Genomic DNA, 69,225 nt, shown 5'->3' on the forward strand with positions numbered 1-69,225 from the left:
TTGCAATTACTGTTGTTTTGTAGGAGAGAGAGTAAATGGAATAAAGTGCCATATGTAGATTTGTTCTTTTTAAGTGAACGTATCGGACGGGGACCGGAGGGGAGTCTCCCAGCAGAACCTCTGGTTACAGCTAAACTGGGAGAACAGAAAATTGAATTTGAGTTGACACTAGAGTCACCTTTTCAGTTTTAAATACCTCAGAGGGAGAGTTAAGTTTTGAAGAAATTGGTGGTGTTGGTGCAACAAGCGAACGAGAAACTAGACCCTTCTTTAAATCTTTAACAATGAAATTAGGAAAGCAATGGGTCACTCGGCAGTTTTTGTATGTGCCAAATTCTCCTAAACTCCTGTTAAGGAGAGGTCTATTTGAGAACTTAGAGGCAGAAATTAAATTTAAAAATGGAGAGCTTAAAATTTTAATTCCAGAAACTAAACGTATCGAAGCAGCGGCTTTGTTGTTAACAGGATGTTTACCGAAAGCAGAAGATTATACCGGTCCAAGTGTAATGCTGTCATTCCAGTCGTCTGGACTGGGAAGTTCCCGGTAAATCCAAAAAGCAGAACCTGTGAGAGTTGATTTAAAGCCAGGATCGAATCCGGTAAGAATGAAACAATACCCCCTAAAACCGGAAAGTCGGAAAGAGTTAGTAATGGTAATACAAAAATTTTTAAGATACAAATTGTTAATAGAATGTGAATCCAGATATAACACCCCGATCTTGCCTTTTAAAAGGCTGATGAAAAAGATGATAGATTAGTTCAAGACCTCCTCAGAGCAATAAATCAAATAGTACAAGGTATTCATCCGGTCGTAGCAAATCCTTATACTTTGTTAACAACCCTAACGGAGAAATGAGAATGGTTCACAGTGTTGGACCGAAAAGATGCCTTTTTCTATATTCCCTTGGATCCCAATAGTCAAGAGGTTTTTGCTTTGGAATGGGAAAATCCTGAGACTGGGAGAAAAACACGATATACGTGGACAGTCTTGCCTCAAGGCTTTAAGAATAGTCTTACCATTTTTGGAAATCAATTGGCACGAGAATTAGAGATTTGGAAGAAAGAAAATAATCAAGAAATCTTGCTGAAATATATGGACGATCTGTTAATGGTAGCTGAGACAGAAGAACAATGCACAAAGTTAACTCTTAACTTTTTGAACTTTTTGGGAATCAGTAGATATCGAGTGTCAAAAGAAAAAAACCCAAATAACCCAGAAAGAAGAAACTTAAATTTGAGTTTTAAAATCCTAAAAGGACAGAGACAATTGGGAACTGAGAGAAAAGAGGCAATGTGTCGTCTCCCCGAACCTAAGACTAAAAAAATGAATGACAAGCATTTCCGGGAATGGTCGAGTGGTGTCACCTGTAGATTATAAATTGTGGCTTGCTGGCCTGACCTTTATAGGAGCAGCTCAAAACCTCAAACGACGGATTGGACCGATGCCGAGAAAGCTACCTTCCAAGAATTGAAACAGGCTGTAATAGGGGTGCCAGCCCTAGCGTCTGCCAGATCTCACAAGAGACACTTGAACTTTCTGCTCGTGAAAGAAGAGGTAGAGCTCTGGGTATCCTGGCCCAATATTTAGGGCCAAGTGTGCGAGCTGTGGCCTACTTCTCGAAGCGATTGGATAACGTGAGTCTGGGATGCTCTAGTCGTCCGAGAGCCGTCGCTGCAACTGTGCTACTGATCCAGGAAGCTCGTAAGTTCGCCTGAGGAGAAAGGATTACTGTACGTTTCCCATATGATAACTGTTGTGCTAAAACGGAAAGGGGGGCACTGGTTATCCCCTAGCAGAATGCTGAAATACCAAGTGGTGTTGTTGCTGGAACAAGATGATGTTTACCTAAAAACTACTACCGCCGTTAACCCTGTTGCGTTTTCAACAACTGACCGAGTTAAAGGAGAACTGGAACGTGACTGCTTGCAGGCAATCGAAAGAGTTTACTCCAGCTGACTGGATCTCTGAGATGTGCCACTAGAAGAAACAGATTGGGAACTATATGCCGACGGAAGCGGTTCCATCTGTGAAGGAAAACGTTTTATCGAGATAGACAATAACTACTGAGGAGGTACTTGCGTTGCCAACTTTGCCTTCGATGATCTCTGCCCAAAAGGCTGAATTGATAGCTCTTACTCGAGCTCTGGAACTAAGTCAAGGAAAGCGAGTCAACACTTGGACAGACTCAAAGTATGCTTTTGGAGTGGTACGTGCGCATGGAGCGATACGGGGAGAAAGAGGACTGTTATCTGCACCAGGAACCGCCGTTCAGCACGCAGAACAAATACTGAAATTGTTAGAAAGCATTCAAAAACCAACAGCAGTCACGATGATGCACTGTAAAGCACATCCGTTAGGTAAGACCGGTCCTCCTAACGCAGGTAACCGACTGGCTGATAAAGCTGCTGAAGAGGCTGCAGAAAAAGGCATCCTAGCACTAGTTCCAGAGAAAGGTATAAAATTGCCTAAAGAAACTCCAAATTATAATGATGAAGAATTAATTATTAGATTGCAGGCTAACAAAATGAAACAGGATAGGCTGTAACACCGACAGGTCGAATAATAGTCCCACCCACAATAATAAGAGAAAATGCCCCATTGAACATCACAGAGTATACTGGGAAACAGAAAGCGAAATATGACAAAGATTGTTTAAACAATTATAAGCGGACGTGAAATGTATATGTAAAATTATCCCCGAACCAGTAATAAGATCATCTTTGGGATTATTAAATAAGGAAATTTTTTAGAAGAATATTAGCAAATTGATTTTATAGAATTGCCTTGAAAATAAGGATATGTCCTAGTTTTAGTTGATATCTTTACTGGGTGGCCCAAGGCTTTCCCTTGTCGCACCAACAAAGCAAGGGAAGTAGTCAAAGTCTTGCTCAAAGAGATAATACCAAAATATGGGGTGCCTGTAAGAATGTCATCTGACAATGGCCCTCATTTTATAGCAAAGATTATGAGACAAGTTGAGCCAAGTATTATCTATGGATTGAGACTATCACACCCCACATAGACCACGAGCAAGTGTGTGGGCAGAGAGAGAGAGAGAGAATGAACTATATCCTTAAGCAACAGTCGAGTAAAATTTGTCAGGAAACCTCACTCCTCACATGGGTTAAAGCGTTACCCGTGGCTCTATTAAGAATCGGAGTATAGCCAGAAGAGAAAGAAAAGTCAAGTCTTTAGGAAATGTTGTATGAAAGACCATATCAAGAGTCCTGTGTTCTGAGTATCTTGAGTGCCTTTGGAGATATGTTTTTAAAAGGTGTTATGATTTCTTTAAGCAATTCTTTTCAAGAACTTTGTCAGTATGTCTCCACAGCTGGACCCTTAGAACTGGACGTAGCAGCGCATCCCTTCCGACCAGGAGACTGAATATATATAAAATCACCGAGAAGTGGAAAGGACCGTATCGAGTCATTTTAACAACACTTGTAGCAGTAAAGGTCTGGGAGAAGAACCTTGGCTTCATTATTCGAGAATAAAGAAAGCACCCAACAAGAAACTGGAAGTCTAAAGAAACTGTCCCTTTAAAACGGAAAATCTATAAGTAAGTTTCACGTTATCTATTTGGGAAAACAGTTGTGTAAAGTTTATAATGTTGGGGTTGCTATTAGGAATATTGTCGAGGGCAATAATCTTTTTGTGTGTTCAGAGTGTGTATGTGGGTTTTTTTGAGGGGTTCTAAACATGAGATAAACAAAATGAAACAATTATTGTTTGAGCTATTCATCTTGATATTAACCGGTTTTGTAATTTGAATTAAAAAAAATAATCTAGTTTTGTAACTGATTCAAAGTTTTGTAAAGACACCGAGTTTAACCTCAGTAACAGCCTGCCTTTCCGATTCCAAAGTCAGATGAAAATCTAGTTCCGTGGAGAATACTGACATTGAATTTAACCAAAACTTGAGAAAAGAGGTAGAACAATGAGAATCATTTTAGCAGATTAAATTGGATGGATTTAAAAGGCAATTATTTTTTTTTAAATTTGAAAGAAGGAATTATAGCGTTGTGAATTATAACGTTACCAAACCATCCACCTCACGGACAAAAGAATTAATTTACTCGCCCTTCGGGAGAAACTTGTACAAGCACCCCTCGGGGCTGTCAGCTGCCAAAACCGTAGAGACAAGTGCAAAAAGGAACTTGGGATCATGTTTAAAATATAAAACGATGTTTAGAACTTACTGGAGTTCCAGGATCCTTGTTAGAGCCACCCAGAGTCGGCACCATCTGTGGAAATTTAGACCGGTTTAGACAACCAGAGAAACATCACACATCCTAAACAGAGCTGTATGAAAGTTTGTACTTGCAGCTAGCTCCTCTGACCCCAAACTCCCAAGACCTTCTCTAGTAGCTAAAGCTCTAAGATGGGGGTGTATTTGTAGAAAGGATAATAATACTTCACATGATCTTTGGTCCCCTCTTAATAACGGGAAAAATTTAGCTTGGAGTTGACGGCATTAAAGGACAGGTGAAAAGTTCAGGCTTAACTGCTTGGGTGACTAGTGATGCTATATGATCCACTCACCTCTTCATGAAGGAGAAAAGCAAATCGTGGTCTTGAGACTTAATAACTCTATCCTCTCTCTGGAAGAAATCTCCCTTGTGGCCTCGCTCGCGGGTGGACCTGGGGAAATCGAAAAGATGATACCTGGCAATCGCCAAGTCTTAGAACTAAAATAAGATGGGTATTAAAATCTGTATTTTGACCCCAGTTAACACCTCTTCCACATCAGATGACTCTTGACATCTGTCACTCAGTCAAGGCAGTGCCTGCTGCTTCACTTCACCTTGGTGGTGAGGGGTTTGGTTGCGGGTTTCGGTACCACAGCTGCGGGCCGGGGCTGGAGGAGCCGCAGGTGCGGGCAGTGAGAGGCTGATGGCGACGCCCCCTCCCTGGCAAGGGGGGGGCCGCCGGGGGAGGAGGGGCTGCCGGGGGAGGGGCCGCCGGGAGCCCAGGCAGGAGCGGAGCAGAGCGGAGCTGAGTGGTGACCGGGCTGCGGCTGCCCCGAGGGAGAAGGTGAGCGGGGCCGGGCGCCCCTCGGAGCGCGAACGTCGGAGGCGGGGGTGGCCCGGGGGCGGTGGGGGTGCCCCGGGGGAGGTGGGGGTGCCGAGGCCGAGGGGGAGCCCTGGGGGCTCACAGGGCGGCTGAGAGAACGTGCGCGCGGGGGCGGAGGGGGGGGCGCTGACAGGGCAGCTGAGAGAACGTGCGCGCGGGGGTGGGGCGCTGACAGGGCGGCTGAGAGAACGTGCGCGCGGGGGTGGGGGGTGGGGCGCTGACAGGGCGGCTGAGAGAACGGGCGCGCGGGGGTGGGGGGGCGCTGACAGGGCGGCTGAGAGAACGGGCGCGCGGGGGTGGGGGCTCACCGGGCCCCCTGGCGGGGCTGCGCAGTCGGCCGGCGGGTCCCGGGGAAAGCCCCGAGGAGGACGGCGGGGTCCGTGTTGCACGCACGGAGCGGCAGCGGGGCCGCGCCGTGCCGGAGCTACCCGGAGCGGCGCTGGGGGCTCGGCGGGAACTGCCGCTGCGCCGGCGTGGGGAGGTGGGGGGGAAGGGAAGCGGCGTTCCCTCGGGGCCAGGCAGCAGGGCAGGCTGCCTCCCGGGGCATGCCGGGAGCTGTAGTTTTCGTGGACTCGGCAGCCGGGCAGCAGCGCGGCTCTCGGGCGCGGCGTAGTCCGACCAGGTCAGACTCGGGAGCGTTGCCGGTTTCGCGTGGTTTTCCGCGGGCTTCCCGCTGCGCCCGCTCCCCGACCAGCCGTGTGGACGCGCCTCCCGGGCGCATGCGCCGTGCTTCGCGTTGGGGCAGCCCGGCGTTCGCTCGCCGGCGCAGGCGCCGTCCCCGTCCCCGGAGGTTTGTGATCTTGGGAAGCCCATGTCCTGGATAGCTGGGGTTGTGGCTTGCAAGCCTGTGACTCCCACCAAGTTCCCAACAAATTCAAACGTAGAAATTGTGCATCAGCCCTCCTCGCCCCCTCCGAGCTGGTCTGTTCTCTGTGGTCACCATTAGTAGCCTCGGTTTCCCACCTGTGGTTCTCCACAAACCCAGAGCCTCGCAGCTCCATGCTGAAGGGAGTGGGGAGCTACACACGGAGAAGGCAGAGGCCCGAGTTTGTCTTTTGGGGATGAGAAGTGGCGAGGAACTGCCATAAATGGGACGCATCCCTGCTTGAGGCATGGCTGTTTCAGCTGTGCACATGGAAAATCCTCAGATACGTTGCATCTAGCCCTCCTTTCCATTGACCCCAGGAGAACTGGCCTCCTGTGTCCCCCAAGTTTATTTACTTCATGCTGCAGTGAAGTGGCTATTTTTCTTCTTTTCTCTGAGGATTTTGTGGATCTGGGCGTGGGAAGGACTGCCTTAATGCTGGCTTTCTCAGCCTACTTCTGGGAAGCCAGGCATATCTGCAGATTAGAGCCGGGGGAGTGGCCCAGACGCCTTTTATTCCTCGGAGGGCAGTGGATTTGGGGAGTTAGAGCAAGGCATGCCTGGATGTTGGTCTCCCTGAGGGGGAGGGGGTTTACAGCCAGATGACTGAAAAGCCTCCCCCAGTCACTTCTGGGGAAAGAGTTGGGGGGTGGCTTTTAATGTACCCACGGTATCGATGTGGCAGGTGAGCATACACCCCCCTCTTGGCTGGGGGATCTTATGTGGACGCCTGCTGAGCCAGGGCTGGAAGCCCCTCTGCACACTCTGGAGGAGCTGGGTGCAGACTGGGGACGTGAGGGCAGTCGTGACATGGACACGGAGCGGCAGAGAGTCCTGCTCTTTCAGCAGTTAACGGTGCTACCGCGTGGTCAAAATCTCAAGTGCACCCGTCCAACTGTGCATTCTCTTTCCTGGGGTTTGTTTGTGGGACAAATAAACTGCCCAGCACTAGATGAGAAGGTTGTCTGCACTCCACCTCAAATCAGGTGCGTCACCTCTCCGTCGGGAAAGAAGTATGGGGCTGGGCATAAAAGGAACAGTAACTCCAACGTCGGGATTCTTTTTGGCTCTGGGCACAGAGCAGGTAACCACAGCGATACAGAGAGGGAAGGAGGTGCTGATGGGTTTGTACCTTGGAGTTACACTGTAGAGGATGATCTGTTCAGGACATCCATGTCATAGAGTAGCTATTGCATGATTTATACTCGTAATCAGGTTCCTACTTGATAGCCTTAACTTTGCGTGGATTGCGTGTTGAACTTTGCAGTAGTTTGTTTGTTTTTACATTTCCTTAAGGTCTAGGCAAAGGTTTAGAAAGTTAGCAGACTTAAGGATAAGCATTTATTACTTTGTCCTGCCACGTTGCCATTTGAAACCCGTTCTGAGTGTTGGTGGTATTCAAGAAATTGGCCGAGATTTAGAGGGTGAATCTGTATCTTTATGTGTACTGAGCAGAAAAGTACAATGGATCTTTTTAGTTGCCAGATAGCTTTCTTTATCCAGGCGGTCAATTTGTCAAGATCAGGCTGCAGTGTCCAGGGGGCCGGGGAGGGAAGGTTGGTGTTCAAGCTTCTCATTCCTATCAGCGGTGACTCTGCTTGCACCACTAAGTGGTGCTGTGTACATACGCTTAATTAAATCGGGAGCTGCCTGTGCCTGCCTGCTTGTGCAGTTCGGAGTGGTCATTTTAGAGAAGATGTTCTTTTGGCTGCATTTGTTCTCCTGTGATACAAAAACTTGACAGCTGTTGGGGGCAACTACTACTTTAGGAGAATTTCTATAAAGTAAGAAATTGCTGGTTTTATTTTGTCATGATGGGCAAAACAATAACTGATTCAAAATCAGGTCCACTGCAGCTTATGCTTCCGTAACACACCACTCAACTGATTTCTATGCGTAAATGTCTTCGGAGAGGAATCACAGGTGCCTGCTGTGACTGTAGGGACAAGCAGTATGGGCTCACAGGAACAGAACATGCTTTGCCTTCCCATGACCAGAAGAAAGAGAGAAAGAAAGAAAAGAGGTGAAGAAGGGTGCTCAGGAGCAAGAGGCTGCAAGGAAGTTGCTGTACATGATCCTTTTGCCTTGCTTTATCTGACAGAAAAGCTGCCTTCTGCTAGTTGGGTCTTGGCTTGAAAGACAAGGGGGAAGAGACTCCTGCCCCTCTCCCAGGGAGTGTGCTACTTTTGACTGGCTTGTTCTGACTATGTGATCTGCAATTACAATATTTAGGTTGCGTGCTGACAGTCTATACCACTGACTCCCTGAATGGTTTTTCATTTCTGTCCCTGCTTCCTTCTCCAGCTTTTTTCAATATATCAATTTAAAAAAAGAAAAAAAATAATAAAAATTTAACCTTACATGAACATCATGTGTTGGCTTTGGCCCCAAACACTTTATTTCCTAGAAATAAGTTGAGTCTTTTCATCAGAATACGTAAAAGATTTCTAGCCACTGTAGTACTATTGTATTGTTTGTTTTTTTAAATAAGATTCTGTCCAGGTTCCAGCATGTGCACTAAATTTCTACTGCAGTAGAAGAGAGTCTTAAGCTGAAGAGAGATTTCATGGTTGGGAGAGAAAAAGAGCAGATCTTGACTCAAAAGTAACTTTTCCAAGGGAAAGGTAAACTCTTTTGTTTCTTTGGGGATTTTTATTCTGATAGCACAAGCATCTTGTTCTCTCAGGATTTTGTAATCTCTGGGAAAAAAACCCTTGGTGTTGTGTCACTTTCCTCCTTCCCTGGTTGTGTTTTTTTCACTCCTTTCAGAGGAAGTGCTAATACTGTTATAATTTAGGAAGACATTTTTAACTTGTGACTCGGAGGTCTGCAGACATCACTGTAAAGACAGTTTCTGTGCATCCAAATGCTGTTAATCCCTTCAAATACGAAATGAAAGATGTGTAACTTGGAGCTGAGATGTCAGATTATTCCAGATGGGTCTGGTTTACTTTGCATTCAGTGTTCCTGTAGCCTGTTGCTTTGGAAGGTGCAGGTAATAAGCTTTTCAATTGAATAAATGAGCGGTAGTGGTTTTTTGTTTTCCTCCCCTAGAAATGTAGTGCTTGATCAGACTGCACTGACCTGTAGAAGTTGTGGGCACTGTGGTGTTCTCCAGAATGCTACTTGGGCTGCCACTACAAGTAGGTCATTTAAAATAGTAACCTTAGACCTTAAAAACACATAAAAACTTCACGATGCTTAAAGTATAGAGCAGAGTAGTCACCAGGTTAAAATAACTTCATGCTTATGACATGCACAGCGATGGTTCCTTTCAGGTTTTTTGGTGTTGGTTTTTTTTTTTTTTCTTCTTCTTCTTCTTTAAGATGGCACTGGTTGCAGTGATCTTCACTTTTACGACACAGCTAACTGTCTTAGTATGGATATGGTTCCTTTCTGCCTACTATTTCCGTTTACTGGCAGACATAGTTAAGATAGCTCTTTGGAGTTGTGGAGTGCGCGTGTGTGTATAGATATATGTGTGTGTGTGTGTGAATGTGTATGAAAATAAGAAGACGTAAAGTCCCCTCCCCACATCATTAGTTTTTGCTGACCTGTATTTCAGTGTTACCAAGATTTTAAAGTGACCCAAGTATTGCTGTTGCAAATGTTTCCATGTTTGTCTAACTATTGTGATGACATAAATAAAAAGAAAAAAATCAAAACACTAAATGTTTTATTACTTGCCCTATAAGTATATAGGCGTTCCCTGTCTAATATCGATTTCTTTTTTCAGGATTCACTGTATTTATTTTTTTTTTTACCCTATGAAACGGAAAGAGATTTCTGGCTTACTGTTGGCTTTTGATAGACGTTTTATCCTTGGGGAATTGCCCACCAATTACTTCATAGAGTTTGGAATTTAACTGAAGGACATTTTGCATGCCCGTGTTCAAATAGCGATGCTAACAGGCCACCATACGGTTCATGTTGATAGCTTTATGGATACTTAAAGGTAGGCAATAGTCTTATTTTTTAATAATGCTTAACCTTTTTCTCTTTGGCAAGAACAAGCAAGTCTGCCTGGTTTTGTAGGACTTGCAGCTTTTCCTTAACATCAGACTTTAAAAAGGGGAGAACCAGTAGTATCAGGTACGCAGTTAGGATGGTGATTTTTAAAATACTAAGCTGCGTAACAGTCTCGGGAAGAACATGTGTGACTGGGCGTGAGAGTCTGTGGTACAGCATTACTAACCTTTGCTGAAAAAAGTTTTGAAGAATGAAGCATTTGCTTTATGAACGATACTTGAGGACGAATTCTGATGCTGCTAAAGTTTATTGAAAAATAGGCACTGATTTCAGTGATGATGCAGGTGTGGTTTCTGTTCATGCCTTAAATCTGAAAAGAAGAGAAGAGAAACCTCCATTTGAAGGAGGATTTTGTATGAAGGGTAATCAAACCAGTAACCTGCTTTAAGAACGACTTTAACATATTTGGAGCATCGGTTAAAGGCAAATAAGTAAGGTTTATCATATCCTCCTACCTAAGCTGTGACTATTGAATACAGTCAGCAGTCCACCTCAGAACTTGTTGGTGTGCAACTGCAACGTGTTAAGTTGTAAGGCTTCACAGCCACGAGCTGATGGGCCACAGTTCTCTCCGAGCATAAAGCGCTGTAAGTTTTAGTTTCTTGCACAGCAGTGACTCTTTTCAACATTAGTAACTATACAACAGGGTAAAAGGCAAAGGCAAATTTAGTGAATAATAATGTGTCGTTATCAGAGTAGCTGTTTGCATTTCACCGTGATGCAGATGCTTTTTATAGCAGTTGTGTTGGCACATGTCTTATAATTCGGTTAATAATCTCCTGAACTCATGTAAACTTTTGGCTTCAACTGCATCACTGACAATATGTTTCACAATAGAATAATTATTTCCCTTATAAAAAAAAAGGGGGGGGGGGGGAGGGAGGGAATAGGAAGAAGGGGTGGAGGAAGTGGGTATAAAAAAATCTGTTGTCTGCCAGTGCTGTGGGCTGCTCACTCATTTTTCTGTAGAACTCCTGGGTTTTCTTTTTTTGTTGTTGTTTTTCTACCTTAGCCTATTAGCCTATCCTCTGCACCTTTGGTCATTTCCTGAAGTTTGTCTGTAGTTTCCTACATGAGTAGGTAAATGTATCTATTTTACTTTACAGAGCTTTGATAGTTTTTTTAAATTGTACAAGTAATTTAAATCTTGGAACAAATGTCTTTGCTTATTGATTTTTGTGAGTAGCTGCAAAAATCTTATGTATTAGTTGCCCCTTTTAAAATTAAAATAAAAATGAATGCTATGCAAGAAATAGGTTGCAAGTAACTGTTAGGGTCTTACTACTGCTCGCTGTTGAGAGACCGTGGGAAGTGCAGAGAATTTGTGTTAAAAGTTACGGGCATTTTTCAAGATAGTTTTCCAGGTCTGAGGCATGCTGAAATACCTCTTTCCTGTGATAGTGTGTTTAGTTTCATTGACTTCAGCGGAACACACAGAACACATTGACTTAAACTAGCTGAGAATCTGATGATAAGGTTTTATACTCTACCTAACATAGTGTTGTGATGGCCTGTCCTCCAAACTCAAAATTATGTTTGATGATCTTAACAGGAGGCCGGATCTTTGATCTGGAAATTATGCTGATAGCGACATTACAGAATCCAGGCTTGTAACTTCACTGGTTTCTTGCAGCCCCTCAAGTTCATGAAGGACAATAAAGACCCATTCTCTTTTGTTCTTGTGCTATAATCAGTGATGGAAGTATGACGTTGTCAGTTGTAAGAAGTGGCTTAACTGCTGTTGGAGTCTGCTTTTACGCCTGGAAAACCTGTTGATTTGCATGGGTTTGCACAGCTTGTGCTAATGATATGGCTGGAATGAGACAGGATCTTGTGTAGTCTGCAAGGGCTGTATATGGTCCTGGTTTATAGCTGGGTGGGAGGGATTGGTTCAAGTTATTTCTGATTTGCCCTATTTAATATCTTTGTTTCCTAATGGCAACTGGCAACAGACAATGCGTATGGGTTTCAAGGCCCTGTGGAACTGAGAAGGTAGTTTGCCAGTGTTCTTACTGCTGTTGCAGACGTCGTTTCAGTGGATTGAGAGTGGCACATTCCAAGTACCTTTTCCTACCATTGCTGCGTTTTGGTTTTTTTTAAATCCAGAAGAATGTTTCTGTACTTCCCTTCCCTTCCCTATAGGTGCATGTTGATTTACATTGCATGCTATTGCAGCGTTCTTAGTCTACCAGTTACAGATTACTCCTTTCAGTTCTTGTGCATTTCTGAATGTGTATCTACCTATACACCTACTAAACTCACATTTATTCAGACATGATATGCGGCTGCGTGGTCCTTTGTTACCGGCTGGGCTGAAACCACGACACACTTGTATGCAGCTTTTTTTTTTCCCCCTTTCTTTTTTTCAGGTCAGTAATTTTGTTTCGAGTGTTCTGTTTCTCGAAATGAGCATTCAGTGATGGAGTTAAGTATTCTTTATTGCAGCGCTGGAAGAACGGAGGATCGCTCCTCCAAATGTGCTTTCTGGCTGGGACTAATTGTATAGGTTAAATACCTGCCTTACATACATATTCATAAAATTTCTGAGAAATAATATACATATTCATTGATTTTCCGAGAAGTCATTAGCATATGTAAATGTCCTTTATGCATGCGTGTTGAAGGTCTTCGTTGGTCTTCTGGAGTCCTCTGGTGGTCTTCCATAGTCTTCCTCACTTGTCCGCTGTTTGAACTTTGTTGTACGAGTTTGCGCAGTACGATCCCCTTCTGGGCCCCACAAACAACTTCTCTGCTTATCACCTAGCTTTTGGCTCAGTCACCACAAGAGACAGAACATATTTTCTTATCAAACAGAATACCTCCTCAAAGAGGGCATGTTATTTTGTCTTATATTACAGACACAGGAATCTTGTGCTTTATGTCCTTGGCTTGTCTACGTAAATCAACTTACAGAGGCAGTTGTTAACCTTCTAACAAATTCCTGAGTCTTTTATTTAGCAATACACTGAGTCTAAACATACGTTCTATTTCTACATCTACTAGGCCTAGTGTCAGTTTCTGCATCAGTTCAGGGGTAGAAAGATGGTTTAATAGTATGCATTGTTTGGGTTTTTTTTTGTTGTTTGGTTTTTTTTTTAGTCTTCATGCATTGTGTTTTCCTGCAATTCCCAACTTTATTGAAGAAGGAACGTTGGGTTTTTAACAGTTCTGCTGTGTAAGTTGTTATCTCTCTTAACGGGACTGATGGTGACATTGTTTAGCAGGGGTTAGGGTGAGCATCTTGTATGTATTTGTCTATGGAGTTTTAGTACTACTGATGAAAGCAGAAGGGCCGTGAGGCACAGTGCCCTTCAGGGTTTGGGGTGCCTTTCCTCATTGCCCACAGAATGCCACGTTGTCCTTAGAATCTTTGCAGCTGGTGGCAGGCCCCTCGTAGATTACAAGGCTTGGGACTTGACTTTCTTTTGTGGGCATGTAGCAGAGCTCAGAGTCTCTGGGGAGCTGTAGGTTAGGGGGTGCCCCCAGAATTTGGGATGTTGCTCAGAAGAGCGGCTCTTGAGGAGTAGCCACTGAAGGGGGTTCAGGAGTGCAGATTGAGGGCAGGAGGTGTCAGGAAGCAGTGGGGTTCCTTTCCTGACAGTTGAGGAGAAGAAAAGGGGTTTCTTAAGTTTTGGGACTGCTGGGGAAAGGGAGGAGGGTTTACCAGCCCTTCTCAGAGGAGTTTTGCAGTTGGATTTGAATGTCATAGAATCGTAGAATGGTTTGGGTTGGAAGGCACCATAAAGATCCTCTAGTTCCAACCCTCCCCCACGGACGCCGTCCGCAAGACCAGGTTGCTGAAAGCCCCATCTGACTTGGCCTTGAATGCTTCCAGGGAGGGAGCATCCGCAGGTTCTCTGGGCAACGCGTTCCAGTGCCTCGCCACCCCTAGTGAGAAACGTCTTCCTAACGCCTAAACTAAATGTACCCTCCTTAGGACTAAAGCCGTTACCGCCTTGTCCTATGGCTGTACTCCCTTGTAAAAAGTCCCTCTGCAGGTTTCTTATAGGCACCCTTTACGTACCGTGAAGTCTGCTATAAGGTCTCCCGAAAAGCTGCATGCCGGTGAGCGGTCCGAGAAGGTGAGGCGGTCGTCGGCCGGGTCGGTGTTGAATAGCAAAGTATTATGGGGCTGCTCGGTTCAGCCTTTACCTTCTGTTGTGGAGGTGCTGTGTGGGCTATCTTTGAATTGGATGAGCGTTTCAGGTGAGCTGTGGATTAGCGAGGAGGAGTGTGGGGCCGATGGCTTCTCACGAGTGCCACGCTAACGTGGTTTCTCTCGGTACCTTAGATACCACGAGTGATGATGGCTGCAGGGTCTGAGTCTGGAATGAGCGGGGAAGTGAACACGGTGGCACTTGTGAGGAGGGGGGAGTTGGGGAAGTAGTTGGCGTTGGCCAGCGGGATGCTTACTCCCTTTTCTGATTTGTTTGTGTTTGTTTTTTTCATTGCAGATGTTGAAGAGCAATGTTCCCCTTGAGGAACATCCCACTTAGCCCGTGTGGTTTTGTGGAGGATGGATTTGGACCCTCAGCCCTCTGAAAGCTAAGTTGAGGGACCAGGCTGAGAGGAAGGGACAAAGCTGGGAATAGCAGGGAGGAGTTTTAAAGTTAGCGCAGGAGAGAGGGCTGTCCCAAAGCAGTCGCCTTTGCGCAGGAGAAGGGAGCGGGTTGCTTTTCAGCACGAGACCCGTGTGTGCCGGGCAGGGCAGTTCCAGCCCGTGTCCGCGGTGGCGTGTAGTTTGTGTAGTCTGTCTTGTGTGCTTAGACCTTTCTCGGGTCTCGATGTCCTTGTCGCGCTTTGCGCCAGAGGAGCGAGGCGTGCGCTTCGGGTGCTGTCCCTAGGGTTTTGAATGCTCTTACTCATTGGCCCGGTGCCAATCGGGTGCTTCTTTTCTTGCGCTCGGAGCTCTAAAGCATGGATCGGTCTTGGCGGGTTCCGGTCAGTGCTCTATGGCAGCATTTTTTTCAGCCTGCATCGGCAGCTCTGCTCTCTAGCCGTCCGTTTTCTCGGAGTGGGACTTCTTCCCCGCATCCTGACATCCTTAGGTCTCGACGCCAGGCTTCTGGCGCATCTGTCGTCTGGGTTTTGACAGTGCTGTCTTGTAACGGGCCGCTCCGTTTGACTCCTCTGGGTCTGCTGTGGAGCCTCCTGGCCTCGCGGTTGCGGCCCCGTAGGTCATCTTGCCCAACGGCGCCTCCCGTCCGGGGGTCATTCTTCTTGCTGAGAGTTTTCTCTCTCGTTGAATCACCTCGTTGGTGGCGTTCCACGTGGTGACGTTCTGCACACGGTGTGCTTGGCTTGGAGCTGCTCTGCCTGGGGGGGTGTGGAGTCAGGGGTAGGTGGAACAGCGATAAGAGTCTACGGGTGAAACGTTGATGTGCCTAGACCGTTTAGGCGAGGGTTGTACAGTCGTCTCGGCTCGAGTAGCCATCAGCGGCCTGCGCGGACAGCCGTGCCGATAGTGTTTCACGGAGACAATTGGAGCCGTGTGGCAGGGGTTGCTGAGGGGCAGTGAAGCGGATTTGAGTCTCTAAGGTGTTAAGACTTGCACGTGATGGGCTCCAAGTTTGGCCCTGGGTTTTTTTGGTTGGTGGGGTGTAGGGTTTAGGGTTACTCCGTGCGGGGCCCGGATGATAGAACACCAGTATGATGATCAAAGTCGCCCCTTTATTGAGCTTAGCTGATCATTCTTACACAACTCTCTAAGTTGTTTAGAAGCTTTGATTGGCTGCTGCACGCAAGCATGTGGTGTCCACGCGCACAAGCGTAAGCGGTGATTGGTTACATCGATACTGTCCACGCGTAGAAACATAAGATACAGTTAGTTATACTCGCTCTGTACACGTGCATACACACAGGATATAATTGGCTATGTTAGAGCATGCAAAACTTGTCTTAGTCCAACTGGTCGAGATAAGCCCCTGAATTGAGGTCGGTTGTGCCAAGTTCCCTTTATCGTGGAATGTGCACCTGTGTTTTTCTAATTGGGATCTTTCTTCTTCTATCTTCTTGTTTGTTCTGTTCAGAGCCTTCAAAGGTGTCTGGAACTCTCTTGCGACCATGAGCTACTTTCAGGGCCAGTAACGAAGTTCCATATAATTGAACCCTACAGTGGGCAGGGGGGTGTGTGTGTTGGGTTTTTGTGTTGTTTTTTTGTTTGTTTTTTGGTTGTGTGTTGTTTTTTTTTTTTGTTTGTTTTTAAAATGACAGGCTGTAGCTGCATTCCAGATGGTCTTTGTAGATGGAATCAAGACCTCTGGAGTTGTGAAGCTCTTGCTCTGCATCCAGGTGACTCATTCAATATGTTTGGGTTTTTTTTTTTTTCAGATGTGGAGGGACAGGATGTGTCCCACAGAGCGATGGGGGAAGGCAGCAGAGCACTGTAAGGAGTTGAGTCCGTGGGTGGACTCTGAAGGAAGATGCATCCGGTGGCTCTATGAGACTGCTTTGCTTTGCTGTGTTTTGCAGTTTTCTTGCATTGTATTGGTCTGTATTTGCCTTTGCCCTGTGGTGTTTTGTTGTGTATTTGTATCGACTGTCATGTGAGACTGTCTCGCATTGCCTGGCCCTGCATTGTGTTTTGTATTGCAGTGCTCTGTACTTGTATGGATTGCCACCTGAGACTGCCTTGCCTTCTATGGTTCTGTATTGGTTTTGTATTGTTTTGGTCTGTACTTGTATTGACTGTCACGTGAGAGTCTCTTGCATTGGCCCTGTTCTGTTTTGTCTGGTATGGCAAGGCTCTGAGTTGTTTTGCCTTGACTGAGGTAAGAGTACTGCCTTGTATGGCATTACATTTGCATGTGAATTACATGGCTCTATGTTTGTGTGTGTCTTGTATGGCATTGTAGAGGCAGCGTAGAAGGTTTAATGACTTCGGGCTCTTTGCATGCAGAGTTGAGGGGATCGCAATTGGACTGTGAACTAGCATTGAGTAAGGCAGGAACTGGGCAATGGTGTTCATCTTGTTTATGCAGATGCTTTGTGGCAAGTCTCTAGAAATGGTCAAGGCCTTGAGGTCTAAGTAGCAGCGTGATGGGTCTTGGAGCGATCGGTAACTTTGGGACAGCTCTGTGTTTGTGATGCTCTGGTTTTTTCAAGTGTCATGGAGGACACTGGCTGTGAGGATGTGTTATTTTTGGAATAGGTGGGAAGCAGGGTAGGGGAGTGGTGGAGGACTTCTCTCTCGAGGATGAAGTGTCTGTTGACAAGCTTTGTGTGTTGTTTTTGCAGGTGATGACAGGGCACGAGAGGTGCTTGAAAGAACCTTGCGTTTAGGTGACATGGCGCTACGGAGGTTGGACTGTGACACGTGGCACTGTGAAAGCTAATTATCGGGTTGAAAATGCACGGATGGTGGAGATGATGGTGCGTGTTGAAATGTTGGTGTAACGGAAGGGCAGTTTGTGGGGAGGTTGGTTGGAAGGAGGTTGGGCTGGGGCCTGGGTTTTTGCAGGTAGGGTGCTTTTTTGAGGCCCCTGCTGCTGCAGACGGGGTGACGGCCTCTTGAGGCCTGTGGACGGTATGATGGATGAGTTGAGAGTGAGGGCTGGCGTTCATGTGATCTGAACGAGTGGTGTGTTGTGAATGTCTCTAACCTTGTAGGGTTCTGTGGTTAAGCCTTTTTGGTTTTTTTTTCCTTTCAGGTTGGATGTAGAGTTGAGATGTTTTTCAGGGAATTAGGAAAAAAAACCCAAACTTAGAATAAAAAACCCCAGCTGGGATATGGGTTGGTTTTTGGTGTGTCCTCCCCTGCCCCATTTATTTTTTCTTTTCCCTGGTCCCAGCTGCTCCATGAGGCAATGTTGATTGCCAATGTTTGGACTGGGGTCTGCCTCGGGCCTGGGTTTTCAAAGGCAGGGCGATTTTTTTTTGTTTGTGGTTTTTTTTTTTTTTTTTTTTTTTTTTCCAAGGCTCCCGGGAACGGTGTTCCTGTGGAGCGCTCCCCTGGAACCTGGTAATTGCCAGTCAGCACAGAGAGATATGTTGTTCGGTGGATGGTCTTTGGAAGACAGTTGAGGATTTTGTGGGGGGAGTTGGACTAGATGGCCAGCATGGAGTAGGCCAGGGTTGTGAAGTGCGTGAGTGTAACTGTATTTGTCTGTGGTGGGTTTGTAAAATATTTGGTTGCTCTTTGTAGCTTGTGATGTAATGATATTTTTCAATTTCTGGTTTTGTGTCGAGGTGTGGAAGTGGACGGTCTGTCAAGATGATTGGAGGTCACTCGTTTGGTGCCCGGGAACAGGGATCATGGCGGTAATGTCACCTCAGGGAGTAAAACTTCTGGATGTGCAGCGATGTATGTAATGGGAGCGAGGAATGTGGAAAAGACCACTCCGTAGAGCATTGCAGGTACTAAATAGTGGCATTTCTTCTTCAGGTAATGCTAAATTTTTGGAGTTTACATGTATTTGTAAAAATAGTGATTAAAAGAGGACTAAATCTAATAGTGTCAAATATTTGACGAGTGAGGCCATAAGTCTTTTCTATATATTGTAGAAAAAGTACATTGTAGAATTGGATTGAAATACTGACATAGCTGAATCTATGTGGAATGAGTAATGGACCAAATGAAGCGCTAAAAATAAAATGTAAAAAAGACAGGTAATTATGTGTCCTTGTGGGAATTACAGTACTAATGGCAATCACAAAGGGAAGCGTAGAGGGAAGCATGGGCGTTTAGTGCCCATAGGTAAACTTAGCTGTTGAAGTAAGTGAAAGTGTCTGTTGGAATTAGGCATCCAAGGGCGAGTTGTAGATACCTTGAGGTAAATGTAGCTGCTGCTGGGTTAATGGAAAGGGGGTGCATTCCTTCCTCTAGTGATTGCAGAACTTTGAAATTGGAGCTGTAGGTAGAGAACTGTGAAATGGGCTCGGGCGTGGTGCGGCGCCCGAAATGGGCTCGGGCGTGGTGCGGCGCCGAAATGGGCTCGGGCGCATGTGTTACTTTTCTTAAAGGGGCTGAGGTACTGTGTAACTCTGAAATGGGCTTGATGAGTGGATAACATGTGTGTAATATGTGAGGGGTTTTTTTATTCTGTTGTCCTTCTCTTTCCCTGACCCTTTGTGGTGCTCTCTACTCTTTTCATTCATGTCTTCTCTCTCTCTCCAACCTCCTGTGCTTTTCATAGTCTCTCTCTATCTCTTGTCATTATTATCATCTGACGCTCTGTGTTACTTTCTGTCCCACCGTATCATGTTGTATGTTTCTCCTGCTTTTTTCTTCATCTGTCCAGATCCCTGTCCCTTGTTTCTTCTATTGCTGTCCCTCTGCCTTGCTTCCTCTTGCCATCTTTTCTGTATTTCTCTCTGTTCCCTTCCCTCTTCCATCCTTTCTAACTGTATCCCCCTCTCCAGCTAGCTGTCCCTTCTCTTTTCTCTCTTCCTCCATGTCTCTCTCACAGCCTATCAATGACAGTTGTTTTTTCCTCCAGTGCTGTCCTGCTCTGTCCCTTGTTTCTCACTCTCGTTCTGTCATGCTCCCTGTGTCTTTTTGGAACTCCTCCATCTCTGTCCTGTAGCCTATCACTATTTTTTTCTTCTGCCATCCCTTTGTCCTTCTTTCAGTCTTTGTGTCTCTCTCCCTTTGTTCTCCCTCCCTTCTTTTTTTGCCTTTCTTGCTACATCTCTGTTCTGTACCACAAAAGCACGGAGGGTGTTTAGTAACAGAGAAGAAGGATATAGGCAAGGACAAAGGAAATTAATGGCTGTTATTCGGGAAGAAAGGGGAAGAGGGCCTAGACGAGACTTGCCCCGACTGGGCAAGGATCAATGCGCTTTGTGTAAGAAATTCAGTCATTGGTAGAGGGAATGCCCAGGGAACAAGGAGCATCAGAGGGCTCAAACAGGAAGAACAGTAGCCTCTGTGAAGGGAGACTGACGAGAACCTGGGGAATCTACCCTAGCGGATCCACTGGTTATAATTAAGCTAGGGAAAACAGAACAAGAGGTAGAATTTTTGGTAGATACAGGAGCAACATACTCGGTTTTGAATCAGGCTTTGATGCCCCGGGGAATGATTATGTCACGGTGAAAGGAGCGACTGGCCAAAGTGAAAAGGCATAGTTTTGTAAACCTTTAGAATATAAATTAGGAAAACAGTGGGGCATTCATAAATTTTTATATATGCCGAACTCCCCAAAGGCCCTTTTGGGAAGGGACTTGTTGGAACCATTGGGAGCAAAAATTGTATTCAAGAAGGGAGAAATTACTCTGGAGGTAAAAGATCAGCAAAATATTCAAATATTGAGCCTAACCTTAACCAGTCTCCCCCTAGAAGGAATCATTAATGAGGACATCTTAAAGCAAGTGTACCCGGGGGTATGGGCTACCGATGCACCTGGAAGAGCGAAAAGTGCTCCACCTGTTGAAGTTAGGATCAAGGAAGGCCAAAAGCTGGTGAGAATTAAACAATATCCCCTAAAGAAGAAAGACAGAGAAGGAATCCGGCCGGTGATAGAAAAATTTTTGCAGTTGGGACTATTAAAAGAGTGTGAGTCTGAATTCAATCCCCCTACATTACCTGTTCGGAAGCCCGATGGGTCATATTGGGTGGTCCAAGACTTATGGGCGGTGAATAAGATAACTGAAGATCTTTACCCGGTAGCGGCGAACCCATAGACCCTGTTAACCGTACTAACACCTGAATTGACTTGGTTTAGTGTTTTAGATTTGAAGGATGCTTTCGTTTGCCTCCCTCTCCATGAAGCCAGGCAAAACTTACTCACATTTGAATGGGAAAAGCCCAAGAGCGGTCGAAAGACCCAGCTCACTTGGACGGCCTTGCCACAAGGATTTAAGAATAGGCCTACCGTTTTTGGCAATCGGTTTGCGAAAGACTTGGAATCCTGGGAAACCCCGTCTGAGGAGGGGAAGCTGTTGCAGTATGTGGATGATATCCCGATCGCCACCAAAACAGAGAAAGATTGTACGACGTGGGCGGCGAGTCTGTTGAATTTCCTGGGACTTCAGGGGTACCGGGTATCCAAGCAAAAGGCACAGGTAATGCAAGGCAAAGTGAATTATTTGGGCTATGAAATTAGTGCGGGACAAAGACCTTTGGGACAGGCCTGTAAAGAGGCAATATGTCAAACTGGGAGACCTCAGACAGTAGAAGAGTTATGGACTTTTCTGGGAATGACAGGGTGGTGCCGATTGTGGATCTATAATTACGGATTGCTTGTTAAACCACTGTATGCGTTGACAGCCACTAAGCAGAAACACCTTGAGTGGAATAAGGAGACCGAACGAGCCTTTGAGCTACCGAAAAAGGCTTTGATGTCGGCCCTGGCCTTAGGACTCCCAGATGCGAGTAAGCTGTTTCTTCTTTACTCCCATGAGAAGCAGGGCATTGCTCTGGGAATATTAGCACAAAACCTGGGCCCGTATCGATGGGCAGTTGCCTACCTCTCTAAGCAGTTAGACACGACTGCAAAAGGTTGGCCTGGATGCCTGCGGGCGGTTGCGGCTGTGATACTAAATACACAGGAAGCCCGAAAGTTTACTCTGGGCCAGAAGATGACTGTTCTGGTGTCTCACGCAGTATCAGCAGTACCGGAAGCAAAAGGCGGACACTGGCTCTCTCCACAAAGATTCCTGAGATATCAAGCTATATTGGTAGCGCGGGATGACGTGGAGATTGTAGTCGCTAACATTGTCAACCCAGCTTCTTTTCTCAGCAGGAACACAGGAGAACCGGTACATCGTGACCGTTTGGAAACCATCGAAGCAACGTACGCCAGTTGCCCAGACGTGAAAGACGGCCCCATGGAAAACGGGGAAACTCGCTTCACAGACGGAAGCAGTTACGTCCTAAACAGTAATCGACATGCGGGATACGCCGTCACTGCCAGCCAAGAGGTAACAGAATCGGGGGCTTTGCCCGGGAACACCTCCGCACAGAAGGCAGAAATAATTGCTCTAACCCGCGCCCTGGAATTGGCCCAGGGCAAAGTTGTGAACATTTATACAGACTCAAAATATGCCTTTGGAGTTGTACACGCACGTGGAGCAATTTGGAAGGAGAGAGGACTAGTGAGTTCTCAAGGGAAAAATATCAAACACACAGAAGAAATTCTGAAGTTACTGGAAGCTGTCCAGCTCCCTAAGAAAGTAGCAATTATGCATATTAAGGCACACCAGAAAGCGAGCTCAGATTTGGAAAAAGGGAACGAGCTGGCGGACAGAGAGGCAAAACAAGTGGCCAAAACACAGGTAAAAACAGAAGGGGCCTTAATTCCTGATAGGTGGATTTCCCTAGAAGGTAAGCCAGAATACACTAAGGAAGATCAAAAGCTCATTACAGGTTTAGAAGGGTCATATAATGAAGAGGGGTGGGCTCATACCCCACAGGGAAAGCTAATCGTTCCCTCTTGCTTATTACGGCATTTGATAGGGGAGGAACATAGGAAAAGACATTGGGGAACAGAAGCCCTGTATAATCATCTGATAGGAGAAATTGTGGCTAGGAATTTATACGCCACGGTGAGGCAGTGTGATCGCACAACAGTGTGATCTTTGCCTCCAGACTAATCCTAAGAGCACCTCCAAGCTGGAAATGGGCCAGACTGGAAAAGGCAATGGGCCTGGACAACAATGGCAAATTGCTAATGTTTATTCATTACTAAAACACACCCACTTGTGATTTGCAGCTATGCGTGTTCCGTAGCTTTCTCATGGGAACTTCTTCAAAAGTTACTTATGAAGTTATGCCAAGGTCACACTGTCCCTGTTTTTCTCCTGATATCAGCAAAGCCAGCTATTTTCGGCCAAGGCCTAGTCTTGCTGCTCAAACTGACATTCTTTCACACAGAACTCTGCTCGCACAGCTCTTTTATAGACCCATGTCCTTTTTCATGAAGCCAATTTCCAACAATTCCCCCTTTTTCTTTTTGTGCGAGTAGAGCTTGGTGTGTCAGCTTTGAGACTCCTTTTATCATGCACCCATACGGAATTCTAACTATTACACAGATTAATATCAATATACCCAACCATCATAAGGCTTCCTTAATCAATGACATTACCCATAGTGTTATCCCGCCGAATATTGATTGTAACACTCCATCAAACCAACTAGTTTCTTGCTGGATCTTTGTGTATGTTTCTTCAGCCAATCTATTTGTTTGTATATAGATTGAGGTAAAATTTTAACACCTGCTGTATTGCCCTTTGCAAAGATCTGTGAACACAATTAATTAAACACAGTAAAAACAACATTATACCTAATAAAATACATAAGCACACAAAAAGAGGTTTGATTAATAGCTTTAGCTAGTGACACCCAAACATTCTTACTGTCCCATGGTGTTAACCGATGTGGATCAATCACCGGTGTCACTGTCATGCTGCTTACTACAGTCAGTGTGTTCCATATCAATCTCAGCATAAGGTTTCAAATTTATGGGTAAATCAGGAACGTATCTGCCAGACATGGAGGATGTGATTTTTTTTTTGTCCAATTGCTGTCAAGGCTTGCCGTCCCGGTGCACTTAGTTGTCTTGTAGAAGTTAAGCTATCGCTGCCCCTCAATAAATCCAGCAGCGGCTGTAAGTCTGTATTTGTAATACCACAACAAGGTTGAATCCACTGTAGGTCTCCGTTTAAATCTTTCTCCCTATTTTTGTTTTTGAGCAATCCAGGCTTGCTTAATAACTTGGGATGCCATTTTCCTTAATAAGCTGAACAAGGTAAAACTGTTACAATAGCTAAAATCACAGTAACTACAATAATGCCCATAATTCTTTGAGCCAACCCGTTACCCCTAATGACCCAGACCATGAGGAAAATGAACCATCTATACATTCTTGTGCCATCTTGCTCCACGAACTCAGCCCAGCAATCGGTAGGTGCCAGCTTTCCGTGGGCGTCCCCACAGAGGCAACGATGGCCTCACCGTACACCAGCCCGATGCTCTTTGGAAAATCCCAGTATTTATACATTTGCAGAGGAACGGGTTTTAGCACACGTGGCCAGCGGGTGCCAAAAGTCCGCCTCGGTTGCAATCTATGACGCATGCGCTCGCTGGCCAGGCGCGCTGCATGAGTCATAGCCATCTTGTCTATTGGTTCATGGGCTTTACGATACAGTTGCGATGCACAGAGAATCTTGACCTGTTATGTTAGCCAAGGTGACCTATACATTAGTTTTTGGCTGAGGTAGTATTCATATTGCCACATCATCTATGATGCTCCAGATGATGATGGTCATGCAAATCGAACAGGAGTCCATCGTGGGCCTGTATCTGTGGAAACACAATCAACCTCGTTCCCAGGTTATTAATGGAAATAGACCTTACCCCTAATTTTGGCTTTAACTAACTTTTACCCCACACTGTCTTCCCGTAATCACACTATGTTTAATCAAATTATGCTTTACACACTTTTTACCTAAAGCAGGTTCTATATACAATAAGGCACGCTGTTCTGAAAACCTCTCTGAAGGACTCCGTGTCCACTAGTAATACTCTATTAGTTAGAATCTGTCAGATCAGTGGCTCCAGCACCCGCCGGTGCCGTGCCAGTCGCCATTGGAACAATTCCGGGTCCAGCATCAGTGCGAAGCCATGGCTTGTCCCACTTAGCCAGGATCTCCCAGTAAGTTTTACTTCTGCTGATCTGCACCATTTCCTGGATTCTGGGTCCTTATACATTACCATGATTCCTGTACTTTGTTGCGTCCTTTCTGCCTGTAAAAGAACATGATGCACTACCATTGGTGGGTCTTTGTGATCACCTGTCAATCTAAGATAACTTAGCACAAATAAGGCTTTGGCCAATCGTTCCTCTGGGAGTAAGCCCTGGGTTCCCCCCTTTTGTTTTTGCAGCATGTTCTTTTAGGGTTTGGTTGGCCCATTCGACAATAGCCTGTCCTGTGGGAAGATGTGGAATACCGGTACCGTGGTGAATTCCCCACAAATTACAAAATCGAGCAAATCGTGTAGAACCATAGGCTGGGCCGTTGTCCATCTTAATTTCTTGAGGCACACCCAGTACTGCAAAAGAAGCGTGAAGATGTCATTCAATATGTAAGGCCTTTTCTCCAGTTCGTGCCGTGGCCCACATGGCAGCAGGATAGGTATCAATACACACATGCACAGAACGCTTTGCACCAAACCACATGACATGGGTGAAATCCATTTGCCACAACTGCAATGGCAAAAGACCTCGTCGGTTAACCCCACAGCCCAAGCCGAGCCCTTCCTTTTGACAATCAGGGCATGCTTTAACGATACCTTGGGCATCAGTAAGTGGTAAGTCAAATTGCTTTGCTAACATCCTAGCGGGTTGGTGCAAGAACGCATGCGATTGCCGTGCTTTGTTGAAAACGATTCCCTGGAGGAGGCTCCCGTGGCGCTGCAACCAATTGGTCAACTCTGTCATTTCCCGTTTCTCATCTGCACAGTGTTCTCATACCCAAGAGTTCTACCAGAGGGGTCATATTGCCATTAGTGATACCGCAAAGATTCCGCACCCACTGGATATCTCCCACAAGCTTCTGGACATGATGTAACATTGAAATTTCTCATGTTATTTGAACCTTCTGAGGTTTAACATTGCTAGCATTTATGTGCCACCCCAAATACTTCCAAGGTGCTGCCTTTTGCACCTTTTCAGGAGTGATTATTACTCCGCGATGGCTTAAGATGTCCTGCAATTGAGTTAAAATCTCATCCTGTGGCAAGTTACTGAGGTAACTGCTTTCTTACAGGCTCTGATGCCCAGGCCACATACACCTGACGCATCGTGGGGGAATTGCGCGTTCATTGCGGTAACACGACCCAATGGTATCTCTTATAGGGTTCTGCCTTGTTAATCGATGGTACCGAAAAGGCGAACCGTTCAGCGCCATCTGGGTGCAATCTTTTAGATTTATAATTAACAAATCCCATTCTTCTGGAAGCATAACTGGAGATGGCAAACCTGGCTGCAGGGCTCCCATACTGTGCATCACCACATTCACAGCTCTGAGATCATGTAACAGTCTCCGCTTCCCACTTTTCTTGGGAATGGTAAATATTGATGTATTCCATGGACTAGTAGAAGGAACAACTTGTCCCGCTCTCAACTGGTCCTCAACTAACCCTTGTATTTTTAGTAGCCTTTCAGAATTTAGCAGCTACTGATCAATCCAAACAGGTTCATCTGTTTTCCAGTTAATTTTCAGAATCGGCTACCCCTCAGTGACCGCTCCTAAAAAGGATGCGTCACTAACATTGCCTTCATTTGGCTCAATAAATCATGGCCTACGAGGCCAAACAATTCAGTTGGGGTAGTCATGACATACGGACACGTCGTAATGTGTTCACCATCGGGGAACACAAATGTAAGCGGTAGCTGACTTACTAAGGTGGCTTGTGTGCCCCCTATCCCTGCAATACCAAAGTTTGGATTGATCGATGGCCATGATGGAGGCCAAATGCATTGTGAAATAATCATAACATCAGCACCTGTATTGATTGTCATCGGTTTCTTGACAACAACTCCATCGGGCCCTTCCAATTGCACTACCTTTTCTGGTTTACCTCTTGTTGTGTCCATGGCAAAGTATACCTGCGGTTTCCCTGTGGAGCCGAATCCACCATCTCCACGTTGTACTTCAGCTGGGTTCGGAACACACGACCTGAATGGAACTAATTGTGCTATTCTGGTACCTTTAGGAATAGAAACAGGAGGGATTAAAACATGAATCATAATTTTCACAGTCCCACAATAATCTGCATCAATAAGCCCTGGGAGCACCAGAATTCCTTCTAGAGCTGTTGAAGATTGCCCCATTAAAAATGCACTAAGTCCAAACCCCAATGGTCCCTTTATGTTGACTGCGGTTTCCACATCCACTCTGGAGCTTCCTGCGGTGGCGGATCTGGTGGTTGCGAGGCTGCCAGAGGGCTGGCAGCTCAAGCCCCTTGCATTCGTGTCGCCGCGCGAGGGGCCTTCGCAGTCGGTGTAAAGTTTCCCTTCTTCCTGTATTCTTGGTGGTATGGTTATCTTTCTTACACTTGTTGCAGCACTTACTGTTAACAGTACCTGTACATTTGCTCCTAATGTGTCCACGTTTGCCACAGTTAGAACACTTGACCAAGGGTGTCTTACTGGCCTTGTGTTTCTTTGTAGCTCCTTGGAGAGCTGTGGCAGCATAGGCTACTTTCTGTGAGTCCACTGATCGATCCGTGTATTCTATCATATCAACGATGTCTGCATTTTTCGGCAAATTACACAATGCTTTGCGTGTCTTTTCAGTAGCATTTTCAAAAGCGAGTATTTTGAACGTGTTTTCTTTCATGCCCTCGTTCATGTCAGGGTGGTCATAAATTGTATTCTCCTGTTTCACCTGGGTAAAAGCATGGCTGTACATATTGTCTGGTACGGTAAGAAAAGCTTGATACGCCAAGATCTGTGATAGATGATGAACCTCAGTGACACATTGTAACTGAGCGTTCCCTGATGCGAAGGGTCCAGTACCCATCGGCATCTGCGTGGTTACTCCCCATAGGGGATCTGTTTGTTGTCGTGATGTTGCTTGTTCCCTATCACAGAGCTTCTCCCACTGCCAGAAAAACACTAACATTCGGGCGGGTGTCAAAATCAACGGTGCTAGCTGTTTAATATCTTGAGGTATCAGCGTATCAGCAGAAAAAATGAATTGCAGTATTTGGTGAGTTAACGCAGATTTGATTCCGTACTGACTCACAGCATTCCTTAATTTCTCAATGACCTTCCAGTCAAACACCTCCCATTTTTTCTGTCCATTTGCTGCAATAACTGGGAATGCTTAGAGCATAGTCCCTTCTATAATGGCATCTGTTATTACACCCCTCCAATGTCTCTGCCTTTCTTCTGCAGCGGCTATTACAGGCGGCTCCGCGTCTGTCACGGGTGCGGTTGGTTTCCCCGTCTCTTTTCCCCATTTCCTTTAACAATTCTAACATTGTCTCTTTTTGTTCTATTATTAGAGTAGCCAAGTCCTTGTTTGCATTATTTGAATCAGGGTGTATGCTAGGTATAATTTGTTCATGTTGAACGGTGGTATCTGAGGGCTGGTTTTTCGTAGGCAGATTTTTACTCACTCCCTGATTCTGTAGGGTTTCCTTTAATCGTACGGTTAGGGAGGCTTGGGAACTGTCGGATGGCTGATTAATATCGGCAGTCCCAGGGAGTGGAGCAGAAGTCAAGGGCACGAGAGTAGGCGAACAAGCTCCAAAAAGTCTCTCTCGCTGCATTATGTTTTTCTCCCCGCTTTTCCCTTTCGCTTGCGGTTGGAGAGAGAGAGCAGCAAAAGCAGACGCAGACGCTTTACGATCTGCTTTCATTTCTTACAGAGTTGTCTTAATCAATTTCCATAAAGTTACAAGATCTTTAACTTCTTTAGACCCGTCACTAATTTCATCCCATAGGGAGGTTCCGATAGCATTCCAGGTACTAAGCTCAGAAGCTGTACCCACACTAATTGAAAGGTTTCTGTCCTTGCTTCATTAGTTTTTTAGCTGATTTATCATCGTCAGTTACCATATCCCATAATACGTCTCCTAATCTACGCCATTCACTCTCCTTAAATAATAAATCCGGATTCTTAAAGCATCCCTTAATGCGACCCAGCGCGACTAACCCCGAAATTTGCTTAATGCAGTTTACTCCCCGCTTTTCTAAAAAGCACTGTAATAATTTTAGGGCTACCTCTTGATCCATTGCTGGCCGGCTTCTTGATACTCCTGGGTGCTACCTTGATTAAGGCACCTCGGTTAAAAAGTCTTTGCAGCCTTTTTCCAGTAGCCCTCACTGACGGCGAACCCCTTTTGGACGGTCCAGGCACGAGAGTTAACACACCAACCAAGACGATCAGCGTTCGGTTAATCTTTTGCCCCCCGGTCGCTGCTACCGGTGCTTCTCAGTGTCCGTCGCTCCAATTCCCCTTTCTTCGGTCCCCGTTCGGGCGCCATTTGTTGGAGCGGCGGAGGAATGCACATAAGTCGACCCAATATGAGTGATAGAAGTGATTCAACTTTATTTGCACGGATAGCTCATATTTATACAGTTTGCGATAATTATGCCTACTAGTCCTAATATGATTGGTACATCGCTAGTGTTTATTCATTACTAAAACACACCCACTTGTGGTTGGCAGCTACGCGTGTTCAGTAACTTTCTCATGAGAACTTCTTCAAAAGTTACTTGTGAAGTTATGCCAAGGTCACACCGTCCCTGTCTTTCTCCTGATAACAGCGAGACCAGCTGTTGTTTTTCTCCCAATATCAGTAAAGCCAGCTATTTTCAGCCAAGGCCTAGTCTTGTTGTTCAAACTGACATTCTTTCACACAGAACTCTGCTCGCACAACTTTTCCACAGGCCCATGTCCTTTTTCAGCAAGCCACTTCCCAACAAAAGGTATTCCTAGAAAAAGTTTCCCGTTTATAAAGCAGGAGTTTGTTGGGGCTGAATTACAGTTCCTTTGTAACTGAATTGGGTCAATATTCCGAAAAAGGGGAATATGTTTATTTTTGAAACAGGTCAATACTGCATGTGTTGTGCTGGCAAGGAGGAGGCTTCTTAAATGTAGAACTTGTTAAATTTAAAAGCACACCTCCACTCTCCATAGTATTGCTTCTATGTTAATTCAGGGTTAAGATATTCGTTCACTTCAGTTTCTGTGAATCTGTTAGGGCAGCGTGCTCTAAGGTGATGGGAGGGAGCAGGGGGAAGAAGGGGAGGAGGAAAAGCAAAATATCTGGAACCTGCTCTTCCATGACTCCTGCAAACTGTAATGTTATTTTTTTTTCCCAAGCCTGAAAACTGTACTTGGCAGTGGGATTGTGGCTATCTTGTTAATATTCTTCCTTCCTTTCTTGTTTTGGCCTCTCCAGGAAGCGATTCGAGTAATCCTCGGAAATCTTGATGATTTACATGCATTTTCTACAGACCACTATCTTTCTGTGTACCCTTTCTTTCCTACTTGTAAAAGAAAAGGTCCAATGACTTGTATCTGTTGGGCATTGCTTAATTTGACATTCCTGCCTAGTAGTGCGCAGATCTTTAGCTGGAGTACGACTCCTCTGAGCTTCGCAGTTTTACATTAGCTGAAGATCCTCCTCAGTTGTTGCCTTCACCAGAGAACTGATGTATGTAAAAAGAATGTTTTGCAGTGTTTTCAGATGGCCACCCCTGCGTTCCAAATCTGATTTAGCCAGAGAAAACGAACGTGCATATATAAAGTCCCAGGAAGCCCACGTAATGCGATTGCAAGGAAAGCTAGTGCGTTGTTTCAAAAGGTTAATAAAATGTAAAGCGCAGCAGCGTTGGCCGTCTAGTAGACAAGACCGCAGTAGTTTTCTTGTAAGGTACGTTAGGATTAAGTATTGTAGTTGCTGTAGTGTAAAGGGTTACGGAGAAGTTACTCTCCTGAGGCTGTTGTTGCAGAGAAAAGTAAGTTAGTGGAAGGAGAAGCCTTTTCAGTCCTAAGGTGCGTCAGTTTGTGAATCGGATCAGGCCCTTCGGCATCATCTCCTCCCGTGATTCCGAGTGCCCAGGAGTAATGAACACCCGCGTGTTTCCGCCTCCAAGGCATCCCCTTCCAGTCTCGGCAGACTGCGTTATTGCCACCCCTGGTCCTAGCAGGCAAGAACGAGATCATCCTCTTTCTCTGTCAGAAGCTGGTAGGTATGAGAGCAACTTATTCCTGTTGCTGCCAGGAAGAGAAAGTAGCCCAGAGCATCGTCAGACAGGAGGCACCCAAACAAAGGAAGCCTCGTTGTTGGTTTGCTTCGCTAAAGCGCAGCCAGTTTTGCCTGCGTGCTTGAGGAGGGTTTGATTCACGAGCTTGTATTTCTGGAACTGGGAAGTCCATCCACCTGCTCAGGCAGCACCGGGCCCTGCGGAGAACTGCAAGCTCAGAGGCCTGGCGTGATGAGTTGTCCTGCAGTCTGTGTGTCGGGCTCCTCGCTGTAGCATACCTCTTAGTTAATCGCCAGCTGTGGGAGTCCTTGAAGCCAAACTCAAACGAACAATTTCATCCCTTAAAGGAACTGACTGTGTCATCTAGGCAAATCTTGGGCTTCATCTCTGGTCCTCAGGATGCAAATGGAGTAAAAGTATTCATGTTACCTGTTTCTTCCTGAGGTCAGAGGCACGTAAGAAGGCTGCTGCCTGGCGTCACCCATTCGTGCATGCATGAGCTCCTAGGTGTGCGAACTGCACCCCCAGGAAGGAACGTCTGTAACTGTGGCGTTTGTCATGTCAATTATCTTTTGTTCTCCCATTTTGAGGAGGACTGTGAAGTGAATGTAATGACGCTAGTCCTGTGAATCCTAGTCCTTTTCAGGTTTAAAAATAATTTTTAAAAGAATTACTTTTTAGTTAGGAAAGCTGATGAGGTTTTCTTCACAGGGTTGGGAGAGCCTGGCATGTTGTTTTTTGCGGGAAGATGTGAGGACTGAAGCCAGATGCAGTTAAGGAAACACAGTGCTATGAATGCAAGCAACTGATGGAAGAGTGTCACCTGGATGAGTGTTTCTTGTAATGTGTTACTAGCGTATGGTGTCTCCTCACATCTCATTTCTCCGCTGTGTAGTTCGATGTGTCACTTGTTCAGCTGCTGCTGCTCATTAAATATAAATCTCCATTGGCAGGAGCAGTTACAGGGTCGTGGATCTTGGACCAAGATCCTCAAAACCCCCTAGCTATGCGAGGTTTCCCTGCCGCACGTGCACTGCCTTTGTGTCCTGACGCTCTGTTTCTCCAGGAATGTCAGTATTTGCGTGGGGAGTTTCAAGGACCTGCCTGTGGACGCGACGGCCCCTACACCCCTGATGTATTCTTCTGGTGCTGCATCCTCTTCTTCGCCACCTTTGCCCTGTCAAGCTTCTTGAAGACGTTTAAAACCAGCCTCTACTTTCCAACCAGAGTAAGTAGAAGGAGGTGGCCAGTGTCCATCTCCGCACTCGTTTCCCAAAATGGCTTTCCTGGAGCACTAAGCAGTATTTGCCCTGCCTTGGTCAAGCTGGGAAACGTTGGCCTTGCAGGCCAAGCTCTCCAAGAGCTTGGATGTCCCACACTCATTTCCATGAGTGCAAAATCATCGTAGCGTTTCCCACCTGCCTCGTGACCTGCCCCAGATTGAAGATTTTTGGGGTTTGATTTTTTTTTTTATTTTTTTTCTTCTCCTCAGGTAGTAGGAAGTCAGGTTTCCCAAAGTTTTGGGGGTTGGGGTTTTCGGTTTGTTTTTTTTCCCCTACCTTCTGCGCATTATGTGCTCGAGTGGAAAGTAGATTCGAATGAGAAGCTTCCTTTTGAGGACTAAAGGATGCCTCAGTGCCTTGTTGCCATTGTAGCTGTGAGTGTAGCTGTAGTGGCAGACGTGTTTTCTTATTTTTAATATTATTATTATTATCTTTAGATTTTGACTTAAACCAACCCTTGTTGGCCTAGTTAAGCTTTTTTTTATTGTCTGACCCCAGATCTCACAGGGACAAACACAGCAGCAGTATCTAAGCAAGGGATCAGGCTGCATGTGCTCAGAGGGGTGGTGGGATTTGGTTAAGCAGCCTTAATGTTGTGGATGTCTGCAACTCTTGCATCTCACGTTACGGCCCTGTTTGCCATGCCCCTCTCACCTCTGGTTTCTCGCCCCAGGTACGGTCCACAGTGAGCGACTTTGCTGTTTTCCTCACCATCGTCATCATGGTGCTCCTTGACTTTGTGGTTGGGATCCCATTGCCGAAGCTCCAGGTCCCCCATGCGTTCAAGGTAACGGGGTGTTTTGGCACGTGGGGGTGCCACAAGGTGATGCCGGGGCAGGGCAGGGCTGAGTCTGGAGGAGATGCTGGTGGTGTGACCATCTCCTCTTCCACCTCCAAGTGCCTTGCTTCCTCCTGGAAACGAGAAGATGGCCCCAAAACTAGATACCTACAGGGGAAGTATCTAGAGCTGCTTGCAAGGAGGAGACTGGCACTGCTGAAGCCCCCGGGAGAGGGGGACATGAAGCCAGGGCTGGGAGGTGCTCTGACACAAGGAGGGAGGGGAAAATGAAAGCCAGTGGAGTGCCTGGGCTGGGAGACAATGCTGATGTGTGGGCTTTGTTGCAGCCTACCAGAGACGACCGCGGGTGGTTCATCAACCCCATAGGACCCAACCCTTGGTGGACGGTGTTGGCTGCGCTCGTCCCAGCTCTGCTCTGCACCATCTTGATATTCATGGACCATCAGATCAGTGCTGTTATTGTGAACAGGAAGGAGCACAAGCTGAAGGTAAGGGCCTGCGAGAGATGACCCCAGCCCCTTCTGGGCTGCAGGTCTGGGGGGAAGCTCTTATTCCCGATGCTTTCTGAAGGCATTGGTTTGGGACAAGGTCAGGCTGCGTGGCAGGATGCTCTCCTGGATTAACGATGAAGCAGGGAGCAAGTGACAGGGCAGTATAGATGAGCAACCTTTTGGAGGAGCAAATTAATCTTGGAGCAATAGAGAAGTGCGTTTTTGTTTTAAAATGGCAGCAGCAGCAGGTGTGGGGAATGAATTGTTTTGATGCGCTGCCAGGGATAACTCAGAGTCACACCTTCCTCGCAAGTGGCAGAATTTTCTTTGTGAGTGAAAAAAATGATTTGGTGCTTTTGGGTTGTGGGTTGGTTTTTTTTTGGAGAAGTATGTATCGCACAAGCTCTGCATATCCATTGTTTCTGAACTCCTGCCAGATTTTCATGCCAGGTGCTTGTGCAAAGTCTGCATACACCCTTGCTTGTTTCCATTTCTTGTTTTGAATTCTGAAGAAGTTGACTTGTGCTCGAGCAGGGTTTGAGTCTGACTTGCGACGTTATCCTTGCTCTTGTGCTATGGGATGCTCTGTTTCTTGTTTTCCTGCCTGCAGAAAGGATGCGGGTACCACCTGGACCTTTTTGTGGTGGCCGTGATGCTCGGGGTGTGCTCTGTGATGGGGCTGCCCTGGTTTGTGGCTGCGACCGTCCTGTCCATCACCCACGTGAATAGCCTCAAAGTAGAGTCTGACTGCTCAGCTCCAGGAGAACAACCCAAGTTTCTAGGGATACGAGAGCAGAGAGTCACTGGCTTGCTGATCTTTGTGCTCATGGGCTGCTCCGTCTTCCTCGCTTCTGTGTTAAAGGTGAGAGGAAAATGCAAACCACCCAACAACCGCGAGCTTGTTGGAGGTTACAGAAAAACACTCCCCTCTCTGCAGGCCTGAGTAGTTAGTTGTGGAGCGGAGGAGGAGGAGGTGGTCCCAACCCTTGGGGCTTGACCCACGGTGGGAATCAGCCTCAGTTAGGCTTTGCAGCCCTTCAGGCCCCTGTTTGGTGTGCTCGAGGTGAGCGAGCAACGCAACTGCTTGAATTTTTGGGTGTCTTTCAGGCCCACCCATGTTTATGGGTTACAGTTGAGCATATTCAGACCAGCACATCTGCTGTCTTTCAAACAGGCAGCCCTTTAGTGGCTGCAATTTGCTCCCCAAATGCCCCGGAGCAGCCGTTCCCAGGAGCTAAACACACTGAGGTCATCCCTGTGGGCTTCCTTGCACGTTCCTCCCACAAAGTAATCTCGTCTCTAGGCTAGGAGGAGGCCTGTGGCCTTTGCCTGTTGCCCCAAGAATAGGCAGAAGTGTTTCTTCTACCGCCAGAGGATGCGGCATAGGGTAGCACGGGTGAAATCACCTATTTTCCTCCAACCTTTCTGGAAAATAGGGTTATTCTGATGAGAGGTAACTCCCAAGTTCAGCCTAAAGCAGAGCCTTAGCTCACTCGTGCGCACAAAATGGCAAAAAAATGGTTAATATCTGACCTATCTCTAAGCCTGAATGGAAGCTGGAAAGCTTCAAGCAATTTTAGGCAGTGCCTGTAGAAGAGGGTGGTAATACTGAAAATGCAATACAGAAAAAGAAACGATTGCATTCTTTCTTTTTCTTTTTGTTCCCCCCCCCCCCACAGTTTATACCAATGCCTGTACTTTATGGCGTCTTTCTCTACATGGGTGTGTCGTCGCTCAGAGGAATTCAGGTATGGACTCTTTTACAGCGTGCAGCATGTCGGCTCCCTGGTATTTTGTCTCCGTAGCAGCAGGGAAAAAAGCAGTGGCATGGGAAAAACTTCTCGCAGAGCAAGCAATGAAACTCTTTTGTGTAAGAAAAAGATTGGTGGAGGCACAGGAGGTAGATAGGGCTGGGAGGACCAGGCAAGTTCAGCGCTCTCTGTTGCAGGGTTTAGGGCAGGTCAGTGTTTGGTTACGTGAAAGCGGGGGAATTTGGTGCAAAGGGAAGGCAGTTTCTACCACTGGTGGAAATCCTCGCGGGGGGATTCAGTGGGCCGAGAAATGCTAATAATGGAATGGCATTGGAATAGTTGCCGTTTGGTGGGCAGCTCTCAGGGGCAAGCCGGTTGCTAGATGGAGCGAAGGGAAAATGGGTGCTGCTCCCAGGAGGAATGCAGTGGGATCCAGGATTTCTGACGGCAAGCGAGATGCTGCAAAGTGCCTCCACGTCTCGAGAGGGCCAGCAACTTGCCGCAGTCCCAAGGTGGCAACCTTTCCCTTTTATTTCGCAGTTCTTTGATCGCTTGAAGCTGTTTTGGATGCTGGCGAAACACCAGCCGGATTTCATCTACCTGAGGCACGTGCCCTTGCGAAAGGTGCATTTCTTCACGGCGATCCAGCTGACCTGCCTCGTCCTGCTCTGGACCATCAAGGTGTCCCGTGCCGCCATCATCTTTCCCATGATGGTAAGAGCTGCCGCCACTCGGCAGCGGGGTGTTTGCAGCGTTGGAGTGAGAGGTGGCATCGTCTCTGAGCTCACCGCATCTTCCCTCTTATTCGTGAAGGTTTTGGCTCTCGTCTTTGTCCGGAAAGCGATGGATTTCTGCTTCTCAAAGCGAGAGCTCAGCTCTCTGGATGACCTTATGCCAGAAAGGAAGAAGAAGTTGGACGATGCCAGAAATGAAGCCGGAGAAGAAGAAGAGGTAAGGCTTGCTGTGTCCTCGGGGCTGGACATCTCCGTGTGTCTGTGAGATTGCCTGTTTCTCTTACAGCTTGTCTGGAAACGTTGGGGGAAGATCAGCACTCAATTGAAATAGATCCCAATAGCCTGTAACTTTTGTAACCTTTGTTTCCTCAAGTAGCAGTGAGCTGAACGTTTGAATACAGGTGTAATTTTTAAAACGAGTCGTTTTTCACAAAGGTCATTATCATTATGATGATTATTATTAGATGCTGCTGCGGCTGCTGCTGCTGGCAAGACTTGCTCATAATCGTGTTTTGAACACACACTCCCCCTGCCCCGAAATCTTTGGAGTGAACGGTTTCTCCCCTGCTGCACTAATACCTATAGCTGCCAAGGGGCAGAAGCGGAGGGCAGACTGCTAAGTTTGTGCTGGGCATTCAGCTTATCTCCACTTTGATCAAAGACAGAGAACGTGATTTGTCCCTTTTTTACATCAGGAGTCCAGGAGGGCCATGGAAGCTGCTGCTGCTGCAAGTTCAGTTCAGCTGAACGTGGGGAAGACCAGTGACGTGGATATCCCAAAGCAAAGCAGTGACGGGTAAAGCCCCACCAAGCGCCAGGAACCCCGGCAAGATTAGCTTGAAGGTGTTTGGCAGAGTTTTCTCCACTTGCCTCTTTGTGGGGCATCCCACAGAAACCAGCAGGCAGCTTGGTGGGAAAATCGAATTCGGGGGCAAGGCTGCAGGAGGCAATTGCAGGGCTCTGACCCCAAGCAGAGTGGCTGCAGCACTCATGTTTGACCCCCAAACCTTGCCTCATCAGTGCCTTTACGGTAGCTGGAGATCCTCATACTTACACATGAGGAGTTGCAGGCGTGATCTGTACCAGCAGTGGCTTAGGAACCCGGACCGGGGCTAAGCCCCAGCAAGAGCCTTTGCACAGAGCTGTTGCTCTGCAGCTCCCCGGCTTGCCTCCCAAAACTCCTCATCCAGCAAAACCTCCCACACTTATGCGGAGCTTTGATTCTCGGGGCTCCGCTGTTCCTCTTGCTGATGCTAATGCCCTTGGTGGCATCAGTTCCCATAATCACGGATTGCTATGTAAAATATTTATTGCAGGACTGATCCTTCTGAGATTGTTATCCTGGATGAAATGTCACAAACGACCATATGGAAGGCTCTCACTTTGAAGACAGAAACCCTTTGAATCCAGGGAGGAAAAAGGTAAAGGATTGCACGTGAACGTGACCGTGCTCCTCTGCAAGCGACGGCGCACACCTACGCTTTTCCCACGCTTTGGCCGGCAAGGCTGAGCAAACGGCCTGTCCCTGGGAACAGGCAGGGAGGACCGTGGCATGCAAACCAGCTCCTCTCTGCTGGGGTGGTCCCCCAAACAGGGCTGAATCAGCAGCAGCTGGCAGGTCTTCCACTGATGATGCTCTCCCTCTTTTTCTCTTCCCTTCGCCTTTCCCCACTCCCGCTTTTCACGTTTAGGAATCTTGACTTTGAAGGAGAGGAGTGAGAGCTTGACTCGGGGATGTGCCAACGCAGACAGAGGGAGAAAGTGCTTTGTTTCAGTTGGAGGATTCCCATTAAAGCCATGCAGATGTTTTCAGTTATCCTTGGTGTGCTTCAGGCATTCAGTATCTCTAGACCAGCAAGCTGAGGGGAACGTCACAGTCACGGGGAGTTTGGTGGTGTTAAGTCTGTGTGCGTACGTGCGTGTGGGGGTGTGGGTTTGTAGTGGTAGAGGGACTGCTACAGCTTTATCATTCAGTGCTGCTCTTTTAATACCTAATTCCTCCTCTTTTTTTTTCTCTTTTTTTCAAATGTAAACTGGGAATGTCCAAAATAATTTTCTGTTGTATTTGATGCATTCTCCACTTTCTTCTTGATCACGACCGGGTTTTTGGTCTGGTTTGGGGTCCTGGCTTTAATTCGCTCCTACATCTCTTACTGATACAAGAGGGATACCCTCTGCGGCAGGTCAGCATAGAGAGCCTCCGAGCCGTTGGTCTAAGGTGAAAGAAAAGCATTTGCTCCCTGCGCTCCAGTTTTACCTTTCTTGGTTGGTTTGGCAAGTATCACAATAACGTGTGATGAACTGACCATAAACCCCATTCCCCGTCCCCCTGTGCCACTGGGGGGTGGTAGGGAATCCGGGAGTGAATTTGTGCCCAGGAAGAAGGGAGGGGTGGAGGGAAGGTGCTCTGAGATTTGGTTGTATTTCTCATTACCCTGCTCTGGTTGACTTGTAATAAATTGAGTTAATTTTCCCCAAGCGGAGTCTCTTTTGCCAGTGACGGTAATTGGTGAGTGATCTCTCCTGTCCTTATCTCGACCCACAAGCTCTTTGTTATATTTTCTCTCCCCTGTCCAGCTGAGGAGGGGGAGTGATAGAACAGCTTTGGTGGGCACCTGGCATCCAGCCAGGGTCAACCCACCACAGGGGGAAATGATGTACTTAAGAAATGATGTACTTAAGCCACACAAAAAAGGCCACAAAGCTCTTGTGAAACAAGATCCCCTTTGTATGATCAACGCATGCCTTGCTAACAACTGTTCCCCTGGAGAAGAACTAAAAGACTGAGAAGAAGGGAACATCCTACCCCAGGAGGCGCCAAAAAGTTGAACAATTGCTAATAGGCATGAAGTCAGAAACATCTTCGCAAACTGGAGGAAAGGTAAAGAAAGGTGGCAGGGGGAGATCATGACCACCAACTCAATTCCACACCAAAAAGACTTACCCCCCCACTCTCCTTGAGCATGCGCTGTAGAAGAAAAGAACACTGGACCTTTAATTCCAAGCAGGGGAACTTCAACCTGATAGAAACTGTGCGAGATAAGCGACTCCCAGCAATAGTTTTGGGAAGAACTTTGGAAATCGAATATGTATAACTGAACTGTATAGATTGCTTGCCCGTTTAGGCATGAGGGGTGCTAGCGTTGCGGATTACCACCTAGCCCCCATCTTTTCGTAAACATGAACTGGAATAAAATACCTCTGCTCTGTGTTTATATTGGCATTTTGCACGCCGGGTAAACGACCCCACTTTTGGGACAACAGTGGGGCAGGCAAAGCACCGCATCCCGCAGGCCGAGGGGCTCAGGCACCCACGCCGCTGCCGGAGGACTGCCGGCAAGAGGTTTGGCATCTGGCGAGGGGCTGCTGGGCCAGGGTGCCCAGGCACCCACCCCACTCCCCCAGCCGCAGCCACGAGTGCTCTCAGTGCTGGGGCAGAGGCCGTAGCAGCTGCCTGTGCCCAAGCCTGTCCCGAGCGGAGGGAAGACTTTGCTGGCGAGGAGCAATCCAGTGAAGGCATTGCTGAAATTGCTGGGCTTGAAGTTGCTGCCGGGCCAGGAGGGGGCCGAGGGGTCCTTGTGCAGCACGTCCTGCTCCAGGGGCAGCAGCTCTCAGGCCAGCAGCAGTCTGCTGGGGGGGACGCTCAGCAGGGACTCGGGGATGGGGACCCATGATACCGAAAAGCTGGTCGAAGAAACTCTCTAAGAGTTTTAGAAAGTAGGCATTCTTTATTGCAGCGCTGGATGCACGGGGGATAGTTCCACCTAGCATGCGTGCCACAGCTTCAGCACAAACAGGTTCTATGGCGTAACTAATTACATATTAATCAGATTACTATACATAGACATAAAAATTACTGTAACTGAGTATCATAGGACTGCCTACATCTGATCGCACGCAACGGTTCTTCATTTGAGTCGAAGGGCTGCTTTTGCGCCCACCGATCCATTTCAAATTCTGTTGGCTGACCTTCAAGTCTTGTTCGTCATCCTTGTTCTTTGATCTTGGAGATTAACATGGTTCTAGTCATATATGGTCAGTTTCAATATTAATCTTATCTAATGTACAGGAACATCCAGTCATAAGAGCAAAGAACTGTAAAACTTAGGAGTGGGTTACTAACTCTACTAGTTAATTACTTGGCTACACTTCTGTCTATTTTTTCAATCATAGTGTTAGTATAAGATTTCTAATAATTATTTACCAAATCTCCCTTTTACAGTCACCTAGCAGCAAACCAGTTTCCACGGCTGGTACAAAATATTAAAACCAACAAATATTTAGACATACCATACATTCTGTATGGACGTATGCTATCAGCCACTGCCTCACTTTGGTGCCCTCCTCATTCACCTCCAGCAGCTCCGAGAACTGCAGGGTGTAAAGCGTCAGCCACCAGTCATGCGTCAGGTATTTCACCTGAGGGACAGAGGGGGCCACTGCGTCACTGTGAGTCTCCCCAGGCAGGGGCCACCCTAAACCCATCATCCAGGCAGGCTGCAACCCCATCAACCTGAGGTCATGGCAAGGCAATATCCCCCATTCAGGATTTGTGGGAGAAGGTCGCCTGTGCTCCCGGACCATGGCAAGAAGACACAGCTTCCCTGGACATCACACCACCAGTGCTTCCCTGCAGTTTTTTAGTTAAGGCATGATCTCTCCTAGAGCAGCCTAGGGGAACCACGGGCAGAAGAGGCGAACCCAGCCCTGGGCTTGGGGTTTGAGGACTGCTCACCGCTTCCCCAGCCACCCTCCCTGGGTGGAGAACTGCTGCAGCACATTGAAGGCAGAGAGCAGGACCCAGCTCTGCACCACCAACGCTTTGCCGGGACACAGGCAGCCTGAGCAGAGCCTGGACCTCCCCGTACACCTCACCGCAGACAGCCAGAGCACACCCAGACACCCAGGCATCCTCCACGTGGAGGCCACTTCCCACCCCGGCTGGCCAACGCAACGGGCTGCCTACCTTCTTCAAGGACGTCAGCGGTTTGATGCTGACGAAGCCCATCTTGTTCTTCTGGACATGTTTCAGGAGGAAAGCATCCTTGGCCAGGTTCTCGTCAGAGAGGTGGAATTCCACCTGGGACACAACCCTCCTAGCCAGCTGCCGGTCAGGGACAGAGTAGCTGCAGTCCAAGAGATCAGCCCCCAGAACATCGCTCGCATCGCAGAAGCTCCCGGCAAAGCAGCAGGGACACGGGTGTGACTTGGTGGCCTTTGGGATGTGCAGCACTGCCCGGTCCCAGCCACAGCGGTGCAGATGGCAGAGTCTTGAGGAGCGGGGTGGCTCAGCTGCGCTCTGAAATGAAATGGAGTTTTATGGTTTTAGAAGCGCGCTTGCCTTCACGCCCCCAAGCATCGGTCCCTGCCACAAGTTACGCAGCACATGGCCTTGCACAATCTTGCAGCCAGAGGTGCCTCACGAACAGAGCGCAATCTCTTTGATTACCAGGATACAGGCCAGGAGAGATCTTTGGCCTCCGGTTCACGGCAGTTGTCCCGACTTCCCCAGGCCACACACTGTTCACACAGCGGGAGCGAGAGGCCTGTGTCCTTGGTACCCTTGGGGTGTCCTTGCTAGCGCCGAATCCTCCAAGCACGAGGAGGGGATGTACTAACCCCATCCCTGGGATCCCGTAGAGCGCAAACAGCCCGAGCGCCCCAACACCGGACGTTGGGCAGAATCTAGTCCTTTTCTGGGAGCACGGGGCGGCGGGTACCGTCTCCTCCGGGGTGTCACGCACCCAGGGAAAGGGCCGCCCCCTCCCAGGGGGATCCAGAGCTGCTGCTTTTCCCAGCAGGAGACTGAAAGACCTGACAGCACTACTGGAGCGAGGGCTGGGGGAAAGCGTGCCACCGAGCGACACCGCGTGACCTTCCTTCGCGCCCTCGAGGTCCTTTTTCCTATTTCTGCCTCGCTCCGGTCAACGCAGTGAAACAGAAGCGCGGGCAACGGTCACAAACGCATTTGCCATCTGGCGCAAGGAGGCTGCGGCTGCAGCTTGGTGCCCACTCGGCTCGGCTGAATCAACTTGTTCTTCTTCCCCCACCGGAAAAATACTGTTGAAAGCCAAGAGCATTTGCACCCGCAGACCCCGAGAGCCGCCTGTAGGCCCCGGGGCCACCCCAGCCTCCCTTAACCCTTTTCCTCCCCAGGAGGAGCTGGGGAGGCTCTTGGGGTGGGGCAGAACACAGGGAGCCCCCGCATTCCTTCCGGGGAGACGCCAAAGAGTCCTTGGCAGCCAACAGCCAGAAGGGACCATGGCGCGGCCACCAACGCAGCTCCCACTGCCTGGGCCCTGGGGCCCCCCGGCGCCCCAGCTTTTCCAGCCATTCGTGCTCCCCAAAACCTTCTACCCTCGAGGTAGGGACCGACCCCAACCCCTGCAGCCCAGGGACGCTCTTGGGGGGCAAGAGCAGAGGTGACCGCCGGCCATCGCTCCTGTCTCATTCTCTTAGGCTCAGCCAACCCGTGCCGCCTGCCCACGCGGGAGCAGCCCTTCCCTGCAGCCCGGGCACCCCGGGCCCCCCAGGCACCACCAGCAGGTATGGCACCCCAGTCTGCTCTGGCACCTTCGCCATCCCCATCACACCCGTTCCCCCGGCACTTTTCGCATGGGGGTTCAGCAAGCCCCGGTGAGCATCCTTGCCCTCGCCCGGGCGGCGCGTGCCCAGTAAAGCCCATCTGCAGAGAATTCCCCAAATATTTGGGGCCACCTCTCCCCTTTCACCTCCTAGATGTGAGTCTCCTCCCCGATTTGCAACCCTGTCCCACCGGCACAGCGGTTCACCCCGTGGGGATCGCCCCGGCCACAAGCTCCCCACGCCCCTGGCCCAGAGCTGGGGGATGTCAGCCATCGGGGCCGGCTCGGCGGGTGCCCCTGGACAGTCCCCCTGGCCCAGCATGGCTCCCCCTCACCCACACAGGTCTGCAGAAGGCTCCATGTGGCTGCCTCTTCGACCCCCGGGTCTTCCGCATCCCGTGGACAACCACCAACCTGCCTCCACCTGCCACCGCCACGCTCGGCCAAGGCTCCGCTTCTCTGCCGGGTGCTGCCCTGTGCAGTTCCGGGGGCTGCGGGGCCCCCCTGGCCTGGGCAGCCCCAGGGACCCCCCAGGGCCAACCACGATACCTCGCACCCTACAAAAACCAGAGGAGTGGGGTGGCCCCAGACCCTCTGGAGCTGCCAGTGTCCATCCCTGGCTACCAGCACAGCGAGGGGCAGCTGGCACAGATCAACATCCCCAGCACGGCCACCCCTGTGGGGGCACCCCCCGGCGGCGACGTCCCCCCCAGCCAAGCCCTTGGAGATGCCCTTGCCGTGGCTGAGAAAGTGGCTCTCCAAGAGGCCCTAATGCTCTTTGATTGCTCCCTGGGCGGGCTGGCAATCAGCCAGCATGCTCCCAGCAGCAGCCCCATGCCTGGGGACACTGGTGGCACCAGCGCAGACACCCCCGACTGCGACTTCAGCTCGCTCTCGCTGCCTGAGGAGATGCTCACCCCCGACTACTGCATCCCCGAGCTCAGCGACGCCATGCTGAGCCTCAAAATAGTCAACGACGGTGGGATGGAGCCCCAGGAGCCGTGGCAGGATGCGGGGATGGACCTGCCACCGTCCCCACCTGCCACGGCCGGCAAGCGGAGGAAGAGGCAGGCGCAGAGCTCCTTGCCAATGGCACCCAGCAAGCGCAGGGCTCTGGCAGCCAACGTGAGGGTGTGAGGGGGGGGTGGGGATTAGACAGGGGTGAGAGGGATGGAGATGGGGGGAGTGGGGGGTGGGAGAGGAGGGGTGGGGTATATGGCAGGGGGGGTGGGCGGGGGGGGCTAGGGAGGGGTTAGACCAGCTTGGATGGGACCTTTTCTCTTGTCTTTTCAATTAAAAGCTGTTTCTCCAGAACCGCTCGGTGCCTATGTGGGAGGGGGAGGGAGCACAGGGGGCACCAAGAAACAGCCCCCAAGAGGTGCAAAAGCCGCACTGAGCCCCAAATCCGAGCCAGCAAGCCACGAGGGGAACCCAGCCACCCCCAGGGCCCAGTCACCACCAGCGGGGCAGGCAATGGTGGGGGGGACGGGAACGGGAACAACTCCCCTGTCCCCTTCCCCAGGGGAAGCAGCCCTTTGGTGGGGAAGCCAGGACAGACAGGTCCCTGCAGGACTCACGGACACGGCCCCACGCAGAAAGCAGCACAGAGCCCCTGCGACAACGACAGACCTTGGGGGCCGGGGGGGACACAGGTACACACGACAACAAGGCCTGCAAGGCCTTCGTCTTGAACACCACCAGTGTCCCCTCCAGCGGGGACAGGGCTCGGTGCACAGCCCTTCAAAGCCTCAAGACCATCACGGCCTTCCTTGGGTCCCACTGCACTCAGCCGCGGAAAGCCCAGCTTTGCCTCACTGACACAGCAAAATAACCCCAAATCACCCCAAGAATGGCGAGGGAGGGAGCTGCAGGCCAGGCAGGGACCCTCCTCCACTTGTCTGGCTGCGCCTTGGGCAGCCGCAAGACCAGGAAGCGGGGAGAAAAAAAGTCAGAAGGAAAAAAAAAATAAAAATCACTGCACCGGCCAGAAAGTGCCTGGAAACTTCATCCCTCTTCATTGCCCATTTCCCATGCGAGCTCCATAACCTGGGAGCAACGCAGCCAATAGAACCTTCGAGAAGCAGACTCACAGCCTGCTGCAGCTGGCCCTGCTCGAGCAGCCGAGGTGGGCTGGATGATCTCTAGAGGTCTCTTTCAGCATCCATTCTGTGCTGCTGTGACTCTGTCTCTGTCGTGGTTTAACCCCAGCCAGCAACTAAGCACCACCCAGCCGCTCACTCACTCCCCCCCCACCCAGTGGGATGGGGGAGAAAATCCGGAAAAAGAAGTAAAACTCGTGGGTTGAGATAAGCACGGTTTAATAGAACAGAAAGGAAGAAACTAATAATGATAATACTAATAAAATGACAACAGCAATAATAAAAGGATCGGAATGTACAAATGATGCGCAGTGCAATCGCTCACCACCCACCATTCACACCCAGCTAGTCCCCGAGCAGCGATTTCCCCCCCACTCCCCAGTTCCTATACTAGATGGGATGTCGCATGGTATGGAATACCCTGTTGGCCAGTTTGGGTCAGGTGCCCTGGCTGTGTCCTGTGCCAACTTCTTCTGCCCCTCCAGCTTTCTCGCTGGTTGGGCATGAGAAGCTGAAAAATCCTTGACTTTAGTCTAAACACTCCTCGGCAACAACTGCAAACATCAGTGTTATCAAGGTTCTTTGCATACTGAACTCAAAACATAGCACTGTACCAGCTACTAGGAAGACAGTTAACTCTATCCAAGCTGAAACCAGGACACTTTTAACCACTTAACATTCCGTGAGAAATACTGCAAGAGCTCAAGAAGAAAGAGCAGAAAGACAGGAGACAGGTGAAAGCCTAGAGCGCCAGCTAGACGGAATGAAAGACCCTCTTCCTTCTCTGAAGCTTCAGCAAGGCTTCCTTCACCTGCTTGTTCCTCCGACTGTCAATGACGGGGTTCAAACTGGGGCTGACGAGACTGTAGAAAAGGGAAAGAACTTTCTCCCTCCCAGAGGAGTTACCGCTCCCGGGCCCCGCGTACACGAAGATGGCGTTTCCATAAAAGACACCCACCACGGTCGGGTGGGAGCCACAGGTGGAGGTGGTTTCGTGCCATCCTGGCACAGAGCGGATGCGCAGATCGGTGGCCAGGCTGTCCAGGGAGCAAATCGGGATTAGGGCTAAAGGGAAGAGGAAGAAGCACACACAAACAGCAAAGATCAGGACTTTATTGGCAGGAGCGGCAGGGCAGGCCAGCTTTGAGACAGCAAGAATTTCACAGGAGAAGTGGACAACCTCGCAGGGGCCACAGAAAGGCAGGTGTAAAGCCAGAGAGGCTTGCAGTGTACCAAATACAAACACCAAAGCCCACAAAACCGTGGCAAGGGTGAGGTGCAGCCTCCAGATCACGATGAGGGCATAGCACAGGGGACGGCAGATTGCCACATAGCGAACGTGAGACATGATGGCCAGCAGCACGCACGCCGTAAGTGCAAAGATTAAATAAAGATGGCTCTGTGCCCCACACCCAGCAAAGGAGGGGGTTCTGCCTTGTCCAAGGAGGCTCCTTAGCATACGGGGGACATTGCTGGAGGCGTAGCAGATGTCCGCGATGGAGAGGTGGCAGAGGAAGAAGTACATGGGGAGGCAGTAGTCCAGGCAGATAAGCAGAAAGACAAGTGCGTTTCCCATCAGAGTGGCAGAGCAGAGGGCAGAGAAAAGGCCAAAGAGGCAGCGCTGCAGGGCTGGGGTGCTGCAGAACCCCAGGAGGACGAATTCTGTGACCGTCGTTTCATTCTGCACGCTGTGCTGGAGGTGAGGCAGCACAAACTGCGACCACGGAGATCTGGAAGCGAAGGAGCAAGGAAAAGGAAAGAAAAAGGAGAGTTTTCCTAAGAATGTTGCGCAGGAGGAACCGCTGCACCGGCTCACCAGCGCCTGGTTCTGCTTCCCCAGCATGAATGACACGTCTGTCCAGGGCACCTCCCCCAGCACCCAAAACAGACTGCACCCCTGCACAGCGCAGCCCACCCTGCCTGCACCCCCCCATCACTCCAAACCACGCTACACCCGCACAGGCTGCACAAACCTGAACGGCACCACCCAGCTGATCACTGCGCCCACCCCACGGCTGGACCTCCCAGACAAGTGGCCCCCAGCCCCTCACTGACCATCCCTGACCCCCTCATCGACCCCATCCCTGACCCCCTCATCGACCCCATCCCTGACCCATCACCAGACGCCTCTCCCCCTCCCCTTTCCCCCTTCCTTCCTTCCTTCCTTCCTTCCTTCCTTCCTTCCTTCCTTCCTTCCTTCCTTCCTTCCTTCTTCCCCCGCTCCCCCGTTCCCGTCCCCTTCCCGCCCGTACCCACCTGCCGGCCCCGCCGCCGCTGCCGTCCGCCTTGCTCCCCGCTGCTGGGCCAAGCTCGCCGCAACGGCCCGACCCGCAGCCTCCCGCTGCCCACCGGCCTCTCGCCTCACCTCCCGCCCGTCCCCACGCACCGACCCCTCTGTGCCCACGCCACCTCGCTCCCGGCCCCACCACCCCGGGCGTAGCGCGTCCCCCAGCACCCCGGCCCGGGCCCCCGCGCCCGCTCAGACGACCCAGCAGGCCCGGGCTGAGCCCAGCGGGGGCGTAGGCCCTGGGGAGGGGGGGAGGGGGGACTCCCCCCCTCCCTCGTGCCAGCGAACGGCCGATGGAACCCTGCCGCCTGCCGCGGCAGCCGTAACCAGGGCAAGCCAGCAGACCCCAACGGTCGCAGATCGCTGTGGCTGAGCGCACAGGAAGGCCTCTGGTGTCCCGGTGTGCCCACCTGCCTTCGAGCGAGGGGAGCCCGGCGGGCCTTGTCCTGCGCCTCCTGAGGACGAGGGAAGAGCCTCGGCGTGCCTGAGGGGCTGGGGGCTGCTCCCCGGCTCGGCCTGGCCATAGGTGGGGGTGGCACCAGGCCCTGGGAGGGAAGGGACAGAGGACAGAGGGGTGTCTGCGACAAGGGGGATGCCCCCATACAGACAAACCCCAGCCCCATAGCGGGAGGAGGAGGAAGAGGGAGCCAGTCCCGTCCCCCCAGGGCGAGGAGGGGTCCACGTGCTCCGGGGCAGCCAGAGGGCTTCTGGGGAGGGGGGATCAGGGGGCTTAGGGGAGTGACATTGGGGTACTTTGCGACACCCTGTGGCAGCCAGCCCTGCTCCCGCAGTGTCTGGGAGGACAGTGTTGGGACAGGATGGGAGCGAGGAGCCCCTGAGCACAGCCACCTCTGCCCCCACCACCCCTGGGGTGGCAGGGGGTCCTCCTCACCCCTTTCCTCCCTCCCTCCTGCAGGATGGTGGAGAGACCCCCTGGCCACGTTAGGCAGGCCTGGGTGGAGAAGGCTGGAGCTGCCCCGGCTCCCAGATCCAGGCCAAAGCCCCATGAGATGTCCGAGGTCCAGCTGCTGCGGGCAGGTGAGTGTGCGGGTGCTGTGGAGCAGGGGGCTCCCCAGCCTGCCCTGCCTTGTCCTGGGCCAGGCTCACATCCCCCAGCCAGGCTGGCATCAGAGCTCCCACAGCGCAGTGGCCGGGAAGGGAGCTCTGTTCTGGCGTTCTGGGACAGGGACTCTCCCTGTGCCCTGGTGCCAGCGCATCCCTTACCAGACCACAGCAGGGCCCCCTCCCTGTGCTGCCCTCCAGCATCACACCCTCTCTCCTGGGGCACACAGGGGACACCGGTGTCCCAGCCTTGAGCAAGGGCTTGTGGCATCCCTGGGAGCTGGGCAGAGGGCTCGGGTTTTCCCTGCTGCTTGCCCCCCAGCCCTTCCTGCTCTCTCTTGGCCAGATCTGTGCTGCTCTGCCTTGGCTTTGCCCAGGGAGGAAGACAATACCCTGGACATCATTCGAGCCTTCCTCAGGAGCAGACCAAAGGTATCCGTGGCCACTTCTATGAGGCTGTGCCCGTGTCTCCCAGCCTGTCTTTCGGCCCCTGTCCCGTGCTCAGGAGGTGCTGGGGGCTGTGCTGGGCCCCCCACCTGGCTGTCTCTCCCCCCTGACACTGTCTGTCTGTCTGTCTCCTCCCTGGCTGGCAGCAAGAGGCCCAGAAGCTGAGGTTTCTGGCCTCCATCTGCACCGTCTGCAGCACCACCAGCGTGGACTCCGCTGCGTGGGACATGCTTTACTTCTGCCAGCCGGAGGTGGTGGAGACCATCGAGGTGAGGGGACGGCCAGTCAGGCTGAGGCAGGGGCAGGGGCAGGGGCAGGGGCAGCAGGCAGCGACACAGCCCCGGGGGCAGATGAGAGCTTGGCCAGGCAGGGGGGTTGCGGATGAGCACTGCTCCAGGTCTCCATCCTTGGAGATGCTCCAAAGCCACCTGGGCGGCCTGGCTGGATGTTTGCAGGTCCCTTGGCCAGCCTGTGGCTCTGTGACGGGCACAGCCCTTCCAGCCATGGGGCTTGGGACCACTGGGTGCCAGGATGGGGGCACCTGGGCTCTGCCAGCCCCACAGGCTCTTGCTGGGCGAAGGAAACTGCCCCATCCTGAGCTGTCCCACGCTGCTGTGCTCCCCAGGTGCTGCTGCAAGAGGAGCCCGCTGGCCCCCAGGGCATTATGGTGCAGCAGCAAGCCATGCTGGCCATCATCTCCATGAGGTACCTGCCCCAGCCCCCAGCTTGGTGGCCCCGATGGCACCGGTCCCAGGTGGGGGGCATCCCCAGTCGTGGGTCTGAGAGGGAGGCAGAGAACAGGGCAGGGGGTGCCACAGGGTTTTCCCCGCAAAGGCAAGTGCCAGTGTGATGGAGGGTTGAGGGGTCCCCCATGGCATGGGGCTCAGCTCAGGTCTCTAAGCCCAGGGTCTGCCTCCTCCTCTGTCCCCGCAGCAGAGCGGGGCTGCTTCTGCAGGAGAAGAAGAACAGCCTCCTGTATGCCTGCTTCTGCAACATCTTCCACCTGCCTCCTCAGGAGGACACTCAGGGCCCTGATGCTTCACTCTGCTCCAAGGTGTGCCAGGGGGTGAACCATGGGGAGTTCCCTGGCTGCGAGGCCCCTTCCTGGGCACCGCAGGGCCATGGCCGTCCCCTGCCAGGCTTCCAGGGCTGCCCCCAAGACTCTGTCCCCCTCACAGACCCTGGCCACGATGGACAGCATGCTGCAGGTGCTGGTACGCAGTGCCGGCACCCTTGGCATCATGGAGCTGCAGAACATCTTGGAGGTCTGACCTTGGCACAGGGTCCCCATGGGCAGTGACCCCTGGCTTGAGCGGTGCCCACCCCCAGCACCTGGTGCAAGGAGGGGGGCAGGGAATGTCTCTCCTTACCAGCCATGCCCCCCCCCCACCCCCCTGCCTCCTGGCTCCCGCCAGAGCCCCTTCTCCTGCCCCAGCCCACGCCACCTCTGCAGCCTTGCCCGCTGCCCGTCCTCCCCAACACTGCCTCCCAGATGGACCTGCCTGTCTGGCAAGGGGAGCCCAGCCCTGGGGCTTTCCCCCTCCAGCTTCACCATGGGCCATATCCCAGAGCCCCCACCACAGGTCCCCAGTGAGGTGGTCACCCCAAAGCCTTGGAGTCCTTGGGTGGGAGGCAGAGGGATGTTTTTTGGTGGGGAGTGAATGGAAGGCAGCAGAGGCAGCAGCAGAAGCGGGATGCAGTGACCTGCCTGCCCGCAGCAGGTTGCTGTGAGGGGCAAGAAGGACACATGCCCCATCCCAGGCACTGCCCTAGAGCAAGCCTGGCTGTGCCATGCTGTGCCATGCCACCTCCCTGGCACACCAGCAGCTTTTCTCCTCCCAGCTGCTGCTGCCCTTCACCGATTCCCAGCTGGCAGAGGTGCAGGAGAGGGCCATGGCACGGATCGCCAGGCTGGTGAACTTCATCACCACCTACTCCCTGCCGCAGGTACCGAGCTCCTGGTCTGGGCAGCCCCAGTGCCCTGTCCCTGTGCCCCTGAGCCCCGGCACCTCCCAGGGAAGCTGGGCACCCAGCCAGCAGGTCGGGAGCAGGGGTCTTTGCCCTGCCCCTGTCCTGTCGATGCTCTCTCCCAGGGCAGGGCAGGGCAGGGCAGGGCTGCCCCGGGCACAGGCAGGAACCTGGGTCCGGCAGCCCTGCCCTGCTCTTGGCTGCTGCCTAGCTGCTCTGGGAGCAGCTGGGGCTCCCGTTGTGCTCACACTGCCTCTCTTCCCCCAGGTCTGCCCCTGCTTTGCCCAAGCCACAGTCCGCAGGCATCAGCGCTCCAAGACACATCAGTTTGTAATGCTGGGGAAGCTGGTGGGGCACCTCACCCTCTGTTGCACCTGCAAGGACAAGGGGATGCGTCCTGAGGCTGCAGAAGCTCTCTATCACCTGCACACGTTTGTCCTGCAGCAGAGAAGTAAGACAAGCTGTGTCGGGCTGGATCCCCCAGGCATGGGCAGTCAGGGGCCACTCTCCTTGACGAGAGAAAGCCTTATCCAACCTGCCTGCCTGCCTGCAGTCTGAAAAGTCATTTTGCCTTGCCCCCGCTCACAATAGCCCTGGACCCTCCCTGGGTATCTGCTCCCTGGACCTGTCTGGTGCCCTTTTTCTTTGCCAGCAACTTTTCTGCCCAATGCTCTCAGACTGCACTTCCACTTCTGCACCCTCTCTCTAAGCACCCCGTTTTTGCTCCCCCCCAGGCAGGTGGCCCTGGCTGCATGGCACAGAGCAGCTGCAGCTCCAGGAGGACTGGCAAGCAATGAAGCCCTGGCAGCTTTTGAAAATCAGCCACACCCGCAAAATCTTCTTGGTAAGAAGTGCCTTTGGCTCAGTGTGAGTGAAGGGACACCCGATGCGTGGGAATGACAGGGGCTCACGCTGTTCCCTAGGCAAAGGCCCTCAGGGAGCTTCAGTCCCCTGCGGGACCCTGATGCCCACCATCAGTCTCCTCCCCAGCGCAGCCTGGCTCCGTGCCCCGCTCTCACTGCACAGTCAAGATGCTCTGGGTGAGGCAATAAATCTCCTCTCCTCTCCATCCTGCAGATGTTCACAAAATACCTCCAGTCCTCCGACCAGGCAGACATCATCCTCATGGCTATCAAGAGCTTGAGACACCCAAGCGCCTACAGCATCAGGCTGGCTGCCCACATGGTGGATGTCCTTGTGGCGGACCGTGCCTTCCAGCCGGGGCAGGTGAATAGCCCATGGGTGGCACAGCTGATGCTCCAGCCCACTGGGGGACTGTTCCTCCCCTGGCTCTGTGCCTGGCTAGCACTGACGCCGTCTCGAGCTGGCATACCGCACTAGGAACGGAAGCAGCTCCCAGTAGGAGCTGGGGAAATGGCCGCGCTCACCATGCTGACATCCCCACTCCCACCCGTGTCTCCCCTCCAGGTGCTGAACGTCGTGTGGGCCATCTACAGAAGCCGGCCCTCCGTCAGGGCGGTGGTAGCCCGCAAAAGCCTGGACAGGGCCCTGGTGGTGCTTGTGCGCAAACACCCCAGGGAGTTGGTGGCCAGCCTGCTGCAGTGCTCCCCGACGTGCACCCGGTAAGGGGACCACCAGCCTTTGGGGGCTCCTCTCACACTAGGAGAGGGGCCCCAAGACCCTCCCGAGGGATTTCAGCCCGGCCATCCTCTGGGGTGTCCCTGCTGACAGAGCCCCGTGTCCCTGCAGTGTCGCCAGGGCCATGTGGAGGGCGATGATGTCTGACCTCCGGGCTGCGGACAAGGTGCTGAGGGAGCTGCTCAGCTTGCTGGTGAACCAGTCACTGCGCAAGACCTCCACCTCCACCAAGGACAACCCACGCATCCTCTCCCTGGCTGTGAGTTGCTGGACGAAGCCTTGCTGACCTCCGGGGCTGATCTCAGCTGTCCGGGGCCCCTGCTCCCCTTCCCTGCCCGCCCCAAGGCTTGACCTCCCCAGGGATGAGGGGACATCTCAGCGTCCGGGTGTCTTCTGCAGGCAACCAGGGCGATAAGCGAGATCCTCCTGCAGTCTGTCTGCCTCTGGCAGGTGGAGGCAATTTTCCCCCAGCTTTTCCTGGCGCTGCTTTTCCAAGCGTCATTCACCACGGAGCTGACGCTGCAGGAAGTGCACATCTTCTGGACGGAGCACCGACAGGATCAGCTCACTCCCATCAGGTGCTCCATCCCTTTCCTCTCATCCCTGCCAACCACCCGGAGCCAAGCCAGGGTGGGAGCTAAGCATTTCTCCTTGTGCAGGTCTGCGGTGCAGTCCCTGAAAGTGCTGCTCTGCAGCATGGGCTTTGAGAGCCAGGTACTGGCCATCGAGGCGCAGGGTGGCTGGGACACCCTGCTCAGCTCCCAGACCCACCTCATGGGAGTGCGCATTATCGCCAGGTGAGAGCCCCTTCTCCCTGCTCCTTGGGGACAGGGTACCCCATGCCACCCCCTCCCTTGGGGCTGATGGCAGTGGGGTCCCCATTACTTGGAGAAAGTGGTACAGACTGGCGATGTCCAGGCTGGTGCAAACCCCCAAAAGATGTGCCTGCCTGGCTCAGGCCTGACAGTGCCTCCTTCCCCGTCAGGGAGATGATGAAGATGCCAAGGCGCCTGCGCTCCGCCATCTTCTGCCATCTGGTAGAGCTCCTCCAGACAGAGGACCCCACCTGGCAGATGGTCGCTATGGTCTTCTTCATTGAGGTGAGCCTGATGGCACCACTCCAAGCTCCCCCCGATGCTCGGTTCTCCCATGCCCACCACTGTGGGGAAAGCTGGGGCAGTGGGTGGGCTCTGGTTGGTACCATGGAGGAGCAGATGAGCAAGCAATGTGCTGTGGTGTGGGGCACGGGGACTCTCTGCAATCCCTGCTGCCTCTCTCCGTCTGGGCTTGGTCTTGCCCTGCGTCCTTGTCCTGAGCTGATGGTTGGAGCCAGCACCACACCTCACCAGCTCCCACTGCCTGTGTTTCAGATGCTGGACTTTACCAACATCAGTGAAGAGCTGGTCCGTGCCCTGGAAATCTTCCCCATTTATCTGCAGAGCCAGTGCCTGGGGATGCCCAGCCTGGTGCTCAGGGCCATCCTCAGGCTCACCGAGAGGCCTGACACAGTGAGTAGGGGGCAGCCGGGACAGCAGCCCAGGGTGGAACAGTGGGTAACGTGGCAGCTCAGGCTTTCCTGGGCATTGTGGGCTGTGCTGGCTGCTGCCAGCTCTCCTGCCTCCCCGGCCCTCTGCCCCATGGCTGTGCCATGCCAAGGAGAGAAGCAGCAGTGCTGACGGGAACGGGCTCCCACTGCCAGCACGTCCCAGCAGGGATGCTGGCGGCAGAGCAACCGGCCTGAGTGTGGGGTCTGCAGGGCCTGGCCGTGAGGTGTTGAGCCCCAGGGTGAAACACAGCAGCCATGGCAGGGGCTGCTGGCAGCTTGGGCAGCTTTCCAGGCAGCGCCAGTCACCCACCAGCCTATCCAGGGGGGTCTGGTGGAGAAGGGGGCAGCCGAAGGGCTGGCAAGGAGCCAGTGCTGTCTGTCCTCCCCCTCTGTGCCCTGCTCTTCCCATGGGCATGCTGGTGAGCCCTGTCTGCCGGGACCTTGCCCTCGTAACCTGCACTGCCTGCAGAGAACCCAGTGGGCAGGCCGGTGTTCGTGGAGAGGGTTTTCACCCCTGTGATCGGTGGCTCCTTTACAAAAAGGAGGTGGCATGTCTCACACAGGAAAGGAAAGCCCTTATCCTGCTGCCGTACGTTATGGACCAGCTGCTGGATGATGACAGTGATGCCAGCGCCGCGGCCCTGCCCGTGCTTGGCAACATGCTCTGGCTGCTGGAGGGGAAGAGACTCAGCCTCACTGCCCTGGCACTGGCTGGAAAGCTCCTGCTGCTTTTCAACAATGTAAGGCTGGGGGAGAGCCCCATGTCCCCCTTCCTGGGCACCTCCATTCATGCCTCCCACTGCAGCCCCTGTGCTCTGCAGGGGGATGCTTTGCCCTGCAGTCCCCAGACCCCATTGCTGCCCTTGGTGGCTCCGTGCTGTGTCACAAACCCCCCACCAAGGACTCACTCCGGCTCGGCCTCCCTGCCGCAGCGGGGGACAGTGGTGGCAGGATGGCAGCAGGCGTGCTGAGCCCCACCAATGCACACCCTGCTCTGGCAGCATCCTCCAGCCTTCTGCAGGGCCTCCCTCTCTGGCCCTCAGCCCCGGAGACCCCAGTCTCCCTGGGCAGACCATCTGCATGCCGCAGCTCGCTGCCTTTTGCAGCAGGGCTGCCTGCAGCCATTTTGGGGATGTCTGTCTCCATGTCAGCCCCTTGCTTGCCATGGGCTTGTGGCTGAGGTCCTCCTCCCCTCTTCCCCCAGGAGCTGGACACGGTGCGGGAGCTCTCCATCCATCTCTTCCAAATTGCAATGGGGCTCGTGGTGGGTGCTGAAAAGAAGAAGATGAAGAAGGTGGTGTGGGACAGCCTGCTGCCGCTGCTCTTTCACCTGCATGACCAGGACGAGAGTGTGGCCAAGGTGGGATTCCCAACCTGACTGGTCCTTTGGGGAGGGCAATGCTGACACTGCACTGTGAGGTCTAGCTTGTTGAGTCCCTAGGAACAGGCAGAGCCCCCCTCCCTGCCCACTGCTGCCTTTTTCCTCCTGCTGCCTGGTGGATGGGGAGGTGGGTCCCTTTCCCACCCGGCTCCCTCCACACAGCCCCTGGCATGGGTCCCTGCAGCCCCAGAGACTGGACTACGGCTCCGCAGCAGCCTGGGGCCACCAAAGCTGAAACGCTGAAGCCCCGACAGGCTTCCAGCCAGAGAGGGTGGCTGCCCTCCTCTTCCCCTGGGGTGCTGAACCTGCTGGCAGCATCAGTCCCCAGCTGGTGCGTCTTCCCTGCATGGGCCAGGACAGGCTCTGAGCCCCACCAGGAGGGAGGACACAGGGTCCTGTGCCCCCCATGGTGGTGGTAGCATCTGTGCTGCTCACCAGGCCTCCCAGGAAGCCCTCCGCAGCGCTGGCCAGTTCCTGAAGTGGAGGCAGCTGGTGCGACTGGCCGAGACGGCGCAGGCATGGAGGATCTGCGAGTGCTTGGTAAGCATAGCCCAAACACCCCTGGGATCTGCCCTGGGTAAGCCCTGCCCGTGCCCAGCAGAGGGGACCAAGGGCAGTGTCCCCACAGCTGCATGCACCCTCCTGGAACAGGCTCTGCTCCAGGCTGTCCTCACCTCCGGGGTCCCAAAGGGGACCCCGCCACCAGGATGGCACCCTAGCATTGCCTGGGAGCCCTCTGCTCCCTCCGAACCCCAATGCGGAGAGCGGAGAGCTGGGAATGTCCTGCTGGGGAGAAGAAGGGTGGTCCTTGGTGGAGGGATGGCCCAACGGGGGGGCCATCTCTGTGCCAACTCTGCACCCTTCTCTCCAGCTGGCCAGGAAGAGGAGCAGGGCCACGTACTACCTGTGGAAGAGCCAGACCTACCTGCGGAGCCCGCAGGAGTCCCTGCGGCTGGAGGCTGTCAGGTTCATCGGTGAGCCCCTAGCCCCAGGGTCCCTTTCTCTCCCAGGGTCCCTGTGTCCCAGTGCAGGACCTGTGGGGCACCCCTTCACTCTCTCCCACTCCTGCCTGCACAGGTAGGGCTGGCAGGAGGCTCATCCATCCCCTCCCCGATGCTGCACCCTGGGGTCAGCCCTCCCCAGGGAACTGTGTGGCCAGACAGGCTGGCTGGTGGGTCCCTGATGGCCAGTGGGTCCCTGGCATGCTGTGTCCCCCCAGGACTCCTTGGACGGGATGTGGATGAGCACAAGAACGAGCACAAGTACATCAGAGAGAGTGAGTGAAGGCAGCGGGGAGGAGGAAGGACCTTGGCATGGAGCTCCCCCCCCAGCCTGGGCAAGGGGGGCTCTGCTCCCAGCACATCTGTGGGAAGAGGGGTGTTTCGGGAGGGGCGTATTCCTAACCAGCAGCTTCCAGCTGAGCCATCTGCCCCCTGGTTCCCTCCTGGCCCTGGGAATCGTGAGGTGCAATGTGCCCTGCCTGGAAGGGATATGGGGCTGTCACCTCACCTCTGCTGCTTTGTCCCCACAGTCCTTCAAGGCCCAAGCAAAGACACCAGCCCCTTGGTCTCCTCCCTGGCAACTCAGACACTCCTCATCCTGGGACGAGGAAGGCTGAAGTCGAGGTTTAACCTACCACGGCTGAGTTTACAGATGACGAGGGCACGGATGAGGTCACACTCAGTCCCCAGCGAGGACTCTGCTCAGGCAGAGACAACGCTGGAGCCCCAGCCCTAGGATGCTCTGCAGGCTGGGGTATCTCCTCTTCCTGAGGTCTAACAGGAAAGGAGACACCTCAGCTGGAGGAGGACACGGCAGCCTCCGGAGAGTGGCAGGACAGCCACTCTTTCCAGTGGTCTAGGACAACGCCTGTCCACGCGCTTCATCTTTGCCACAAAGCACCAGCTGCTCTGCTGGGCTGTTGAAACAGAGGGAAGGAGAAGGCCACGCCAAAGCTGAAGCCAAAGTTGAAACTGAAGCCTTCCCTCCCCTCTGCGGGGCCACGCCGGGGCGAATCCCTTTTTCTGCCTCCCACCGTCCAAGGATCCTGTGCTGCTTTGGGCTGACGTGGCCGAGCTCGGGAGCTACAAAGCCACCAATGCTCTGACTCCAGCAGCATCCTCCCCTCCACGTCCCCAGCAGGAAGGGCAGCTCTGCCTCCTGCCCGCACCGCCAGCTGCGCAGCCACTCCTGCCTGGGGATGTCAGAAGTCACAAGAGCCAGCAGGCCCGGGGGAGTTGTGGTAGCAGAGGGCCCTGCTTGCCACAGCACTTTGCCATCTCCTTCTCCAGGTTCGGGCACCAGGATGTCATCACGGGGCTGGACAGCCTGAGCCGGGAGTGCTGTGTGACGGCAGGGGGCCGGGACGGTACCGTGCGGCTCTGGAAGATCCCGGAGGAGTCGCAGCTTGTGTTTTACGGGCACCAGTAGGTCTGGGGCGGGAGAGGGGGCTGCAGGCAGGGGGGTCAGGCTGGGGCAGCGGTGTGCAGGTGCCAAGCATCACTAGGAGCCTGCCGGCACTGTGGGGATGCTGATGCCCCGGTGAGCCCTTGTCTCCTAAATAGGATCCCAAAGCATGCTCATAACTGATGGCAGTTGCCCCTTCTCTTCACAGGGGCTCCATCGATTGTATCCAGCTCATCAGTGAGGAGCACATGGTGTCAGGCGCCGATGACGGGTGAGCACAGGGCCGGGGTGGTGCCTGGGGTGCGCAGGCGGTGCCCCCCTCGGCCCCCTCGCCCCTTCCCTCCCTGGCAGGTCCCTAGCCCTGTGGGGGCTAACGAAAAAGAAGCCGCTGGCACTGGCCCGGCAGGCACATGGCATGCAGGATGCCCAGGGCCTGCAGCAGCCATACTGGATCTCAGCAGTGGCCGCCCTGCGCAACAGGGACCTCCTGGCTACAGGTGTGTGGCAGCTGCTTTGGAGTGGGGGTGTGGAGAGGGGGGCGTCCTGCTCCCTTACCTGGGTGGGAGTGCACGGCAGTCTTCTCTCTCTGCCCCAGGCTCCCACAGCGCCAGCGTGAAGCTCTGGAAGTGCGGTGAGGGATTTCGGAAGCTGGAGCCCCTCTGGGACATCCCGTTGGTATGGATGGGGAGGTGGGGGATTGGAGCTGGGCTTGGGGCATCTCTGGGCGGGGGCTCCCCTCCCTGGGCGGCAGGAGGAGGCTGCCAGAGCCCCTCACCCTGCCCTGTCCCCTCCAGGTGGGTTTTGTTAACAGCCTCAAGTTCTCTGCAGCCGGTGACTTCCTGGTGGCTGGCCTTGGACAGCAGCACCGGTACTGTCCCCCCTCCCTGGTGCTGCCCAGGGGCACAGCCCCCCCCTGCTCCTCCAAGGGCTTGGCGGAGGGTAGCCCCCATCTCTCTCATCTGCAGGCTTGGCTCGTGGTGGAGAGTCAAAGAGGCCAAGAACAGCATCTGCATCGTCCCTCTGAAGCAGAGGGCTGCAGCCCCCAGTCCCGAAGCCCCTGACAGCCCTGAAGCCCCCGACAGCTCCTAGCCCCTGGCCCCAGAGGCGCTGGAGCCAGGTCACCAAACCCCTGTCCCTGGAGCTGCGCCCCGAGTCCTTTGTGCAACCATCTTCCTGGAGCCGGCAGGACGTGAGCAGGGGGTGTCGCATGGCCCCCTGATCCTGCTGGCCCCCCTATCATGATGTGGCTCTGCCCTCTGCGAGGCTCTGCCCCTTTCCCTCAGGTTCAGCCTGACCTGAGCTCTGGAAGAGTCTTATTTAAAAAAAAAAACAAACCAAACCCACTTTATTTACATAAATTACAAAATAAAATAATCACACTTTTGCTCACACTAAGAATCTACTCTTAAAAACGCGGTTGGGCTCAGCACAGCAAGGAGCCACAGCAAGGTCGTTGCTAGCAGAGCCTTGTGCTCTTAACACAGCGTTCCATTTTTATAGCTCTCATTTTTGTAGCTTAAACCATGATAGAGACAGAGTCACAGCAGCACAGAATGGATGCTGAAAAAGACCTCTAGAGATCATCCAGCCCACCTTGGCTGCTCGAGCAGGGCCAGCTGCAGCAGGCTGTGAGTCTGCTTCTCCAAGGTTCTATTGGCTGCGTTGCTCCCAGGTTGTGGAGCTCGCATGGGAAATGGGCAATGAAGAGGGATGAAGTTTCCAGGCACTTTCTGGCTGGTGCAGTGATTTATTTTTTTTTTTCCTTCTGATTTTTTCTCCCCCCTTCCTGGTCTTGCGGCTGCCCAAGGCGCAGCCAGACAAGTGGAGGAGGGTCCCTGCCTGGCCTGCAGCTCCCTCCCTCGCCATTCTTAGGGTGATTTGGCATTATTTTGCTGTGTCAGTGAGGCAAAGCTGGGCTCTTGGGGGCTGAGGTCAGTGGGACCCGAGGAAGGCCGTGATGGTCTTGAGGCTTTGAAGGGCTGTGCACCGAGCCCTGTCCCCGCTGGAGGGGACGCTGGTGGTGTTCAAGACGAAGGCCTTGCAGCCCTTGTTGTCGTGTGTGCCCGTGTCCCCCCCGGCCCCCAAGGTCTGTCGTTGTCGCAGGGGCTCTGTGCTGCTTTCTGCGTGGGGCCGTGTCCGTGAGTCCTGCAGGGACCTGTCTGTCCTGGCTTCCCCACCAAAGGGCTGCTTCCCCTGGGGAAGGGGAGAGGGGAGTTGTTCCCGTTCCCGTCCCCCCCCCACCATCGCCTGCCCCGCTGGTGGTGACTGGGCCCTGGGGGTGGCTGGGTTCCCCTCGTGGCTTGCTGGCTCGGATTTGGGGCTCAGTGCGGCTTTTGCACCTCTTGGGGGCTGTTTCTTGGTGCCCCCTGTGCTCCCTCCCCCTCCCACATAGGCACCGAGCGGTTCTAGAGAAACAGCTTTTAATTGAAAAGACAAGAGAAAAGGTCCCATCCAAGCTGGTCTAACCCCTCCCTAGCCACCCCCGCCCACCCCCCCTGCCATATACCCCACCCCTCCTCTCCCACCCCCCCCACTCCCCCCATCTCCATCCCTCTCACCCCTGTCTAATCCCCACCCCCCCCTCACACCCTCACGTTGGCTGCCAGAGCCCTGCGCTTGCTGGGTGCCATTGGCAAGGAGCTCTGCGCCTGCCTCTTCCTCTGCTTGCCGGCCGTGGCAGGTGGGGACGGTGGCAGGTCCATCCCCGCATCCTGCCACGGCTCCTGGGGCTCCATCCCGCCGCCGTTGACTATTTTGAGGCTCAGCATGGCGTCGCTGAGCTTGGGGATGCAGTAGTCGGGGGTGAGCATCTCCTCAGGCAGCAAGAGCGAGCTGAAGTCACGGTCTGGGGTGTCTGCGCTGGTGCCACCAGCGTCCTCGGGCACGGAGCTCCTGCTGGGAGCATCCTGGCTGACCCCCACTCCATCCAGGGAGCAACCGAAGAGCCTTAGGGCCTCTTCCAGGACCATCTCCTCGGACACTGCAAGGTCGCCTGCAGTGTCCCCAAGGGCTTCGTTGTTGGTGGCAGCGCAGGGGCTGGTGTGGACATCGCTGCCCAGGGGTGCCCCCACAGGGGTGGCCGTGCTGGGGATGTTGATCTGTGCCAGCTGCCCCTCGCTGTGCTGGTAGCCAGGGATGGACACTGGCAGTTCCAGAGGGTCTGGGGTCACCCCACTCCTCTGATTTTTGTAGTGTGTGAGGTATCATGGTTGGCCCTGGGGGGCCCCGCAGCCCCCGGGACCCCACAGGGCAGCACCTGGCAGAGAAGTGGCGCCTTGGCCGAGCGTGGCGCTGGCCGGTGGAGGCAGGTCGGTGGTTGTCTACTGGATGCGGAAGACTCGGGGGTCGAAGAGGCAGCCACATGGAGCCCTCTGCAGACCTGTGTGGGTGAGGGGGAACCGTGCTGGGCCGGGGTGGCTGTCCAGGGGCACCCGCTGAGCCGGCCCTGATGGCCGACATCCCCCAGCTCTGGGCCAGGGGTGTGGGGAGCTTGTGGCCGGGGTGATCCCCACGGGGTGAGCCGCTGTGCCGGTGGGACAGGGTTGCAAATCGGGGAGGAGACTGGCATCTAGGAGGTGAAAGGGGAGAGGTGGCCCCAAATATTTGGGGAATTCTCTGCAGATGGGCTTTACTGGGCACGCGCCGCCCGGGCGAGGGCAAGGATGCTCACCGGGGCTTGCTGAACCCCCATGCGAAAAGTGCCGGGGGAACGGGTGTGATGGGGATGGCGAAGGTGCCAGAGCAGACTGGGGTGCCATACCTGCTGGTGGTGCCTGGGGGGCCCGGGGTGCCCGGGCTGCAGGGAAGGGCTGCTCCCGCGTGGGCACGCGGCACGGGTTGGCTGAGCCTAAGAGAATGAGACAGGAGCGATGGCCGGCGGTCACCTCTGCTCTTGCCCCCCAAGAGCGTCCCTGGGCTGCAGGGGTTGGGGTCGGTCCCTACCTCGAGGGTAGAAGGTTTTGGGGAGCACGAATGGCTGGAAAAGCTGGGGCGCCGGGGGGCCCCATGGCCCAGGCAGTGGGAGCTGCGTTGGTGGCCGCGCCATGGTCCCTTCTGGCTGTTGGCTGCCAAGGACTCTTTGGCGTCTCCCCGGAAGGAATGTGGGGGCTCCCTGTGTTCCGCCCCACCCCCAAGAGCCTCCCCAGCTCCTCCTGGGGAGGGAAAGGGTTAAGGGAGGCTGGGGTGGCCCCGGGGCCTACAGGCGGCTCTCGGGGTCTGCGGGTGCAAATGCTCTTGGCTTTCAACAGTATTTTTCCGGTGGGGGAAGAACAACAAGTTGATTCAGCTGAGCCAAGCGGGGACCAAGCTGCAGCCGCAGCCTCCTTGCGCCAGATGGCAAATGCGTTTGTGATGGTTGCCCACGCTTCTGTTCGCTGGGTTGACCGGAGCGAGGCAGAAATAGGAAAAAGGACCTCGAGGGCACGAAGGAAGGTCACGCGGTGTCGCTCGGTGGCATGCTTTCCCCCAGCCCTCGCTCCAGTAGTGCTGTCAGGTCTTTCAGTCTCCTGCTGGGAAAAGCAGCAGCTCTGGATCCCCCTGGGAGGGGGCGGCCCTTTCCCTGGGTGCGTGACACCCCGGAGGAGACGGTACCCGCCGCCGCGTGCTCCCAGAAAAGGACTGGATTCTGCCCAACGTCCGGTGTCGGGGTGCTGGGGCTGTTTGCGCTCTACGGGATCCCAGGGATGGGGTTAGTACATCCCCTCCTCGTGCTTGGAGGATTCGGCGCTAGCAAGGACACCCCAAGGGTACCAAGGACACAGGCCTCTCGCTCCCGCTGTGTGAACAGTGTGTGGCCTGGGGGAGTCGGGACAACTGCCGTGAACCGGAGGCCAAAGATCTCTCCTGGCCTGTATCCTGGTAATCAAAGAGATTGCGCTCTGTTCGTGAGGCACCTCTGGCTGCAAGATTGTGCAAGGCCATCTGCTGCGTAACTTGTGGCAGGGACCGATGCTGGGGGCGTGAAGGCAAGCGCGCTTCTAAAAGCGTAAAACTCCGTTTCATTTCAGAGCGCAGCTGAGCCACCCTGCTCCTCAAGACTCTGCCATCTGCACCGCTGTGGCTGGGACTGGGCAGTGCTGCACATCCCAAAGGCCACCAAGTCACACCCGTGTCCCTGCTGCTTTGCCGGGAGCTTCTGCGATGTGAGCGATGTTCTGGGGGGTGATCTCTTGGACTGCAGCTACTCCGTCCCTGACCGGCCGCTGGCCAGGAGGGTTGTGTCCCAGGTGGAATTCCACCTCTCTGACGAGAACCTGGCCAAGGATGCTTTCCTCCTGAAACATGTCCAGAAGAACAAGATGGGCTTCGTCAGCATCAGACCACTGCTGTTCTTCAAGAAGGTAGGCAGCGCGTTGCGTTGGCCAGCCGGGGTGGGAAGTAGGGGTAGGAATGCCTACTTTCTAAAACTCCAAAATGAGTCTTAGAGAGTTTCTTCGACCGGCTTTTCGGTATCATGGGTCCCCATCCCCGAGTCCCTGCTGAGCGTCCCCCCCAGCAGACTGCTGCTGGCCTGAGAGCTGCTGCCCCTGGAGCAGGACGTGCTGCACAAGGACCCCTCGGCCCCCTCCTGGCCCGGCAGCAACTTCAAGCCCAGCAATTTCAGCAATGCCTTCACTGGATTGCTCCTCGCCAGCAAAGTCTTCCCTCCGCTCGGGACAGGCTTGGGCACAGGCAGCTGCTACGGCCTCTGCCCCAGCACTGAGAGCACTCGTGGCTGCGGCTGGGGGAGTGGGGTGGGTGCCTGGGCACCCTGGCCCAGCAGCCCCTCGCCAGATGCCAAACCTCTTGCCGGCAGTCCTCCGGCAGCGGCGTGGGTGCCTGAGCCCCTCGGCCTGCGGGATGCGGTGCTTTGCCTGCCCCACTGTTGTCCCAAAAGTGGGGTCGTTTACCCGGCGTGCAAAATGCCAATATAAACACAGCAGAGCAGAGGTATTTTATTCCGGTTCATGTTTACGCAAAGATGGGGGCTAGGTGGTAATCCGCAACACTAGCACCCCTCATGCCTAAAGGGGCAAGCAATTTATACAGTTCAGTTATACATATTCGATTTCCAAAGTTCTTCCCAAAACTATTGCCGGGAGTAGCTTATCTTGCACAGTTTCTATTGGGCTACAGTTTCCCTGCTTGGAATTAAAGGTCCAGTGTTCTTTTCTTCTACAGCACATGCTCAAGGAGAGTGGGGGGGTAAGTCTTTTTGGTGTGGAATTGAGTTGGTGGTCATGATCTCCCCCTGCCACCTTTCTTCACCTTTCCTCCAGTATTCAAAGATGCTTCTGACTTCATGCCTATTAGCAATTATTCAACTTTTTGGTGCCTCCTGGAGTAGGATGTTCCCTTCTTCTCAGTTTTTTAGTTCTTCTTCAGGGGCACAGTTGTTAGCAAGGCATGCGTTGATCATACAAAGGGGATCTTGTTTCACAAGAGCTTTGTGGCCTTTTTCGTGTGGCTTAAGTACATCATTTCTTAAGTACATCATTTCCCCCTGTGGTGGGTTGACCCTGGCTGGATGCCAGGTGCCCACCAAAGCCGTTCTATCACTCCCCCTCCTCAGCTGGACAGGGGAGAGAAAATATAACAAAGAGCTTGTGGGTCGAGATAAGGACAGGAGAGATCACTCACCAATTACCGTCACAGGCAAAAGAGACTCCGCTTGGGGAAAATTAACTCAATTTATTACAAATCAACCAGAGCAGGGTAATGAGAAATACAACCAAATCTCAGAGCACCTTCCCTCCACCCCTCCCTTCTTCCCGGCACAACTTCACTCCCGGATTCCCTACCAACCCCCCCCAGTGGCACGGGAAGACGGTTAATGGGGTTTACAGTCAGTTCATCACACATTATTGTGATACTTGCCAAACCAACCAAGAAAGGTAAAACTGGAGCGCAGGGAGCAAATGCTTTTCTTTCACCTTAGGCCAACTGCTCGGACGCTCTCTATGCTGCCCTGCTGCAGAGGGCATCCCTCTCGTACCAGTAAGAGACATAAGAGTGAATTAAAGCCAGAACTCCAAACCAGACTAAAAACCCAGTCGTGATCAAGAAGAAAGTGGAGAATGCATCAAATATAACAGAAAATTATTTTGGACATTCCCAGTTTACATTTGGAAAAAAGAGAAGGAAAACAAAGAGGAGGAATTAGGTATTAAAAGAAGAGCACTGAATGATAAAGCAGTAGCAGTCCCTCTACCACTACAAACCCACACCCCCACACGCACGTACGCACACAGACTGTACACCACCAAACTCCCCTTGACTGTGACGTTCCCCTCAGCTTGCTGGTCTAGAGATACTGAATGCCTGAAGCACACCAAGGATAACTGAAAACATCTGCATGGCTTTAATGGGAATCCTCCAACTGAAACAAAGCGCCTTCTCCCTCTGTCTGCGTTGGCACATCCCCGAGTCACGCTCTCACTCCTCTCCTTCAAAGTCAAGATTCCTAAACGTGAAAAGCGGGAGTGGGGAAAGGTGAAGGGAAGAGAAAAAGAGGGAGAGCATCATCAGTGGAAGACCTGCCAGCTGCTGCTGATTCAGCCCTGTTCGGGGCACCACCACAGCAGAGAGGAGCTGGTTTGCATGCCACAGTCCTCACTGCCTGTTCCCAGGGACAGGCCATTTGCTCAGCCTTGCCGGCCAAAGCGTGGGAAAAGTGTAGGCGTGCGCCGTCGCTTGCAGAGGAGCACGGTCACGTTCACGTGCAATCCTTTACCTTTTTCCTCCCTGGATTCAAAGGGTTTCTGTCTTCAAAGTGAGAGCCTTCCATACGGTCATTTGTGACATTTCATCCAGGATAACAATCTCAGAAGGATCAGTCCTGCAATAAATATTTTACATAGCAATCCGTGATTATGGGAACTGATGCCACCAAGGGCATTAGCATCAGCAAGAGGAACAGCGGAGCCCTGAGAATCAAAGCTCTGCATAAGCGTGGGAGGTTTTGCTGGATGAGGAGTTTTGGGAGGCAAGCCGGGGAGCTGCAGAGCAACAGCTCTGTGCAAAGGCTCTTGCTGGGGCTTAGCCCCGGTCCGGGTTCCTAAGCCACTGCTGGTACAGATCATGCCTGCAACTCCTCATGTGTAAGTATGAGGATCTCCAGCTACCGTAAAGGCACTGATGAGGCAAGGTTTGGGGGTCAAACGCGAGTGCTGCAGCCACTCTGCTTGGGGTCAGAGCCCTGCAATTGCCTCCTGCAGCCCTGCCCCCAAATTTGATTTTCCCACCAAGCTGCCTGCTGGTTTCTGTGGGATGCCCCACAAAGAGGCAAGTGGAGAAAACTCTGCCAAACACCTTCAAGCTAATCTTGCCGGGGTTCCTGGCGCTTGGTGGGGCTTTACCTGTCACTGCTTTGTTTTGGGATATCCACGTCACTGGTCTTCCCCACGTTCAGCTGAACTGAACTTGCAGCAGCAGCAGCTTCCATCACGCTCCTGGACTCCTGATGTAAAAAAGGGACAAATCACGTTCTCTGTCTTTGATCAAAGTGGAGATAAGCTGAATGCCCAGCACAAACTTAGCAGTCTGCCCTCCCCTTCTGCCCCTTGGCAGCTATAGGTATTAGTGCAGCAGGGGAGAAACCGTTCACTCCAAAGATTTCGGGGCAGGGGGATTGTGTGTTCAAAACACGATTATGAGCAAGTCTTGCCAGCAGCAGCAGCAGCAGCATCTAATAATAATCATCATAATGATAATGACCTTTGTGAAAAACGACTCGTTTTAAAAATTACACCTGTATTCAAGCGCTCAGCTCACTGCTACTTGAGGAAACAAAGGTTACAAAAGTTACAGGCTATTGGGATCTATTTCGATTGAGTGCTGATCTTCCCCCAACGTTTCCAGACAAGCTGTAAGAGAAACAGGCAATCTCACAGACACACGGAGATGTCCAGCCCCGAGGACACAGCAAGCCTTACCTCGTCTTCTTCTCCAGCTTCATTTCTGGCATCGTCCAACTTCTTCTTCCTTTCTGGCATAAGGTCATCCAGAGAGCTGAGCTCTCGCTTTGAGAAGCAGAAATCCATCGCTTTCCGGACAAAGACGAGAGCCAAAACCTTCACGAATAAGAGGGAAGATGCAGTGAGCTCAGAGACGATGCCACCTCTCACTCCAACGCTGCAAACACCCCGCTGCCGAGCGGTGGCAGCTCTTACCATCATGGGAAAGATGATGGCGGCACGGGACACCTTGATGGTCCAGAGCAGGACGAGGCAGGTCAGCTGGATCGCCGTGAAGAAATGCACCTTTCGCAAGGGCACGTGCCGCAGTTAGATGAAATCCGGCTGGTGTTTCGCCGGCATCCAAAACAGCTTCAAGCGATCAAAGAACTGCGAAATAAAAGGGAAAGGTTGCCACCTTGGGACTGCGGCAAGTTGCTGGCCCTCTCGAGACGTGGAGGCACTTTGCAGCATCTCGCTTGCCGTCAGAAATCCTGGATCCCACCGCGTTCCTCCTGGGAGCAGCACCCATTTTCCCTTCGCTCCATCTAGCAACCGGCTTGCCCCTGAGAGCTGCCCACCAAACGGCAACTATTTCATGCCATTCCATTATTAGCATTTCTCAGCCCACTGAATCCCCCCGCAAGGATTTCCACCAGTGGTAGAAACTGCCTTCCCTTTGCACCAAATTCCCCCGCTTTTCACGTAACCAAACACTGACCTGCCCTAAACCCTGCAACAGAGAGCGCTGAACTTGCCTGGTCCTCCCAGCCCTCTATACCTCCTGTGCCTCCACCAATCTCTTTCTTACACAAAAGAGTTTCATTGCTTGCTCTGCGAGAAGTTTTTCCCATGCCACTGCTTTTTTCCCTGCTGCTACGGAGACAAAATACCAGGGAGCCGACATGCTGCACGCTGTAAAAGAGTCCGTACCTGAATTCCTCTGAGCGACGACACACCCATGTAGAGAAAGACGCCATAAAGCACAGGCATTGGTATAAACTGGGGGGGGAAAGAAAAAAAAAAAGAAAGAATGCAATCGTTTCTTTTTCTGTATTGCATTTTCAGTATTACCACCCTCTTCCACAGGCACTGCCTAAAATTGCTTGAAGCTTTTTCCATTCAGGCTTAGAGATGGGTCAGATTTTAACCATTGTTTTGCCATTTTGTGCGCACGAGTGAGCTAAGGCTCTGCTTTAGGCTGAACTTGGGAGTTACCTCTCCTCAGAATAATCCTATTTTCCAGAAAGGTTGGAGGAAAATAGGCAATTTCACCCGTGCTACCCTATGCCGCATTCTCTGGCGGTAGAAGAAACACTTCTGCCTATTCTTGGGGCAACAGGCAAAGGCCACAGGCCTCCTTTTAGCCTAGAGACGAGATTACTTTGTGGGAGGAACGTGCAAGGAAGCCCACGGGGATGACCTCAGTGTGTTTAGCTCCTGGGAACGGCTGCTCCGGGGCATTTGGGGAGCAAATTGCAGCCACTAAAGGGCTGCCTGTTTGAAAGACAGCAGATGTGCTGGTCTGAATATGCTCAACTGTAACCCATAAACATGGGCGGGCCTGAAAGACACCCAAAAATTCAAGCAGTTGCATTGCTCGCTCATCTCGAGCACACCAAACGGGGGCCTGAAGGGCTGCAAAGCCTAACCGAGGCTGGTTCCCACCGTGGGTCAAGCCCCAAGGGTTGGGATCACCTCCTCCTCCTCCGCTCCACAACTAACTACTCAGGCCTGCAGAGAAGGGACTGTTTTTCTGTAACCTCCAACAAGCTCGCGGTTGTTGGGTGGTTTGCATTTTCCTCTCACCTTTAACACAGAAGTGAAGAAGACGGAGCAGCCCATGAACACAAAGATCAGCAAGCCAGTGACTCTCTGCTCTCGTATCCCCAGAAACTTGGGTTGTTCTCCTGGAGCTGAGCGGTCAGACTCTACTTTGAGGCTATTCACGTGGGTGATGGACAGGACGGTCGCAGCCACAAACCAGGGCAGCCCCATCACAGAGCACACCCCGAGCATCACGGCCACCACAAAAAGGTCCAGGTGGTACCCGCATCCTTTCTGCAGGCAGGAAAACAAGAAACAGAGCATCCCATAGCACAAGAGCAAGGATAACGTCGCAAGTCAGACTCAAACCCTGCTCGAGCACAAGTCAACTTCTTCAGAATTCAAAACAAGAAATGGAAACAAGCAAGGGTGTATGCAGGCTTTGCACAAGCACCTGGCATGAAAATCTGGCAGGAGTTCAGACACAAGGGATACGCAGAGCTTGTGCGATACATACTTCTCCAAAAAAAAAACCAACCCACAACCCAAAAGCACCAAACCATTTTTTCCACTTACAAAGAAAATTCTACCACTTGCGAGGAAGGTGTGACTCTGAGTTATCCCTGGCAGCGCATCAAAACAATTCATTCCCCGCACCTGCTGCTGCTGCCATTTTAAAACAAAAACGCACTTCTCTATTGCTCCAAGATTAATTTGCTCCTCCAAAAGGTTGCTCATCTATACTGCCCTGTCACTTGCTCCCTGCATCATCGTTAATCCAGGAGAGCATCCTGCCACGCAGCCTGACCTTGTCCCAAACCAATGCCTTCAGAAAGCATCGGGAATAAGAGCTTCTCCCCAGACCTGCAGCCCAGAACGGGCTGGAGTCATCTCTCACAGGCCCTTACCTTCAGCTTGTGCTCCTTCCTGTTCACAATAACGGCACTGATCTGATGGTCCATGAATATCAAGATGGTGCAGAGCAGAGCTGGGACGAGCGCAGCCAACACCGTCCACCAAGGGTTGGGTCCTATGGGGTTGATGAACCACCCGCGGTCGTCTCTGGTAGGCTGCAACAAAGCCCACACATCAGCATCGTCTCCCAGCCCAGGCACTCCACTGGCTTTCATTTTCCCCTCCCTCCTTGTGTCAGAGCACCTCCCAGCCCTGGCTTCATGTCCCCCTCTCCCATGGGCTTCAGCAGTGCCAGTCTCCTCCTAGCAAGCAGCTCTAGATAGTTCCCCTGTAGGTATCTAGTTTTGGGGCCATCTTCTCATTTCCAGGAGGAAGCAAGGCACTTGGAGGTGGAAGAGGAGATGGTCACACCACCAGCATCTCCTCCAGACTCAGCCCTGCCCTGCCCCAGCATCACCTTGTGGCACCCCCACGTGCCAAAACACCCCGTTACCTTGAACGCATGGGGGACCTGGAGCTTCGGCGATGGGATCCCAACC

The 69,225-nt window shown here is 52.3% G+C and overlaps 2 protein-coding genes across 8 annotated transcripts in view; one reads left to right on the forward strand and one right to left on the reverse strand.

Moving 5' to 3' along the window:
• Positions 1-20,662: 20,662 nt before the first annotated feature.
• On the forward strand, positions 20,663-38,662 carry LOC126037298 (electroneutral sodium bicarbonate exchanger 1-like). 7 transcript variants are annotated; one of them, XM_049797614.1, is made up of 12 exons: positions 20,663-20,972; positions 21,650-21,830; positions 31,701-31,862; positions 32,591-32,704; positions 33,043-33,204; positions 33,818-34,069; positions 34,887-34,955; positions 35,499-35,672; positions 35,772-35,909; positions 36,388-36,488; positions 37,009-37,113; positions 37,384-38,660. In XM_049797614.1, the coding sequence occupies exons 2-11, from the start codon at positions 21,738-21,740 to the stop codon at positions 37,094-37,096; spliced, it is 1,353 nt and encodes a 450-aa protein (XP_049653571.1). In that variant the 5' UTR covers positions 20,663-20,972; positions 21,650-21,737; the 3' UTR covers positions 37,097-37,113; positions 37,384-38,660. The 7 variants fall into 7 exon arrangements, with proteins under 7 accessions (XP_049653571.1, XP_049653572.1, XP_049653568.1 ...); XM_049797615.1 differs by having other exon boundaries at positions 21,637-21,830; positions 37,009-38,662; XM_049797611.1 differs by having other exon boundaries at positions 37,009-38,662.
• A 24,351-nt stretch (positions 38,663-63,013) lies between these two features.
• LOC126037299 (electroneutral sodium bicarbonate exchanger 1-like) overlaps positions 63,014-69,225 on the reverse strand; it is a 6,291-nt gene continuing 79 nt past the window's right edge. Inside the window, exons 1-9 of the mRNA XM_049797619.1 lie at positions 69,180-69,225; positions 68,680-68,841; positions 67,814-68,065; positions 66,938-67,006; positions 66,221-66,394; positions 65,984-66,121; positions 65,408-65,508; positions 64,783-64,887; positions 63,014-64,512 (exon numbers count right to left, since the gene is read on the reverse strand). The exon at positions 69,180-69,225 is cut by the window's right edge and continues 79 nt beyond it. Of these exons, the coding sequence (XP_049653576.1) occupies positions 66,335-66,394; positions 66,938-67,006; positions 67,814-68,065; positions 68,680-68,841; positions 69,180-69,225 (589 nt within the window). The 3' untranslated portion in view covers positions 63,014-64,512; positions 64,783-64,887; positions 65,408-65,508; positions 65,984-66,121; positions 66,221-66,334. The remainder of the gene's footprint in view (positions 64,513-64,782; positions 64,888-65,407; positions 65,509-65,983; positions 66,122-66,220; positions 66,395-66,937; positions 67,007-67,813; positions 68,066-68,679; positions 68,842-69,179) is intronic.

The sequence above is a fragment of the Accipiter gentilis genome, unplaced genomic scaffold, assembly GCF_929443795.1.
Source record: "Accipiter gentilis unplaced genomic scaffold, bAccGen1.1, whole genome shotgun sequence".
Classification (NCBI taxonomy): Eukaryota; Metazoa; Chordata; class Aves; order Accipitriformes; family Accipitridae; genus Astur; species Astur gentilis.

Excerpts from the sequence above, each read along its gene's own strand:
- LOC126037298 (XM_049797615.1), top strand. The coding sequence starts at position 21,738 with ATGGAAAACGGGGAAACTCGCTTCACAGACGGAAGCAGTTACGTCCTA. Across the intron at positions 21,831-31,700 it reads CCGTCACTGCCAGCCAAGAG|GAATGTCAGTATTTGCGTGG; the intron begins GTAACAGAATCG and ends CTGTTTCTCCAG. Across the intron at positions 35,910-36,387 it reads AAGCCGGAGAAGAAGAAGAG|GAGTCCAGGAGGGCCATGGA; the intron begins GTAAGGCTTGCT and ends TTTTTACATCAG.